Source organism: Erythrolamprus reginae, chromosome 2 (genome assembly GCF_031021105.1).
Source record: "Erythrolamprus reginae isolate rEryReg1 chromosome 2, rEryReg1.hap1, whole genome shotgun sequence".
Taxonomy (NCBI): Eukaryota; Metazoa; Chordata; class Lepidosauria; order Squamata; family Dipsadidae; genus Erythrolamprus; species Erythrolamprus reginae.
Window position 1 is genome coordinate 43,097,575 of NC_091951.1, and position 72,089 is coordinate 43,169,663.

The following is a 72,089-nucleotide window of genomic DNA, read 5'->3' on the forward strand; positions in this document are numbered from 1 at the left end:
TCAGGCATTTAAAGTGGGAGTGTCCCTCTGATCTTCCTGCCAATCAGCTTAAAGCTCTGTTGGGAGAACAGACGCTAGACTTATGGTTGGGGGTCACCACAACATGAGCTGTATTAATTCAATTCAATTCAATTAGATTTGTATGCCGCCCCTCTCCATAGACTCGGGGTTGCGGCATTAGAAAGGTTGAGAATCACTGTTGTAAATTGTCTAATCCCAGTATTTCAAGTCTGGTAGAATAAGGTATTTTGTTGCGAGCAGAGGAGTAAAGGCCTTTTCTTGTAGAAAACATTTCACAGTGTAAGCATTGTTTAGCTTCAACTGGTAGCATTTATATACTATATGTGGGATGGCTTGACTTCTCCCTGCTCGCATTCCTCTTTTTTCCTCGAGTTCTTGGTTTCCAATTGCCATTAATTGCAGTGTTACGCATTAATTTATTTGCATTTTTAATGGATTAAATTACTTTAGCTACTTTTAAGTGCTTTCTCAGGAACAAAGTGGAATTGCAATGTGTTTACTGAATGAGTGAGCGAATACACGACTGCCAATAAATTACAAGCCTTTTTAAAAAAAGCTATAAGATTGTGCCTCCCTATTTTCGTATTCCACAGTCATTTGTATTTTGTAAAGGGCCTTCTGGGAGAAATGTTGCTTTCCCTCCCAGAAGCGTCCTTGTATTTTATTTATTTATTTTATTTACTATTTAGATTTGTATGCCGCCCCTCTCCGCAGACTCGGGGTGGCTTCAGATCATGCTGGTTCGTGGATTTATTGGGTTGTTTTTTGCTATTGCTTTTATGCCTTGAGATAAAACCATGTACAATTGCGATAACTCCAGGCAGTGATTGCTAGTACAGATAGTCCTCAATTTACAACAGTTCACATAGTGGCTGTTCAAAGTTATGACGGCACTGAAAAAAGTGACTTATGACTGTTTTTCAGTTACAGATGTCTGAGCATCCCCATTTGATCAAAATTCAAATGTTTGCCAAGTGGTTCATACTTACAACCCCTGCATCACGTGACACCCCACCACCCCCTTTTGCAACCTTCTGACAAGCAAAGTCAAAGGGGGAAAGCTAGATTCATTTAACAACCAGGTTACTAGAAACATAGAAGACTGACGGCAGAAAAAGACCTCATGGTCCATCTAGTCTGCCCTTATACTATTTCCTGTATTTTATCTTACAATGGATATATGTTTATCCCAGGCATGTTTAAATTCAGTTACTGTGGATTTATCAACCACGTCTGCTGGAAGTTTGTTCCAAGGATCTACTACTCTTTCAGTAAAATAATATTTTCTTTTCTAATAATATTAACTAACTTATAAATTGCAGTGATTCACTTAACAACTTTGGCAAGAAAGGTTGTAAGATGGGACAAAACTCACTTAATGTCTGACTTAACAGAAATTTGGGATTCAATTGTCGTAGGTTGAGGACTGCCTGTAAACACTATCAATACAGTGCAATTAATACATCTCTTTCAAATTATATTAAGACATGAGGAACCTTACTCTAAACAAGACACTACAATTGTCTCCCCTCTATCTAGCACCCCTAAATATGCAGTTCCCATCATATCTTTGACCTCCTTTTCAGATATTGCATTTTCTGAATAACAAAAAGAAAAAAAAAACCATGGCTGAAAGAGTGAGCAGTCAGTAAAACAAATCAATACTTTATTTTGTTTGAACAAAATGTACAAAGGTGCTTAAATGTTTCGAGCAACATTAGCTTGGAAATTCTTCCTAATGCTAAGCTTCACAAAGGAGCGTGTTCTCTTTTTCTTGCCATAGGTGTCCCAGGGAACTCTCTACTTTTTGCCAGATTTTTTAATCCCACCTCCAGCTGGAAAAAAAATAAAGGGGTGGGAGAAAGTGAGGGAGGAAGGGGGGAAGAGAGAGAGAGAGAGAGAGAGAGAGAGAGAGAGAGAGAGAGAGAGAGAGAGAGAGAGAGAGAGAGATCAATGGTTTGATAGACAGCACTAGAGAAAAAAAATCTGAGACTTTAATTTCTCAGGTTTGATCTGATAAATGTAAATATATTAAAAATATATGATCTGATAAATCTTTACCGAAGATTCTTTCTATGAATCTGCCTAAAATTGTTTGTAGATCCTTAGAAATGTTGCAATGTTTTCTACTGCCTTTTCTTTTAGGATTAAAATACTGCACATTTGGAAAACATGCATTGTTGACTATCCAGGCTACAATCAGACAAAAACATGCTTCCATGTAAAAATGATCAAGCTTAATGCCTCTAGTATGTAAAATGAACCCAGGAAGTTCTTTAAAAGGAACCAGGAAGTCTTTAAAAGGTAAGAAAATTTTATCAAGATGCAATTAGAAAGATTACAACATCCCTTAGCTTTATCATCCAAGAAGTTCCAATGACCAACCCAATCGAATAATATATTTTTACTCTATCCTAGCTTGGTGTTATCTCAACATGTTAGACTACACCAGGGGTAGGCAAAGTTGGCTCTTCTATGACTTGTGGACTTCAACTCCCAGAATTCCTGAGCCAATCATGCTATCTCAGGAATTCTGGGAGTTGAAGTCCACATGCCTACCCCTGGACTACACAATACTGATTGGCAACAATACTATATGAGCTACATAGGCAATACATCTGAAAGGCAAGGGTGAGAAAAAATATTTTATCCTATACAGTTTTACTTACAACTTTCATCGGTTGGAATAAATATAGTTTCACAAATATGTTAAGAAGCTTGCTTAATTTAGGAATGGTCTAACAGCTAAGATTCCAGACAAAATCAAACTTGAAATTCTACTGTAAAAAGTGGCAAGAGGAATGTTTTCTTTACAGTGGAATATACATGTGTATATTCTGCTGTATTTCTTTTTAAGAAAGTTGTTGAGACAATTTAGTGATCTGAAAATGTGAATTCAGCCGTGTCTCAAGTCAACATAGAATTAAATGTTTTAAAACCAATCTTGAATGTAAGAAAAAATAAAACTTTCTTCCCTTCAAAATAGGTCATTAGCCCACCTCCAGCAGCATAAATAGTTGAGGGAACTGCAGTAAAATCACAGTTAAAGATAAGGGCCATGCCAACGTTGTACTGTATATTCAATAAATAATCATTGAATCAGCGTACTATCCCATACCATACAGAGGACATAAAGATGAACAATAGTAATATATCAATATATCACCAGTCAGCAGCCTCTTCAGTTGTTGGGTACCATTGTTTGTTACATGCACCAAAAAAAACCCTTAAATGACTGACATCTCATGGAATTTAGTCACTCAAGCTGAGGCGTTGGAATGATCAATCTGTCTCTTCTAGGTTTCATGAGGCTTAAGACACTTAATTGTTAACAAAAAGTTTTGTTTGATTTTAAGTTTTCATTGACTTCTCTGAGTTTCTTCCAAATTAAAAAGGGGTTAATTGAAACATTCTATTAAAAAAAACAGACCAAAATTATGTGTGAGTCTTTTTTTAAAAAAATTAAAAATAAATTTTATTTAGATACATATATGTTGTGGGTTAGCTCTGGCCCAGCTCCTGCCCCAAGGACTGTGGATGTGGGGGAGACATCCACATGCTGCAGGCCTGTTTTGCTCCCGGTGGAATCTGTTGATGAAGGCTCCTCTGACCAAGAAGACATGAGTGACAGGGAGGAGGAGAGTGTGGCAGACAGCTCAGAAGGAGATCAATTATCTAGCTCCTCCTTGGATTTGGAACAAGGGTTAATGATACAGCCACTCATGCGGAGAGCGATGCATAGGCAGCAACAACTGAGAGATTATTATCAAAGAAAATGAGGCCACTTGTGGTTGGGTGGGGCTGTGGTAATTAGTGAGGCTGCTATAAAGAGCAGTGTGTGGGTTTGGCCATTGTGGAGGATTATCTGATCGTTGTGTTTCGTGCCTGTCTTGCTGACTTTGACCTTTGTGTGCTGATTTTTCCCTGCTTTGAAACTAAACCAAAGCAAAGTGTGTTTCACTTTGTGAAAGAAGAAGGACTGTGAATTGCCTCACAGCTGCAAGCTAAGTATCACAGAACTGATAAGGGACTTGTACAAATTACCAGCTTGTTTGGAGATGAGTGCTCTTTGCTTTACAAAAAGAGGGCTTCGTTTATTTGCATTTTCGGTATAAAGAACATTGTTTTGAATTTTCAAACGTGTGTGTGTGTGTCTGAAATTGTATCTGTGCATTTTCGGGAGGATTCTACCAGAGAGCGCGATAGAACACATATATATATACACACCCAACACATAAAACAAAATGATGTGCTTCTGAGTCTTGTGACTCACCACTAATTTCATGACAAGTCCTCACGGTATTTCTTTATTCTGAACTCTCCTGTAGCTACACTGCTCGATCCCTCATTTGCAGGGAAATTAAGAGAAAGCAACTTACTAAGCGGGCCCTTGCCAGCAGCTTTTGTCTTCATCTCATCCAGTTTCTTTTGCTGCTCCTTCTGCTTCTCCTTGAAAGCTTTGTCTTCCTGTTAAGACATTTACCAACCAGTTTTAAAAAAACCCCAACGAATACCAAGCATTAACCATCTTCTTAAATTGTGCAATTTCACCAGCAGCCCCCAACCATCTTCTTGCCCTTCCCTCTCACTTATTCCTCACCTCATCTAATTCCTTTGACTGCTTCTTGGGTTGCTTCAAAGGCTTCTTCTTTCCACCTGCAGCGTAAGGAGAGAATAGGAAATTAAGACCACAGCGCAATGCCTCCCAGTCTAGTGACTTCTGCCAATGCTGGGATTCCTATAATATATTCCTAGCTGGGAATTCGTGGGCTTTAAGTCCCAGCGTACCTGGAGGAACTGGGCTTAATGCAAACTGTCAGAGGGCAAACTTGAGCCAGGGTGGCGCAGTGGTTGGAGTGCAGGATTGCAAGCTTTAAGTTTATGCATGGTATGTTTGCGTATATATTTCTTTTTAAATAAGGGGTTTTTAAATGACTTTTAATTATTAGATTTGTTATATATTGTACTATTATTGTTGTGAGCCGCCCCAAGTCTACGGAGAGGGGCGGCATACAAATCTAATAAATAATAATTAATTAATAAATAAAATAATAATACAGTAATAATAATAATAACAACAACTGCTAGCTCTAACTCAGCAGTTCAAATCTCACCACCGTTGTGTATACTCCTGTTCAGTTTGGGGATTTTTCAGATTCCGATTCAGAAAGTGGTTATGAATTAGTAGTAGGGCCTGATTTAGAGGCAGAAGGAGGAGGAGGCCAACCACAGGATGTTTCTATGGGTTCAGATTCAAGTGAAGGAGAAGCAGATGCTAGATGGGTAAATCCTTATTTCAGACGCTTGCAGAGGCGAAGAGAGCAAGTGTCAGGGAAGAAATATTAAGGAGAGGAACGGGTTAATTAATTAAGTAATTAATATGTCATGTGCGGGTGTCGCCAATTAATATGTCAGGTCCGGATGTCGTCAATCTGTCGTTGAGAAATATGGAGGGTTTTTCAAGCAGCTCCAAATATAAGCTATGCCTTGTGTGTTTTTTTTTTAAAATTATTTATTAAATTAATAAAAAGTGAGGGAGGGGGGGAAAGATACAGAGTCAAATAGTTTAGGAAAATAGTAGAATTGTTACATAGTAATACATAAAAATTTATATCTTTTAATTGATAGATAGATTAGATAGATAGATAGATAGATAGATAGATAGATAGATAGATAGGGAGGGAGGGAGGGAGGGAGGGAGGGATGGATGGATGGATGGATAGATAGATAATCTCTAATTCTATCAATCATTTATTAAAACGGACTGGCAGTTTCTTTCTAGCCAAAGCTGTTATTATTTGGTTATTATTTTCAATCTAAATTTATCTTGGGATGTAAAACCTTTATCAGTGCTGCCTCCCTACTATTCTCGTCACCTGGGTTAATAATACTACTTCTAATCCCCTCTTTCTTTTTAATCTATACCCAATCTTCTCTATTTTTAGCTTCTCCAGATGGATCAGACTGGATACTCCTATCGCACCCATCCAACCATAACCTCAACATCTGGGCATGGTGGGGCTTGGAGTCAAAGAAACCAGGAAGAAGCCAGATGATAGAGAGGACTCAATTGAAGCCTTGCATGCATGCACCAAGCGGATTTGCAGCAGGTTCCCCCCTACCAAATATTAGCCCACCATAGCCTCTTCCCTCCCCCCGCCGAGACCCCCTCCACTTCTGCCATCAGGTTTCCCCGTCAATCCTCCCACCCGCTCTCCCTCTTTCCCGCCATCACAACCCAGCCATCCCGAGAAGCGAGCACTACCTTCGCGTCCCGACATGGCGCTCCCGCTGACAGCCGAAGGCGCTTCTTCCTACCGTCTCACAAAAAAAGCCCCCGCCGACGGACAACCCAGAAACCCACCGCCCTAAGAACGCAGCTCACGCCGCCACTTCCGCCCGCACCGGTGACGACGCAACCATTGGCGTTAAGGGGAAGGTAAAATATGGAATCCTAGAGATAGAAAGGGTTAGAGCGACGCATAGGGTTCACTTCCGGAAATTTGTATCACGGGTTTAGCAAGACGATCGTCTTCCATAAAAAACACATGGGGTGCGGGAGGTGTGTATGTAAGACTCGGTAGTTAAGGTCACACAACAGGAATCGCGTGTTTGTATAAATTATATATAAAAATGATATCAAAATACATATATTACTGGGGACAATCAAATTAGTAGAAATGACTAAATCATGGACAGCTGTTCAGTATTTTTTTTAAAAACCATTTTTTTAATGAAAAGCCCCTTTCACCCGATTGAATGAAAAGTTGATTGAATGAAAAAATCTATGTATATTACCAATGCGTACTTGACAAAAATAAATAAAAACATACATACACATATATAAATGTGTAAATCTGTAAATTAATACATACACAAATAAGGGACCAGCCTGGCTACCGTCCCTGTCCTAATGTTCCCTCTTATCAGTACCCATCTTAGATATCTAAACCAACCGTGGCAACTTGAAGATATTTGGACTTGGAGTTGAAGTCCAAATATCTTCAAGTTGCCAAGGTTGGGAAACAACAATGTTTTATATCAATGTAATCTCCCCATAATCTTCATGAGGGAGGGTTTTCATCGGCTTCATAGACTTACTAAAATTAGAATGACAACCGCCCCACCGTCCTTAGAAAACCCCAGTGGCTATTGAAGAGTTTCGCTTTCGCTCTCCCAAATTCTCCCTACATCCAACACAAAGACTTGCATGGTTTCCGCCGCGACTTTTTGTCCGTTTCCGGCTCGGCGGCATGTGAACTCGAGGAAGGACTTGGAGGGAGAAGAACGCAGTGAGTGAGTGAGTGAGTGAGTGAGTGAATGAATAAATGAGTGAATGAATGAATGGATCTCTTCGGGGCAGAGAGAACTCAAAGTTCCGGGTTGCTGCGTTTCCCGGGAAATGTGCACGTGGGGAGGCTTTAGGAATGGAGGGCAGCAAAACAGCCAAGGGATGGGGGAAGATGGAAGAAATCACTTCCTACAGGCGTGCAGCTCTAGTTTTTTGAGGTCCAGTGCACGTGGGGAGGCTTAATTCCCATAAAATCGTAATTTTGATTTCCACTTCTCTTAAATGGAGCAATCTATAGATTCATTTGCAAGTTTCCCAAACTGCCGCCTAAAGCAAAAATGGGTATAAAGCAGGAAGTGGTTACAAACCAGACTCTGTAGTATCATCACCCAACTCCCAAAACTTTACCCTTACACTATCCACTGTTACTAAGAGGTCAGTAAGGGGCATGCATAAGTGCACCAGAGTGCCTTCCGTCCCCTATCCTAATGTTTCTCTTTTACTAGTATCATGTATATGTATATATATTATATCTTTGTATACCACCAATACTTACTTGACAAAACAAATAAACAAACAAATAAATATTATACTTTTATTATAGAATTATAGAATAAAACCAAGGTGGTTAACAACAACAGCAGAGTTGGAAGGGATCTTGGAGGTCTTCTAGTCCAACCCCCTGCTTAGGCAGAAGACCCTACACTACTTCAGACAAATGGTTATCCAACATCTTTAAAACTGCCAGTGTTGGAGTATTCACAACTTTTGGAGGCAAGTTGTTCCACTGATCAATGGTTCTAACTGTTCAAAAAATTATTATTTTTTATTTATTTAATTGGATTTGTATGCTGCCCCTCTCCGAGGACACGGGGGCGGGTGGCTCACAGCATGTATAGAAAAACAAAAAACAATAATAGCAATCCAATTAATACATTAAAACAATCTTTAAAATTCTAATTAAAAAGAAAAAAACCATCAATATCATTCATTTAGCAATCAAACTAAAACATTCATTGGTCAGGGGGGAAGATCTAAGGAACCCCAGGCCTGGCGGCAGAGATGAGTTTTTAAACTCTTCCAGAAGGCGAGGAGAGTGGGGGCAGTGCGAATCTCCGGAGGGAGTTGATTCCAGAGGGCCGGGGCCCCCACAGAGAAGGCTCTTCGCCTAGGTCCCGCCAGCCGACATTGTTTGGTCGACGGGACCCTAAGGACTCTCACCGGACGCTGGGATTCGTGTGGCAGATGTCTCATTACCATCCCTTATTCCACTTCAATAGATAATTTTAGATTTTTTTGAAAGGTTTTTTATTTGTGAAAAGAGGCATTCGGCGACAAAGCCCCCCCCCTTTCCTTGCCCCCCCCTTTCTCCATTCCACACCAACGCTGCTTTGGATGGACAGGCACGCTGGCCAGTGGCGTTACGTGTGGCGGGCAGAGCGAAGAGAAGGGCGGACCGGGTCCAGGTCCGAGCAGCCAATGGCGGGTGTGGAGCAGTGGGGGAATAATAATAATAATAATAATTTATTAGATTTGTATGCCGCCCTTCTCTGAGGACTCGGAAGCCAGCGATAAAGAAACGAGGGTGGCAGAGGCGCAGGGTGGTGGCGCAGAGATTAAGAGATTAAGATTTATTAGATTTGTATGCTGCCCCTCTCCGAAGACTCGGGGCGGCTCAGGTTGGTCTCATGGGTGGCCGCCGGGCACAGGTAGCGCGAGCAGGAGCGGCGGGGATGGGAGGGATGAAAGCCCACAGAGGGAGGGGGGCAACATAGGTCTAGCGCCCATACGAGCCAAGTTTTTAATCAAGAATCCCTCCCCCAGTCAATGGTGTCCCACTTTACCAATATTAAAATCTGCTCACCTTAGGCTAGAATGATGTCATGGAGAGCTGTTGCCTTCCCACCGAAGTGCTATTTATTTACCTATTTGCATGCTGTCGAACTGCTAGGGGTTGACGGGCTGAGATGACTTAGGTCTCGAAGCTGGGTTGTCAGCTTTTCAGCAGACAAAACCAGGGTTTTAACCACTGAGCGATCACGCTGCCTTGGGTAGAGACAGATCCTCAAATAACCTGGTACCATGAGATCTGATGTAGGGCTCTAAAGATCCAAACCAGCACCTTGAATTGAGCCTAGAAGCAAACTGGCGGTCAATACCACCAGCAGAGAAGAGGTTTAAGCTCATTGTTACTCTCTCTGAATAATTTTTTTTTCAAAACCTTAACCAGGGAATAAAATACAGTAATACCTCTATATACAAGTTTAATTTGTTCCAGAACGGAGCTCGTATGTGGATCAACTGGTATCTGGAACAAATGGCTTTAGACTTTGTTTTTCCCAGCGGAGATAACCAGAAGCAAGGATTCTTGCGCCACCTAGTGGAAGCTCGGCTCGTATCCCGAATTTGAGCTCAGGTCTGGAACAGAAATTTCGCTCCCGTCGTGGCTCGTAACTTGGAATACTCGCATGTGGAGCAGCTCGTATCTAGAGGTACTACTGTAATGTGCTGAAGCTGACTAGACTAAGGACATTAGCCAGATGAATACCTTCTGGGTAGATTTTTCTCTCTGTTTTCCTTCCCCCAAGATAAGTTGTGTCTTATACTCTGAAAAATACGGTAACTTGCTCATGCTGCCACATTTTATACCAGTCTCCAAGGGCAGCCCTATGCAGAGAACAATCAAGAGGTTAAGTGGGCATGAGTACCTGTGAGCAGAACCGCCTGCTCCAGAAATGTGCATAACTGATGCACAACATGAGACTGTGTAGAGAAATTTCTTTAAAAAAAAAAAAGCTACTATGGATGAGAAAACGTGTTTATCTCTGTCTCAGCTAAAGTGAGCTAAGATAGAACGATGTCTGTGCTTGGATAAGTAGACCACAGGGTGGTAGACAGGCCTGGATGATAACATGCTGTCTTCATAGGAGCATCGATGGCTTTTTGACTCCAAACATCTAGACTAGAAACATAGAAGATTGACGGCAGAAAAAGACCTCATGGTCCATCTAGTCTGCCCTTATACTATTTCCTGTATTTTATCTTACAATGGATATATGTTTATCCCAGGCATGTTTAAATTCAGTTACTGTGGATTTACCAACCACGTCTGCTGGAAGTTTGTTCCAAGGATCTACTACTCTTTCAGTGAAATAATATTTCCTCACATTGCTTTTGATCTTTCCCCCAACTAACTTCAGATTGTGTCCCCTTGTTCTTATGTTCACTTTCTTATTAAAAACACTTCCCTCCTGAACCTTATTTAACCCTTTAACATATTTAAATGTTTCGATCATGTCCCCCCTTTTCCTTCTGTCTTCCAGACTATACAGATTGAGTTCATTAATTCTTTCCTGATACGTTTTATGCTTAAGACCTTCCACCATTCTTGTAGCCCGTCTTTGGACCCGTTCAATTTTGTCAATATCTTTTTGTAGGTGAGGTCTCCAGAACTGAACACAGTATTCCAAATGTGGTCTCACCAGCACTCTATATAAGGGGATCACAATCTCCCTCTTCCTGCTTGTTATACCTCTAGCTATGCAGCCAAACATCCTACTTGCTTTTCTACTGCCCGACCACACTAAATTTTTATGGCTGATTTTAAAGATGCCTCCATTCCTAACATCTGTAACGTGTTTAGGGACAGCCTCCAGGATAACAACATTATACACAAGGGTATTCATTCCTATCAATATAACTATCTTTTCCATGCAATTCTTCCTGCATCCTCTCGCTTTACTTTCATCCCAAATCTTCTCATGGTTTGTATTTTAATTTCCAGTCATTTTGCTGGAAGCTCCTTGTTTTATCCACTCAGTTCACTTCCATAGAATTAATTTAAAAAAAAAATCAAAATTGCTCTACATTTTCCCGAGTAATTTTAATCATGTACATCCGTTGCTCTCTTTCATTTCTTCGTTTATGAGGTTTTTTTCATTATGCACATTATAAAATATATTTTTCTCATTCTCATTTTTTTTTTTGGTAGTAATCACTCTTCGATGTTGGTTTCATGTAGAGATTAAAAGGCCTGAGCAGCAGATAAAACCTTTAGAAGCCAAAGCAAAGTAAAATAATCTGAAACAGTGATTGCTTGCACCATCTGGAGATAGTCAGCAAAGTAGGAATGGAACCACTGGATAATTGTGTCCTGCAATCCCTATTTCCCCTCCAGACAGCTAATCTGAAATCGATCTCATGGTGAAAAACCACTCGGAGATATAATTGCTTGGAATAGTCTAGTAGACATGTTAGAAAAAGCTTTAAATAAAAACTCTAGTCATCCAAGAATTGCCTAGCATTGAATCCCAATTACCATTGCCTGGGATCCTCGCTTCAAAATGGAAAATTAGCAACTAGATGACATTCCTCAGGGTTCAATCCTCAATCTGAGTATTGTATTGGCAGTTCTGTGTTAGCAAAAACTTCAGAAGCAAAGGATTTAGGGGTAGTGATTTCTGACAGTCTCAAAATGGGTGAACAGTGCATTCAGGCAGTAGGGAAAGCAAGTAGGATGCTTGGCTGCATAGCTAGAGGTATAACAAGCAGGAAGAGGGAGATTGTGATCCCGCTATATAGAGCGCTGGTGAGACCATATTTGGAATACTGTGTTCAGTTCTGGAGACGTCACCTACAAAAAGATATTGACAAAATTGAATGGGTCCAAAGACGGGCTACAAGAATGGTGGAAGGTCTTAAGCATAAAACGTATCAGGAAAGACTTAATGAACTCAATCTGTATAGTCTGGAGGACAGAAGGAAAAGGGGGGACATGGTTGAAACATTTAAATATGTTAAAGGGTTAAACAAGGTTCAGGAGGGAAGTGTTTTTAATAGGAAAGTGAACACAAGAACAAGGGGACACAATCTGAGGTTAGTTGGGAGAAAGATCAAAAGCAACGTGAGAAAATATTATTTTACTGAAAGAGTAGTAGATCCTTGGAACAAACTTCCAGCAGACGTGGTAGATAAATCCACAGTAACTGAATTTAAACATGCCTGGGATAAACATATATCCATTGTAAGATAAAATACAGGAAATAGTATAAGGGCAAACTAGATGGACCAGGAGGTCTTTTTCTGCTGTCGGTCTTCTATGTTTCTATGTTTCAAAACCCAGCTTATTTAGAAATAATTTTTACAGCCATCTCCCTCTCCAAACTTTCAGGCTTCTACACTTTTAAAAATTTGATAGTATTTTTTTTGGTAATTTTTTAAAAATATAAACAGGCATATGAAGAAAATGTGTGCGCAAAAATGTGTAAGTCAGAAGTTAGCTCCCCCAAACTTGAATATTTTAAAGGAAAACGTTGTACATATATATAAATGCCTACAATATTTTTCGAAGTATAAGACGCACTTCCTCCCCGCCCTAAAAGTGGGTGAAAATTTTGGTGTATCTTTTAGATCAAATATGGTCCCATTTTTTGCCTCTGCGCATCGCATTTTCGCCTTCCCCGGCCCCCAGAAGCACTCTACAACAGTGTTTCCCAACCTTGGCCACTTGAAGATATCTGGACTTCAACTCCCAGAATTCTCCAGCCAGCAAATGCTGGCTGGGGAATTCTGGGAGTTGAAGTCCAGATATCTTCAAGTGGCCAAGGTTGGGAAACACTGCTCTACAGGCTAAAAACGGGCACGCTTTTGACGAAGACAGGACATGCGAATGTTTGGGAGGCCAAAAACGGGCACTTCTCTGAGCTGTGTGATTTTTCTTGCATACATTTCATTATCAAACTAGGGAACATCATCAGTGCTGGATTCATTTGAACACTCATTTCAACTGGTGGCTTGCTTTTAAATATTTTTTATACATTTAAAAAAAAATTAAATTGAATTTTAGGTTTAAAAACCTATTATACACATTCATATTTTTCATTCCTGTGACATCAACATTTAGTTAGTTATGAACAGATATTATTCCATCGCATTCTCATTTAAAATAGTATTTACATTTGCAATCATATACAGATTTACTTATTCTTTGTGATTGCTAACCAGTTGTACAATTTTTCCCACACTATATGGTATTCTCTTTCTTCCCGATTTTGTAATTCTAATGTCCGTTTCACCATTTCTGCACAATCCATTATTATTATTATTATTATTATTTTATTATCATGTTTTCCAGAGGGGAACTTTCAGATTTCCATGTTTGTGCAAAAACTATTCTGGCTGCAGTCAGAATGTGTATTATAAAATATTGCTTTTTTTGGTACATTGTCCTCTAATATGTAGATTATTACCTATACCTTACATTAATCATACTGCTCCATGGAAACTATACCTGCTACAGAAAAAAACTATATACATTTTTGAAATCAGAATTAAAAAATGATTCAGAAAAGTACAAGGTCAACTGCGATGACCTAGACCTGTGTTATTTTTTTAATGGGTTTCTAACATGTTGCTCTTGTTGCCTTCAATTCTGTGTCCTTGCAGGGATCTTTCCCCCCGCACAATGGTGGCTCTGCATCCACAGCTCCCATGAAGAGACCAGACTTGCTAGTTCATTTGTTGTTAACGCATCGCAAAATGCAACGTCCCCATTTGTTGTCTTTTGTGAGGATGTACTGCTCTCCAGCCTCCAAAAAGTCTGAAGCAGCCAACCCAATGGAAACGGCTAAAGTTTTTCTTTGCCGCCTCTCTGGAACTGGAAAGGATTTGGGAAGACGCTCCGTTAAGCGAATCGCTGCAACCACACAAAACTGGTGGGAAAAATATGAGGAATTTGTTGGCATTAATGAAGTCCGAGAAGCCCAGGGAAATGTGACCGAGGTAAGAAAGGGTCAAGTTGGGTGTCGTTTCATTTGCCTGCAGTGACTTAGGGCCCCCAACCGAGCCCAAAACTTCTGTGGTTAAGCGAGACAGGTGAGGTATTTTTCCCCTCAGCTGTTAAGCTGTGTTTTTGTTAAATGTACAATGCGATTAAGTGAATAATAATAATATCTCCAGGACCGCCTTCTGCCGCACGAATCCCAGCGACCGATTAGGTCCCACAGAGTTGGCCTTCTCCAGGTCCCGTCGACTAAACAATGTTGTTTGGCGGGTCCCAGGGGAAGAGTCTTCTCTGTGGCGGCCCCGACCCTCTGGAACCAGTTCCCCCCTGAGATTAGAACTGCCTCCACCCTCCTTGCCTTTCGTAAACTCCTTAAAACCCACCTCTGCCGTCAGGCATGGGGGAACTGAGATAACTTCCCCAGGCCTATATTGTTTATGTATGATATGTTGTGTGCATGTTTCTTAAATTATGGGTTTTTAGTTTTAATTATTAGATTTGTATTGTACATTGTTTTTTTCTATTACTGTTGTGAGCCGCCCCGAGTCTACGGAGAGGGGCGGCATACAAATTTAATAAATAAACAAATAAACAAATTAATTAATTAATTAATTAATTAATAATAATAATAATAATAATTTATTAGATTTGTATCCCGTCCCTCTCCAAAGACTCAGGGTGGCTCACAATAACAATAAATACAGTAAACAATAATACAAATCCAATTAATAAAAGTAGAATTAAAACCCCTTGATATTAAAAACAATCAATGCGACACAGTCATACCATTCTCAAATGCTATAGTCAGAAGAGAGTTAATCCCCCCATTAATCCCCCCTGGGGGCATAGGTGAGTCTTTAACATCTTGCGGAAGACGGGGAGGGTGGGGGCAATTCGAATCTCCGGGGGGAGTTGATTCCAGAGGGCTGGAGCCGCCACAGAGAAGGCTCTTCCCCTAGGTCCCACAGACGACATTGTTTAGTCGACGGGATCCGGAGAAGGCCAACTCTGTGGGACTCCAGCAGATACCCAGGAGATATGAGTAATTATTCAGTCATACAAGACAGATACATTAAAATGTATAAAATAGTGTTTACTTTTAGAAATAGCCCAGTCAAGTTAAACAGTCCGGTCCTTCACATTCAAATCAGTCAATAACTATCAATACAATAATAATATTACAAGCCTTTGTCTTACATTTCAGACATTCATTACACCTTACAAATACATTAAACTATCATCAAACACTCAGAGCTTGCTACATCAGACACAGTGAATCAGCAGAAAAGAACAAAGAGAGCAGAGAGAGAGAATTATTATTATTATTATTATTATTATTATTATTATTTATTAAATTTGTATGCTGCCCCTCTTCGCAGACTCGGGGCGGCTCACAGCAACAATAGAAAACAATATACAATACAAATCTAATATTACAAAGTTAAAAACCCATAATTTTAAAAACATGCACACAACATACCATACATAAACTATATAGGCCTGGGGAAGATGTCTCAGTTCCCCATTGTGCTTTCTGGCTCCCTCTTATGGCAATTTGCAACATTACTTCTTAAAGCTATAGTACTTCAATATATACAAGCATCCATTGGTAGCTTGTTTATATATTGCCAACCCAACTGTTATGTACAAAGTACTGACATGTGTCAGTAAACAAATGATTGTAAGTCACATTTGAAAGAAAGGATGAGATACCACAGTTGACTCAAAGCAACAATCTTCACAGTATAATGAAATGGGTAACTTCTTGTATGTGGCATGCCTAGCGTAGGACAGAATGAAATGACTTACGGCCACAACTGAGTCCAAGATTTATGTTATTAATGAAGAATTAAGTGACTTTTGCCCATTTGATGTTTTCTCTTGTCCAGTTGGGTTTTATTTTTTTATTTTTTTATTAAAAAGTTTTTTAAAAATTTATAAAACATTTAAAAAACATAACATACATCACAATATAACACAATATAACACAATACAGACGGATAACAAAAAAATTAAAAATAAAAGATGCATGACTTTCCTTTTTAATAGGAAAGTGAACACAAGAACAAGGGGACACAATCTGAGGTTAGTTGGGGGAAAGATGAAAAGCAACATGAGAAAATATTTTACTGAGAGAGTAGTAGATGCTTGGAACAAACTTCCAGCAGACGTGGTTGGTAAATCCACAGTAACTGAATTTAAACATGCCTGGGATAAACATATATCCTTCCTAAGATAAAATACAGAAAATAGTATAAGGGCAGACTAGATGGACCATGAGGTCTTTTTCTGCCGTCAATCTTCTATGTTTCTTTTTACATTGGCTGTTCCCTTTCCCCCCCCCTCTATTAATTTTCCAATATCTGTTTAAGTGTCAATTAATTTATAATTTCTCCTATAATTGGATAGAGAGGAGAACCAAGATTAAAGGCTAGAAAGAATGAAGGAGAAAATTTAAATTAATTTAAACTCTTGTCCAGTTGTTAAGTGAATCACTGCGGTTGTAAAGTTAGTAACATGGTTATTAAGTGAATCTGGGGTCCCCATTGACTTTGCTTGTCGGAAGGTCACAGAAGGTGATCACATGACCCTTGGACACTGCAGCTGTTGCAGAGCCAGTTGCCAAGCATCCAAGGGGGAAGTGGCAACGGTCAAAAATGTGAAAAATGGTCATAAGTCATCTTTTTTCCAATGCCATTGTAAAGAAATAGTATAAGGGCAGACTAGATGGACCAGGAGGTCTTTTTCTGCCATCAATCTTCTATGTTTCTATTTGTCTCCCATCCTTTATGCTGCATATCTATTATTATTAGCATACACTTGTTTATCTCAATCTGGGGACTTGTAGTTCCTATTGTTGGCATTGTAGCGTTGCCAGAATTCACACAAGCATGGCCAAAATTGTATTAGAAACATAGAAGACTGACGGCAGAAAAAGACCTCATGGTCCATCTAGTCTGCCCTTATACTATTTCCTGTATTTTATCTTAGGATGGATATATGTTTATCCCAGGCATGTTTAAATTCAGTTACTGTGGATTTATCTACCACGTCTGCTGGAAGTTTGTTCCAAGGATCTACTACTCTTTCAGTAAAATAATATTTTCTCATGTTGCTTTTGATCTTTCCCCCAACTAACTTCAGATTGTGTCCCCTTGTTCTTGTGTTCACTTTCCTATTAAAAAAACTTCCCTCCTGGACCTTATTTAACCCTTTAACATTTTTAAATGTTTCGATCATGTCCCCCCTTTTCCTTCTGTCCTCCAGACTATGCAGATTGAGTTCATGAAGTCTTTCCTGATACGTTTTATGCTTAAGACCTTCCACCATTCTCGTAGCCCGTCTTTGGACCCGTTCAATTTTGTCAATATCTTTTTGTAGGTGAGCTCTCCAGAACTGAACACAGTATTCCAAATGTGGTCTCACCAGCGCTCTATATAGCGGGATCACAATCTCCCTCTTCCTGCTTGTTATACCTCTAGCTATGCAGCCAAGCATCCTACTTGCTTTCCCTACCGCCTGACTGCACTGTTCACCCATTTTGAGACTGTCAGAAATCACTACCCCTAATGTATTTATTTTTAATCTGCATATATGTTAACCAATTTAGATTTACCCCGTTTTCTTCTAGTTCGATGATTTAGCATATGAATATTCACTCAAAGATGTATGGAGAACTCTTAACCCCTGGAAAACACAATATACTTTCTACTCACACCCACACAAATCATGGTCACCTATCGATATGGTTTGGTCCAACTCCCACATCATAAATCAGATTAAAAAAGTACAAATTATGCCGGGCTCTTGGGCAGACCACAACCCCATACTTTTAATATACAAAAACCCCAACAATACAATACAGCAAAGATGGACCATGAAACAATCTATTATAAAGGAAGAAAAATTTAAAAACCATATAGAAAATGAAATACAGTGATACCTCGTCTTACAAACGCCTCATCATACAAACTTTTCGAGATACAAACCCAGGTTTTAAGATTTTTTTGCCTCTTCTTACAAACTATTTTCACCTTACAAACCGACCACCGCTGCTGGGATGCCCCACCTCCGGACTTTTGTTGCCAGCGAAGCACCCATTTTTGCACTGCTAGGATTTCCCTGAGGCTCCCCTCCATGGGAAACTCCACCTCCGGACTTCCATGTTTTTGTGATGCTGGAGGGGAATCCCAGCAGCGCAAAAACGGGTGCTTCACTGGCAATGGAAGTCCGGAGGTGGGGTTTCCTAGCGAGGGGAGCCTCAGTGAAATCGCAGCATCACAAAAACACAGAGGTCCGGAGGTGGGGTTTCGAGGACTTCAGGTTTTTTGTGATGCTGCGATTTCACTGATGCTCCCTTTGCTGGGAAACCCCACCTTCCGTTGCCAGCAAAGCACTTGTTTTTGTGATGCTGGGATTCCCCTGCTGGGATTCTCCTACAGCATCATAAAAACACAGAAGTCCAGAGGTGGGGTTTCCCATGGAAGGGAGCCTCAGGGGAATTCCAGTAGCGCAAAAACGGGTGCTTCAGCTGGCAAAAGGGGTGAATTTTGGGCTTGCACGCATTAATTGCTTTTCCATTGATTCCTATGGGAAACATGGTTTCATCTTACAAACTTTTCACCTTAAGAACCTCATCCCAGAACCAATTAAGTTCGTAAGACAAGGTATCACTGTACCAATATTCCTTAAGATTAACAATAAGGGCGACACACCCTTACAGACTGTTTGGGATACAATGAAAGCATATACTCGAGGATTATACATTTCATACTCAGCAAATAGTATGAAACAAAGAAAAGAACAATTTAAAAATCTAAATGAAAAACTTCAACTTGCAGAAAACAAGCTCCAAAATCAAGTATGGCCAAAATATGCTAGTTGAAGTAAACTAGTATCCACCCCATTCTGGTGGATTAGGCCAGGGCTGTGGACCTGGGCGGCAAACTCTAACCACGACCACTAGATGGGCAGAAAGATTCAAAACAGCCTTTACTCTCTGTTGCCATCTAGTGGCAATCTGAATCTTTGCAGTATCAGTTGTATAATTTTTGCAATTCAGCTATTTAGGCTGTTAGGTAAGTCTGCCGTCAACTTTCCCTTTGGCTAATTGTCTTCCAGGCTGAAAAACAGTTCATGTTTGCTCGGGGAATCGTACGAGAAACCCGTGAGACGTGGGAGACTCAGCAGCTGAAACTGAAGGAGATTCGGGATCGTTTGGACAGAGTTTCCCGTGATGACGCTCAGTATCTGGAACTTGCAACTTTGGAGCACAAATTATTGCAGGTAAGAAGAGCCCAAGATCAGGGGTGGAAAGCTCCTGGGTTCGCTTGCGCCTGTCAGTCGTTGGAGAGCAGGTCGCGAAGGGAGCACAAGGCTCCGCCCACCTCCATGGCCGCCGCCGCTTGGGTTTTTAAAAATATTTTATGATAGCTCTAGAACTGGAAATTATAATCTGTATACTTTTATTATTTACTTTAGTTTTTAAGAAACATAGAGCTAACCTGTTAGGAGATCATGAAAACCAGTGTTTCCCAACCTTGGCAACTTGAAGATATCTGGACTTCAACTCCCAGAATTCCCCAGCCAGCATTTGCTGGCTGGGGAATTCTGGGAGTTGAAGTCCAAATATCTTCAAGTTGCCAAGGTTGGGAAACACTGTATTAAACTGTTTGTTTGCAAAATATAATAAGAAAGGAAAGAGAGAGCATGTTGCCTCTCTAATGTTTGCTGTTTTATTTATTTATTTGTTTGTTTGTTTATTTATTTATTTATTTATTACATTTGTATGCCGCCCCTCTCCGTAGACTCGGGGCGGCTCACAACACAATAAAACAGTTCATAACAAATCTAATAATTTACCATTTAAAATATTTAAAAAACCCCATTATTAAGCAGACATACATACAAGCAAACAAACATACCATACATAAATTGTATAGGCCCGGGGGAGATATCTCAATTTATCTTTTCTAATTTTTTTGTTTTGCTCTTCTTTTAAGTGCTGTTCTTTTAATTTGATATTGGTTGATGGACATTTACTTTCTGTACTATATACTTTCCAATTAAAAAAATAATAATAATTTTTGTTTTTTTAAAAAAGAGCCCCAGATCCAGGGTGAAAAGCTCCTAGGTTTGTTTGCGCCTGTCAGTCATCGGAAAGCCAGTCGCGAAGGGAGCATGAGGTTCCGCCCACCTCCATGGATGCCACCATTTTGTGCATACGCAGAGGGTAAAAGAACCCAAATGGTGGTGTCTGGGAGGGTGGGTGGAGCTTTACGCTCCCTTGGCAACTGGCTCTCCAATGACTGACAGGCACGAGCGAATTGTCCCAGATGTTGGAGGCATTTGAATGAATCTGCTTTCCTGTTTTTGAATTTGAGTTAATTTTGGATTTTTAATCCCCCTCATTTTGGGACTATTCAAAATTTATCAACAATTCCTAGAACTAGACAGGATGGAAAACATCGTTAAAAGCCCTATGATCGCCTGGGCCAAAAATGTCCAGCATAATATACATTTATCGGATTGGGAGAGATTGTGGAACACAATTTCTAAAATCACATTGTCACCTGCATATAAAGAAAAAATTTATAAACTCTTTTATAGGTGGTACATGCCCCCATCAAGGCTTGCGAAGATTTACCCGACATTAAAAGACACTTGTTGGAAATGTAAAAAACAGACAGGCTCCTTTTTCATATGTGGTGGTCCTGCTCCCAAATCCAAAATGTATGGAAAACAACTCACAGATGGCTTACAGAAATTATAAAAGAGGAGATAGAATACACCCCAGAAAGTATGATCTTAGGAATCTGGAAAAGACATTACTTTAAGCAAACACTTTTTCTTATCATGCATATATATATTGTTTTATCGTCTGTTGTGAGCCGCCCCGAGTCTTCGGAGAGGGGCGGCATACAAATCTAATAAATTATTATTATTATTATATAATCACTGCAGTTAATAATAATAATAATAATTTATTAGATTTGTATGCCGCCCCTCTCTGAAGACTAGAATTTCACTTGCACAAATGTGGAAAAAGGAACAGACCCCACCTGAAAGTTTCATCCATCCATCCATCTCTCCATTCATTCATTCATTCATTCATTTGACTTCTATGCCACCCTTCTCGAAGTGACTCAGGGTGGCATACAACATGATGAAAATAATATGTAAAAAAAAAAAAATACTGTTTAAAAAAGAATTATTAATAAAATCGTAAACAGTCCCCACATGCAGTCATTCCCATTCATTCAATTCCATCATTCACAACATCAGCGGGAGGCAGTCTCATCACTCATGGCCCCCAGGCCCGCAGGCAGAGGTAGGTCTTCAGAGCTTTACGAAAGACCAGGAGGGAGGGGGCGGTACATATCTCCATAGAGAGTTCATTCCAGAGGGTCGGGGCCGCCACAGAGAAGGCTCTTCCCCTAGGCCCCGCCAAGCGACATTGTCTGGCCAATTCTGTGGGAGCTAACCGGTCGCTGGAGTACTTGAGGCAGAAGACAGTCCCATAGGTAATCTGGTCCTAAGCCATGTAGGGCTTTGTAGGTCATAATCAGCACTTTGAATTGGGCCCGAAGACCAATTGGCAACCAATGCAGCTCACAGAGTGATGTTGAGATGTGGGCAGATCTTGGGAGCCCTACAATAGCTCGCGCGGCTGCATTTTGCACAATTTGCAGTCTCCAAACGCTCTTCAAAGGCAGCCCCATGTAGAGAGCATTGCGGTAATAGAACGTCGAGGTGATAAGGGTGTGAGTGACTGTGAGAAGGGACTCCCTGTCCAAATAGGGCCACAACTTGTGTACAAGGCCTACCCATGCAAATGCTCCCCTTGCTACAGCCGAGAGATGGTCTTCTAAGCTAAGCTGTGGATCGAGGAGGACGCCCAAGTTGCGGACCCTCTCTGAGGGGTGTAGAGACTCTCTCCCCCCCCCCCAGGGTGATAGATGGATAGACGGACGTGTCTCTGGGAGGCAAAAGCCACAGCCACTCCGTCTTGTCAGGGTTGAGTCTGAGCCTACATGTTAAAACAGGGACGGGCAACTATGGTGACTTTACAATCTGGGGGACTTCAACTCCCAGAATTCCTGAGCCAGCATGGTTGGCTCAGGAATTTTGGGAGTTGAAGTCCCCCAGGAATTCTGGGAGTTGAAGTCCACAGATTGTAAAGTTGCCACTCTTGCCTACCTCCAGGTTAAAACGTGAAAAGGGAAAATAGAATTTCCTATTAAAAATCTGTCATTGTTTCGCTGAGTGGTTGCGAAAGGGTTTCTTTTAATTAGGGAGTTTAGCCAAATCCTGTACCCACCGGAGCCTTCGTTGAAAGAAACGACGCGTTCGGCTAATCAGGAAAAAAGCTAACAATAGGCTGACCTTTTATACACCGAGAGCATTTTCAACTAACTACCAATCACATTTGGATAATTGGATTTGCTAAATTTATTCTGGGGAGAGAGATTTTTCTTTATTGATTATCTTGAATAATTGCGCTTTCCTTTCAGCTTGGTATTTCTAAAGGCAGCTTAAGGAGAGGTTAGATTTGTTGAGACATGTGAGCTGGGGCACATGCTACACAGCTTTCCATGGGTTCTTTCTCATAATACAGTAATACCTCATCTTACGAACTTAATTGGTTCCGGAAGTAGGTTCGTAAGGCGAAAAGATCGTAAGACGAAACATTGTTTCCCATAGGAAACAATATAAAAGCGATTAATGCGTGCAAAGGGGAAACAAAATCGCAAAATGGCGCTCCGTTGGGTGCCGCCGCCTGGCTGTCACCTTCTGAAACAGCCGGGGGGCTTCTCGCCGTTCTCCCGAACGCCGAACCCAGAAGTTCGGCTTCCAGAGGCCGCCGAGAAGCGCCCGGCTGTTTCAGAAGGTTACAGCCGGGCGCCGCCGCCCAGCAGAGCGCCATTTTTACAATTGGCGGTGGTGTTTTTGGCCGATCTGGAGGCTGGGAAGGAGGTGGGGAATCCCAATAGGGAATTCCATGGGCGGAGCTTTGACATTACAAAGACATCCTTCCTGGAGGCCAAAAAGTTTTAAAAGGTGACAGCCAGGCGACGGCGTCCAGCAGAGCACCATTTTGTGATCTGCGGTGGGTTCGTAAGCCGAAAAAAGTTCGTAAGAAGAGGCAAAATTTTTCCGAACCCCGGGTTCGTATCACCAGGGGTTCATATCACGAGGTACCACTGTACAAGTCTGGTCTGCAAGAGTAGAAACTAGTACAACCCTAAAACCCAATTTATAAAGGCACTTAGTTTACAAATTGACATATGACTGTTCACTTAATATTGCAGCTAGTTACGACCCAAATTAAAAGTTATGCTGGCTGTCCCAGTGGTGGGATTCAAAAAAAATTTTTACTACCAGTTCTGTGGCCGTGGCTTGGTAGGTGTGGTGTGTGGTGGGTGTGGCTTGGTGGGCATAGCAGGGAAAGGTTACTGCAAAATCCCCATTTCCTCCCAATCAGCTGGGTTTCGGGAGGCAGAGAATAGCTGGGGCCAGGACCAGTCAGGAGTGGCATTTACCGGGTCTCCAAACTACTCAAGATTTTCACTACTAGCTGTCCAGAACTGGTCAGGACCTGCTGAAACCCATCTCAGGATTGCACCCCGTCGATCTTGTGATCAAACTGGGTATTTATTTACTTACTTACATACTTACTTACTTACTTATTTACTTATTTATTAATTGGATTTGCATGCTGCCCCTCTCCGAGGACTCGGGGCGGCTCACAACAGAGTTAAACTCAAACCTGATAAGACGGAGTGGCTGTGGGTTTTGCCTCCCAAGGACAATTCCATCTGTCCGTCCATTACCCTGGGGGGGGGGAAATATTGACCCCCTCGGAGAGGGTCCGCAACGTGGGCATCCTCCTCGATCCACAGCTCACATTAGAGAACCATCTTTCAGCTGTGGCGAGGGGGGCGTTTGCCCAGGTTCGTCTGGTGCACCAGTTGCGGCCCTATCTGGACCGGGAGTCACTGCTCACAGTCACTCATGCCCTCATCACCTCGAGGTTCGACTACTGTAACGCTCTCTACATGGGGCTACCTTTGAAAAGTGTTCGGAAACTTCAGATCGTGCAGAATGTAGCTGCGAGAGCAATCATGGGCTTTCCCAAAAATGCCCATGTAACACCAACACTCCGCAGTCTGCATTGGTTGCCGATCAGTTTCCGGTCACAATTCAAAGTGTTGGTCATCACCTATAAAGCCCTTCATGGCACCGGACCAGGGTATCTACGAGACCGCCTTCTGCTGCACGAATCCCAGCGACCGGTTAGGTCCCACAGAGTTGGCCTTCTCCGGGTCCCGTCAACAAAACAATGTCGCTTGGCGGGGCCCAGGGGAAAAGCCTTCTCTGTGGCGGCCCCGGCCCTCTGGAATCAACTCCCCCCAGAGATTAGAATTGCCCCCACCCTCCTTGCCTTTCGTAAGCTCCTTAAAACCCACCTCTGCCATCAGGCATGGGGGAATTGAGACATTCTTTCCCCCTAGGCCTTTACAATTTATGCATGGTATGTTTGTATGGATGTTTAGTTTTATAATAAGGGTTTTTTAGTTGTTTTTAGTATTGGATTTACATGATGTTTTTTATTACTGTTGTTAGCCGCCCCGAGTCTACGGAGAGGGGCGGCATACAAATCCAATAAATGAATGAATGAATGAATAAATAAATAAATAAGTCAAAAACAATATACCATATACATATCTAAAAATCCAATTAATACACTAAAAAACTTTTTAAAACTCTGATAAGATTTAAAATCATTCATCACAGCAAAACATACTACCCTCGTCGGCCAGGGGGCTAGGGTCTAATGGCCCCAATCCTGGCAGCATAAATAGATCTTTAAGCTTTTACGGAAGGCCAGGAGGGTGGAGGCAGTGCGAATCTCTGTGGGGAGCTGATTCCAGAGAGCCGGGGCCCCCCACAGAGAAGGCCCTGCCAAACGACACTGTCTAGTTGACGGGACCTGGAGAAGGCTGACTCTGGGACCTGACCGGTCGCTGGGACTCATGTGTCAGGAGACAGTCCTACAAGTAATCTTGACTTAATAACTGTGAAGTTCAGGCTCTATTACGGTTGTAAGTCGAGAACTACTTGTGTAAAGAGCCTTTGGTGACAGCTTCAACCTAACCGTGATTGAAACATGTAAGTGGAGTCAGACCCTGTATTGTTGCCAAGAAAAATCCATGGATGGATCCACAAAGCAACTGGTAACGAAAGGAGCTTTTAGCAGGTAGATGGCAGCATTTGATCTTGGCTGATCTTAGAAAGCTAAACAGGGCTGAGCCTCGCGCCTCTTTCTTGCTTCCCTAGGACATGAAGCAGTGAATGTTTGCGTGACTTGCTTAGAGGAGCTGGGAGGGTGTTCCCCTTTCCTCACGTGGCTTCCAAAATATAGGTGAAATGTAAGCTCCAGAAAGCTTCCTACTGCTTGTAAGTGCAAGCATTCCTTCTGATTATCTCAGGCAGTGTTTCCCAACCTTGGCAACGACCCCAAGAAGAGATGATACGGTGTGCATAATGTGGTATGACTTCATTAATGTGATTTTAAATTGTTTTATACTATTTTATACTATTTTACTGTGGCAAGCTGCCCACAGTCCTTCGGGATTGGTCGGCATACAAATAAAACAAACAAAGAAACTTTTAGATATGTGGATTTTAATTCTCAGAATTTCTGAATGGCTGGTGAGGAAATTGATTGATTGATTCATTCATTCATTCAATCGTTCATTCATTCATTCATTCAATTGTTCATTCATTCATTCATTCAATCATTCATTCATTCATCTGCAGAAAGGGGCGGCATACAAATCTAATAAATAATAATAGTAATAATAATAATAATAATTATTATTATTATTATGTCAGTACAACACAGCAAACGAGATCACTATGCTGGATTTCGTATTTCATCACCAGTCAGGCGCTTCCCAAGCACCTAGGACTGCATGATGGAGCGGCGAATTATGTTTGCCGATCCCAGTAAAGTGGCCTTTTGCAATTGACAGATGGAGATTTTGTCAATTCCGATGGTTTTCAAATGTCCGCTGAGATCCTTTGGCCCTGCGCCAAAGTACCACTAGGACCACTTTCACTGGCTTATGCCAGAGTCGTTGCAGCTCGATTTTTAGATCTTCGTATTTCACTAATTTCTCTAGCTGCTTCTCCTCAATTCTGCTGTCCCCTGGGATTGCGATGTCGATGATCCATACTTTCTTTTTCTCTACAATCACAATGTCTGGTGTGTTATGCTTCAGAATTCGGTCAGTCTGAAGTCGGAAGTCCCACAGTAGTTTTGCTTGCTCATTTTCGACCACTTTTTCGGGTTTATGATCCCACCAGTTCTTTGCCACTGGTAAATGGTAGTTCCAGCACATTATTATTATTATTATTATTATTATTATTATTATTATTATTATTATTATGTCAATACAACAAAGCAAACGAGATCACTATGCTGGGTTTCGTATTTCATCACTTGTTGTTGTTGTTGTTGTTGTTATTATTATTATTATTATTATTATTATTATTATTATTATATGGCGCCCCTTTCCAAGGACTTGGGGTGGCTTACAACATATTTTTAAAAAACCAATAGATTACAGTAGTCTAAATCCAATTAATTAAAGCTCAGTAAACTAATATAAAAATCTCTAATTATATTAAAAATCGATCACACCCATTCAGACAACAATCACATATGACATTTGTCGGCCAAGAGCTAAGGTCTAATTGCCTCAAGCCTGGCGACATAAGTGAGTCTTAAGACTCTTGTGGAAGGCGAGGAGGGTGGAGGCAGTGTGAATCTCTGGGGGGGAGCTGATTCCAGAGGGCCGGAGCCCCCACAAAGAAGGCTCTTCCCCTAGGCACCGCCAAGTAACACTGCCTAGTTGATGGGACCTGACTCTGTGGAACTTGCTGGAACTCATACGACAGAATTCTTAGACTTGAAGTCCAGGCATCTTAAAGTTTCCAAGAGTTGAGAAATACAGTCTTGCTTTAGATCTGTGATGGCCAACCTATGGCACTCCTGCCACAGGAGGCACTCGGAGCCATATATGAGGGTACGTGAGGCTTGCCCTATGTCGGCTCCAGCACTTATGTACACATTGGCCAGCTGATTTTTGGCCTTCCGGAAAATAGGGGGGGGGAGCCGTTTTCGCCCTCCTCAGGCTTCAGGAAAGCTTCTGGAGCCTGTGTATGGTAAAAAATGGACCCAACGGGCCAACTAGAATAATAATTATTAATAATAATAATTTATTAGATTTGTATGCCACCCCTCTCCAAGGACTTGGAGCGGCTCGCAACAAGCAATACAAAATACAAATCCAATGTAGAAACATAGAAACAGAAGACTGGTGGCAGAAAAAGACCTCATGGTCCATCTTGTCTGCCCTTATACTATTTCCTGTATTTTATCTTAGGATGGATATTTATTTATTGATTATTTGATTTGATTTGATTTGATTTGATTTGTATGCCGCCCCTCTCCGTAGACTCGGGTGGCTAACAACAATAATGAAACAACATATAACAAATCTAATATTTAAAATAATTAAAAGATCCTTATTTAAAAAACCGAACATACACACAAACATACCATGCATAAATTGTATAGGCCTAGGGGGAAGGGAATATCTCAGTTCCCCCATGCCTGACAACAGGGGTGGGTTTTAAGAAGCTTACGAAAGGCGAGGAGAGTGGGGGTTATTCTGATCTCTGGGGGGAGTTGGTTCCAGAGGGTCGGGGCCGCCACAGAGAAGGCTCTTCCCCTGGGTCCTGCCAAACTACATTGTTTAGTCGACAGGACCCGGAGAAGGCCAACTCTGTGGGACCTAACTGGTCGCAGGGAATCATGTGGCAGCAGGCGGTCCCGGAGATATTCTGGTTCGATGCCATGAAGGGCTTTATAGGTCATAACCAACACTTTGAATTGTGACCGGAAACTGATTGGCAACAAATGCTATGATTGGCAACCAATATATGTTTATCCCAGACATGTTTAAATTCAGTTACTGTTAAAAACAATTTAAAAGCCCTTATTAAAAAACAATCATACAACCCAAACAAATCATACATAAAATGGAACAGCTGAAGGGTATATAAATCATCCCCATGACTGGCAACATAGGTGGGTTTTCAGGAGTTTGCGAAAGGCAAGGAGGGTGGGGGCAGTCCTAATCTCCAGGGGGAGTTGATTCTAGAGGGCTGGGGTCGCCACAGAGAAGGCTCTTCCCCTAAGCATTGCTTAGTCGACAGGACCCGGAGAAGGCCAACTCTGTGGGACCTAACCGGACGCTGGGATTCCTGCGGCAGAAGGCGGTCCTGTAGGAATTCTGGTCCGATGCCATGAAGGGCTTTATAGGTCATAACCAACAAGTTGGGAAAGGAACCTCCAATTGGGCTGTTGTTCACCCTCCGAGGATGAAAAATGACCCAACAGGCCTACCGGAAGTCTGGAGGCTTCAGTGAGGCCTGCACACATGTATGATGGGAAGAGCACAGGGGGTGTTGTGCATGCATACGTGGGGTTAGGGCATTGCATTATGGGTGTGGGCATGTACGTGGACGCGGTATCGCAAGCATGTGCTCTCTTTTGGCACCCAAGCAAAAAAAAAGGGTCACCATCACTGCTTTAGATCCTGTAGGATAAGTGAGAGAAGGTTGTCTGTGTAATATGCAATGCCATAGCATTGTTCGGTCCTTCCGAGGTGGGTAAAATGAGGACCCAGATTGCTGGGGGCAATAGGCTGACTCTGTAAACTGCTTAGAGAGGGCTGTGAATCATTGTGATATGTCATAGAAATCTAATTTCTATTTATTTATTTATATATTTATTTATTTTATTTATTAGATTTGTATGCCGCCCCTCTCCGCAGACTCGGGGCGGCTCACAACAATAATAAAACAATGTACAGAGAACAAATCTAATATTTAAAAATCTAAAAACCCATTATTTAAAAGAACATACAACACAAGCATACCCTACATAAAACTATATAGGCCTATATAGGAGTTTACGAAAGGCAAGGAGGGTGGGGGCAATCCTAATCTCCGGGGGGAGCTGGTTCCAGAGGGTCGGGGACGCCACAGAGAAGGCTCTTCCCCTGGGTCCCGCCAGACGACATTGTTTTGTCGACGGGACCCGGAGAAGGCCAACTCTGTGGGATATTGCTATTGTGCAAAACTGCTTGTTTTGAAGCAGAGCACATAATTGCTCAGCCGTCCCTAGATTCTACAGCTTTAAAATAGCAATACCACTTACACTTATATACCGCTTCACTGTGCTTTACAGCCCTTTCTAAGCAGTTTACAGAATCTGCCTCTCGCCCCCAACAATCTGGGTCCTCATTTTACCCACCTGGGAAGGATGAAAAGCTGAGTCAACCTTGAGCCGGTGGTCAGATTTTGAACTGCTGAACTACAGCTAGCAGTTAGTCGAAGTATCCTGCAGTGTTGCACTCTAACCACTGCGCCACCTGGCTCTTAATTAAGTCCAGTCATCTATCAGATGGTAGAATGATAAGCCAACAATGATCTGTCTGTCTTTTTAAAGCTGAGCATTATGTCCAGAATTTTTCACTGCATTCAGGGAAAGCTACGTTAATTTTAATTAAAATTGCCTGTTTCTACAGCTGTGGTGGCGCAGTGGTTAGAATGCAGTATTGCAGGCTAAGTCTGCTGACTGCCAGCCGTTTGATCCTGACCGGCTCAAGGTTGACTCTGGCTTCCATCCTTCCGAGGTGGATAAAATGAGGACCCAGATTGTTGGGGGCGATAGGCTGACTCTGGAAACCGCTTAGAGAGGGCTGTGTAAAGCACTGTGAAGTGGTACAGAAGTTTATGTATGGTCCGTTAGGTTGTGTGTTTGTTTTTTATAAGGGTTTTAAATTGTTCTTTTAACATTAGATTTGTACTTTGCTTATTGTTGTTGTGAGCCGCTCCGAGTCCTCGGAGAGGGTCGGCATACAAACCTAATAAATTATTATTATTATTCTATTATTATTATTATTATTATTATTATTATTATTATTATTATGTGCTACTGCTATTTTTTTCTTGATAGATTTTTACAATTTATTGATTTATTAATTGATTGATTGATTGATTGATTGATTGGAATTGCATGCCGCCCCTCTCTGTGGACTCGGGGCGGCTAACAACAGTGATAAAAACAGCATGTAACAATCCAATACTAAAACAACTAAAAAACCCTTATTATAAAATCAAACATACATACAGACATACCATGCATAAATTGTAGAGGCCTAGGGGGAAGGAATATCTCAGTTCCCCCTTGTCTGACGGCAGAGGTGGGTTTTAAGGAGCTTACGAAAGGCGAGGAGGGTGGGGGCAATTCTAATCTCTGGGGGGAGTTGGTTCCAGAGGGCCGGGGCCGCCACAGAGAAGGCTCTTCCCCTGGGTCCCGCCAAATGACATTGTTTAGTCGACGGGACCCGAAGAAGGCCCACTCTGTGGGACCTAACTGGTCGCTGGGATTCGTGCGGCAGAAGGCGGTCCCGGAGATAATCTGGTCCGGTGACGTGAAGGGCTTTTAAAATACTCCCAAGTATTTTAAAATACTCCCAAGAATTCTTCAATGGCCTTTTATTAAAATCCAGCTTGTCAATTTGTTCTTGCATTCCATCACTCGTCACTTCTGCATCACTTAATCCTTCAGAATCTTTTCCCAAGAAAACCATCCTGGCCACGGATGTCTTTCGGAAACACAAATTCCAGGAAACTTCCCTGCCGTCCTTCCCTTTTCAGCCAACCTTTTGCCGACTAGCAATCCGGCTGTTTCCCTGGCAGCTCTCTTCATTCTAAATGATTTGTGATATTTTTAGCAGTAATTTCGTTTTCTGTTTCTTTTTGGCCATGGTTCCCATGCTTTGCTGTTTGCCAACTTGCCATCCCTCTAGAGCAGAGGTCCCCAACCTTTTTTGCACCAGGGACCGGCTTTAAGCTAGACCAATTTTCCACGGCCCGGTGGGGGGTTGGCTTTGGTCATATGGGGGTGGGGTTATGGAGGGGTGGAGCTTAGTGACGCAGCCCTCCACACTTCTCCACAGGGCGGGGAGAATCAGGAGGCTCCTTTGGCGGCTGGGGGCTGCCTGGCTTTGTGATTTTGGCTGGGGGGGGAGTTAGGAAGGTCCTACTTCTCCACCCCCCCAGCCAAAAATTCAAAGCCTATCTGCTGGATACGGGCGATGAGTGGGACAGAGCGGCGCGGAAGCCTCTTGCAGCAGCTGCTACAGCCACTGGCTTCCGCGCCACTCGTCCCACCCATCGCCCGTATCCAGCAGAAGTTGCTGCCTGAGTGCTCTTGGACGGCGGGATTCAAAGTGCTGGGGTGGGGGGTGTCCCGACAGCCCCCCCACCCCAGTGCTTCGCCTCCCGCTGGGACACCCCCCACCCCAGCACTTTGAATCCCACCGGCCAAGAGCACTCGGGCAGCAGCTTCTGCTGGATACGGGCAATGGGTGGGACGAGCGGCGCGGAAGCCTCTTGCAGCAGCTGCCACAGCCACTGGCTTCGGCGCCGCTCGTCCCGCTCATTGTCCGTGTCTGGCAGAAGCTGCTGCCCGAGTGCTCTTGGCCGGCGGGATTCAAAGTGCTGGGGTGGGGGGTGTCCCAGCGGGAGGCAAAGCACTGGGGTGGGGGGGCTGTCAGGACACCCCCCACCCCAGCACTTTGAATCCCGCCGGCCAAGAGCACTCGGGCAGCAGCTTCTGCCAGACACGGGGAATGAGCAGGACGAGCGGCGCCGAAGCCGGTGGCTATGGCAGCTGCTGCAAGAGGCTTCCACGCCGCTCTGTCCCACTCATCGCCCGTATCCAGCAGATAGGCTTTGAGTTTTTGGCTGGGGGGGGGAGAAGTAGGACCTTCCTAAGTCCCCCCCCCAGCCAAAAACTCAAAGCCTATCTGCTGGATACGGGCGATGAGTGGGACAGAGCGGCGCGGAAGCCTCTTGCAGCAGCTGCCACAGCCACCGGCTTCGGCACCGCTCGTCCCGCTCATCGCCCATATCCAGCAGATAGGCTTTGAGTTTTTGGCTGGGGGGGAGAAGTAGGACCTTCCTAACTCCCCCCCAGCCAAAATCACAAAGCCAGGCAGCCCCCAGCCGCCAAAGGAGCCTCCTGATTCTCCCCGCCCTGCCCGACTCCCCACCCTGTCCTGCATAATGTCCTCTGCCGGGAGGGCAGCGGCGCCGCGGACCGGCTGGAAAACCCCAACGGCCCGGTCCCGGTCCGCGGACCGGCGGTTGGGGACCTCTGCTCTAGAGCAGTGTTTCCCAACCTTGACAACTTGAAGATATTTGGACTTCAACTCCCAGAATTCCCCAGCCAGCGAATGCTGGCTGGGGAATTCTGGGAGTTGAAGTCCAGATATCTTCAAGTTGCCAAGGTTGGGAAACACTGCTCTAGAACACAGCTTTCCTTTGGGAAGATTTTATTTATTATTTGGATTTGTATGCCGCCCCTCTCCGAAGTTCTCCGAAGAACTTTTAAGAAGAGCAGCAAAGATGATTAGGGGAGGCTAAAACATACAAAGAAATGGTGCAGGAACTGGACATGGCTAGTTTAATGAAAAGAAGGACCAGGGGAGACACGATAGCAGTGTTCCAATACCTCAAGGGTTGCCACAAAGAAGAGGGAGTCAGGCTATTCTCCAAAGCACTTGAGGGTAGGACAAGAAGCAATGGGTGGAAGGCCTAACTCTGTTATTGTTGTCGTTGTTGTTGTTATTATTATAAGTTAGCTTCTAGGTGCTGCCATGTACAATGTGCTTCAGCAGTTGTGATGCTGACTACTGTACATGTGAGATTTATTTATTTATTTATTTTATTATTTGGATTTGTATGCCGCCCCTCTCCGAAGACTCGGGGCGGCTCACAACAAGTGAAAAGACAATCCAATACAATCCAATTAATTAAAATATTATGAGTTTAAGAAAATCCCCTATACTAACATACACACATACAGGCATACCATATATAACTTCAACGTGCCCAGGGGAGATGTTTAGTTTCCCCATGCCTGACGGCAAAGGTGGGTTTTGAGGAGTTTACGGAAGGCAGGAAGAGTAGGGGCAGTTCTGATCTCCGGGGGGAGTTGGTTCCAGAGGGCCGGTGCCGCCACAGAGAAGGCTCTCCCCCTGGGGCCCGCCAACCGGCATTGTTTAGTTGACGGGACCCGGAGGAGGCCCACTCTGTGGGACCGAATCGGTCGCTGGGATTCGTGCGGCAGAAGGCGGTCTCGGAGATATTCTGGTCCAGTGCCATGAAGGGCTTTAAAGGTCATAACCAACACTTTGAATTGTGACCGGAAACTGATCGGCAGCCAATGCAGACTGCGGACTGATGGTGAAACATGGGCATACCTGGGTAAGCCCATGACTGCTCTCGCAGCTGCATTCTGCACGATCTGAAGTTTCCGAACACTTTTCAAAGGTAGCCCCATGTAGAGAGCATTACAGTAGTCGAACCTCGAGGTGATGAGGGCATGAGTGACTGTGAGTAACGAGTCCCGGTCCAGATAGGGCCGCAACTGGTGCACCAGGCGAACCTGGGCAAACGCCCCCCTCGCCACAGCTGAAAGGTGGTTCTCTAATGTGAGCTGTGGATCGAGGAGGACGCCCAAGTTGCGGACCCTCTCTGAGGGGGTCAATGATTCCCCCCCCAGGGTAATGGACGGACAGATGGGATTGTCCTTGGGAGGCAAAACCCACAGCCACTCCGTCTTATCCGGGTTGAGCTTGAGTCTGTTGACACCCATCCAGGCCCCAACAGCCTCCAGGCACCGGCACATCACTTCCACCGCTTCGTTGACTGGGCATGGGGTGGAGATGTAAAGCTGGGTATCATCAGCATATTGATGATACCTCACCCCATGTCCTTGGATGATCTCACCCAGCGGTTTCATGTAGATGTTAAATAGCAAGGGGGAGAGGACCGACCCCTGAGGCACCCCACAAGGGAGAGACCTCGGAGTCGACCTCTGACCCCCCACTAACACCGACTGCAACCGGCCAGAGAGGTAGGAGGAGAACCACTGAAGCACAGTGCCTCCCACCCCCAACCCCTCCAACTGGTGCAGAAGGATACCATGGTCGATGGTATCGAAAGCCGCTGAGAGATCGAGGAGCACCAGGACAGAGGATAAACCCCTGTCCCGGGCCCGCCAGTGATCATCCATCAACGCGACCAAAGCGGTTTCCGTGCTGTAACCGGGCCTGAAGCCCGACTGCTGGGGACCTAGATAATCGGCTTCTTCCAAGGACCACTGGAGCTGGAGTGCCACCACCTTCTCGACAACCTTCCCCATGAAGGGAAGGTTGGAGACTGGACGGTAGTTGTTGAGTACTGCTGGGTCCAGGGAAGGCTTCTTGAGGAGGGGGCGCACAAGCGCTTCTTTATAGAGTGATGGAAAAACTCCCCTCCCCAAGGAAGCGTTGGTAATCTCCTGGGCCCAGCTCCGTGTCACCTCCCTGCTGGCCGAGACCAACCAGGAGGGACACGGATCCAGTAAACAGGTGGCGGAACTCACAGCTCCAATGGCCTTGTCCACTTCATCAGGTGTCACCAGATCAAACTCTTCCCAGACAGGTGGACAAGTACGTGCCCCAGTCACCTCGACTGACTCGTTGTCAGTCGACTCTGTTATACAATTGGAGTCGAGGTCGGCCCGGATCTGAGCGACTTTATCAGCGAAAAACGTGTTAAACTCCTCGGCGCTACTCTGCAAGGGCTCCCCAACTCCCCCCTGGTTAAGAAGGGAGCGGGTCACCCTAAACAGAGCGGCCGGGCGGGATTCCGCTGATGCAATCAAGGCGGCATGGTACGCGCATCTTGCCACCTTGAGCGCCACTTTGTAAGTCTTAATAAAAGCTCTTACAAGTGTTCGATCAGATTCAGACCTACTCTTCCTCCATCGCTTCTCTAGACGTCTCTTTTGGCGTTTCAACTCCCGGAGCTCCTCGTTGAACCATGGGGCTCTACGGGGTCTAGCGCCACGGAGAGGTTGCAAAGGCGCAATCCGGTCGAGAGCCTCCGCAGCAGCCGTATTCCAGGCCTCCGCAAGAGACTCCGCCGAACTGTGGATGAGTGCCTCTGGAATAACCCCAAGCGCCGTCTGGAAACCCTCTGGATCCATTAGGCTTCTGGGGCGGAACATCTTCATTGGTTCCGCCTCCCTGCGGGGAAGGATTGGAGCCAGGAAGTCAAGCCTTAGTAGAAAATGGTCTGACCATGACAAAGGCACTGCTTCTAAGCCCCTTAGTCTCAGACCATTGCTCAATTGCTCGGAAAGGAATACCATGTCAGGTGCGTGCCCCCCCTCATGAGTCGGACCCCGTACTACTTGAGTCAGGTCCATGGCTGTCATGGTGGCCATGAACTCCTGTGCCAACCCCGAGGTTTCGCCGAGTGACGGCAGGTTGAAGTCCCCCAAGACAATAAGTCTGGGGGACTCCACCGCCAACCCGGCTACCTCCTCGAGTAGCACAGGCAGGGCTTTTGACACGCAGCTGGGAGGCAGGTACGTGAGAAATAAGCCCACCTGAACCCCTAAGTCCAACCTCATGAAGAGTGACTCGCAACCCGCAATTTCCGGAGCAATGAGTCCACGTAGGCAAAGGCTCTCCCTGGCTATAATAGCCACTCCTCCCCCCCTTCCCTGGGGTCGAGGTTGATGCCATATCTGAAACCCAGCTGGGCAAATTTCAGAGAGAGGAACACCTCCCTCTGGGCCCAGCCAGGTTTCAGTGATACATGCCAGGTCGGCCTCCTCATCCAGGATCAAATCCCGGATGAGGAGAGCTTTATTTACCACCGACCTGGCATTAAGCAGCAGCAACCTGAGTCCAGGGCCAGAGTTACACTCATCACCAGTACCCAGGATTGGGCTCACAGAGTTGGAACAAGGGACCGTTATTAAGCAACGGTCCCTCGTTCCCCTGGAACGGCTAGCTCTGTGGCCCCCGCCATATCTGCCTCTCCCCAGCAACACTGAAATATTCCGACCCTCTGCCACCCCAGAGATCGGTGTCCCTCCCTCCCCTGTCTCCCGGGCGTCAGGTGGGCCAAATCTGTCATTCGCACTACTGTCAATCAACTCATCCATACCATATCCCCACCCACCCCGACCCCCCCAATCATACCAATCATTCCATTCATACCCACACGTATATGTACCCCAGTCACCCATTATATAAAACCCCAATTATGTTAAAAAAGCAATTAAATTGATAGCAGTATAAAAATAGCAATTAAGAACGATATTAATATTAAAAACACTATTAAAACTAACTAAAAATAACAATAAAAATACAAACATAGGTAATAATGAATAATTCAATTCGATTAGGATGGACTTTATTGAAGTGGTGATGGGTGCAACACTGGAAGACCTGAAGATTTAGGTTGGGAACTGATCATCCCAGAGAAGACCTCTCAGTGTGGTTGCTAAGAGTCATCACCAATCTGATGGTGCATAATTGTCAATCAAAGGAATATTATATCATTATTGATGCATTTTAATGCCAACTTGATTCCTTACTTCATTTTGAGTTCAAGTTGAGACTCTAGAAAGCTTGCAGAAAAGAGCAACAAAGATGATTAGGTGACTGGAGGCTAAAACATACAAAGAAATGTTGCGGGAACTGGGTATGTCTAGCTTAATGAAAAGAAGGACCAGGGGAGACATGATAGCAGTGTTGCAATATCTTAGGAGTTGCCACAAAGAAGAGGGGGTCAGGCTACTTCCCCAAAGCACCTGAGGGTAGGACAAGAAGCAATGGGTGGAAACTAAACAAGGAGCGAAGCAACTGAGGAGAAATTTCCTGACAGCTAGAACAATTGATCAGTGGAACGGCTTGCCTCCAGAAGTTGTGAATGCTCCAACACTGGAAGTTTTTAAGAAGATGTTGGATAACCATCTGTGTGAAGTAGTATAAGGTTTCCTGCCAAAGCAGGGGGTTGGACTAGAAGACCTCCAAGGTCCCTTCCAACTCTGTTGTTATTATTATTAAGACATTCTGGCATTCCATCTATTCCCCAAAATATGCATATTTCATTTTGTGGATGCAGAAATAAATGAGTGAGGTGGAGAAGGAGGAAAGAGTTGAAACAAAACATTTCATCCAAACATTCACCTCGAGGTTCGATTACTGCAATGCTCCCTACATGGGGCTACCTTTGAAAAGCGTTCGGAAACTTCAGATCATGCAGAATGCGGCCGCAAGAGCTATCGTGGGGCTTCCCAGATTCGCTCACTTTTCTACAACACTCCGTGGCTTGCATTGGCTGCCGATCAGTTTCCGGTCACAATTCAAAGTGTTGGTAATGACCTTTAAAGCCCTACATGGCAGTGGACCAGAATACCTCCGGAATCGCCTTCTACCGCACGAATCCCAGCGGCCGATAAGGTCCCACAGAGTCGGCCTTCTCCAGGTCCCGTCGACCAAACAGTGTCGTTTGGCGGGCCCCAGGGGAAGAGCCTTCTCTGTGGCGGCCCCGGCCCTCTGGAATCAACTCCCCCCGGAGATTAGAACGGCCCCCACCTTCCTTGTCTTTCGCAAATTACTCAAGACCCACCTATATCGCCAGGCATGGGGGAACTGAGACACCTCCCCCAGGCTTTTATATTTTATGTTTGGTATGTATGTGTTGTATGCTTTTAATTGCTGGGGTTTTATATATCTTTTTCTTTTAAATATTAGATTTGTTTACTGTTATATTGTTTTTTATTATTATCTAATAAATAATAATAATAATAATAATAATAATAATTATTATTATTATTGTCCTTCAGCAGGGGTAAAAGAATGCAACTCTCTGAGCTTCTTTTCCTACTATTATGCACACCCAGAATTTCAGAGTTTACCTCCTTTTTTACATCACCACTGATGGATGGCTAGGACTTGCTATGCAGGTCAGGTTACACAACAATGAAAATGCGTTCATTCATGCATCTCACAGAATGCAGTTCTGGGTTGTGCTTTTTGATTCTTCTCGGGGGTAAATATTGACAAGATGGACCAGGGGGTCATTGACTTACGAACACTATTGAGTCCAAATTTCTCCTGCTAAGTCAAAAAATGGTTAAATGAGTTTTTGGTCCTTTTACAACCTTTCTTGCCACGGTGGTTATGTTAGTTAAATTAGTGACGCTTTTGTTAAGTTAGTAACATGGTTGTGAACTTGGCTTCCCCATTGACTTGGCTTGTCAGAAGGCTGCAAAAGGTGATGGTGTGACCCTGGAACAGGCGCAAAAAAATAGTCAGTTTTTGCAAAAACAGGGGCATTTGTGCCTTCTCCCAGCCCCAGGAGCATTCTGCAGGCTTTCCAAATCCTCTGTATGCCTTCCCTTTTTTCACAAAAATGAGTGCAGGGGTCCAGGGAGGACAAAAACTTTTTTTCTTACTTACCTCTTTGAAATCTTGGTGCATCTTATACACCGTTGCGTCTTATAGTCCGAAAAATGCAGTAATTTGACATAATTGAAAATGCGTTACGTGCAATTTGTATTATTTATTTCTCCACAAATTTAAGGTTCTATCCCCTTTTGGTCACTTTGCAAAATTGCAATTTTGGTAATGAATTGATGAACTTGGGACAGCTGAACGGAAGGAAAAATATTGTTTCCTAAATGAATATATTCATTCACTTTGGCTACAAGCCCATATATCCCAGCAGCCAGTCAGGTCCCACAGAGTTGGCCTTCTCCAGGTCCCGTCACCCAAGCAATGCCGTCTGGTGGGGCCTAGGGGAAGAGCCTTCTCTGTGGTGGCTCCGGCCATCTGGAATCAGCTCCCCCCAGAGATTCGTACCACCCCCAACCTCCCATAAGGTTTTAAAAATGCACTTCTGCAGATAGGCCTGGGGCCACTGAATTTTAACATCTACCCCAGCCTATGATTGAAAATGACAGGATGAATGTGGATGATTCATGTTTAAATGAATTAGGGTTTTAGAATATAAATTTTTTAATGCTTTTAGTATTGAGGTTTTTAGAGTATTTTAATATAGAGATTTCTTGTATATATTGTATTTGGTTTGTTGTGAGCTGCCCTGAGTCTCAGGAGAAGGGCGGGAGGGAAAGAAAGATAGGAAGGAAGGAAGGAAGGAAGGAAGGAAGGAAGGAAGGAAGGAAGGAAGGAAGGAAGGAAGGAAGACCTCACTGGTGAGGTCCCACAGAGTTGGTCTCCTTAGAGTCCCATCGACCAAATAACGTCGGCTGGTGGGACCTAGGGAAAGAGCCTTCTCTGTGGGGGCCCCAGCCCTCTGGAGTCAGCTCCCCACGGAGATTCGCACCGCCCCCACCCTCCTTGCCTTCCGAAAGAGTTTAAAAACACATCTTTTCCGCCAGGCCTGGGGACATTAGATCTCCCCACTGACCAATGAATGTTGTTAGTGTGATTTGTGGAATGAATGCAAATGAATGTTTTAAGTTAGAATTTTTAAAGAATCTTTTTAGTATATTAATTGGATAAATTGTATTGTTATGTTTTTTGGTATATGCTGTGAGCCACCCCGAGTTCTCTGAGAGGGGCAGAATGCAAATCCAAGGAAGGAAGGAAGGAGAGAGAGAAAGAGAGATAGAAAGAAAGAAAGAAAGAAAGAAAGAACCTCATCTTTGAGTATCAGATCCGGTTTCTTGTTTTGAGCTTCTTTCCTATAGACAGCCTTGATTTGAGCCTCTGGTATTGGGAACCCTGTCGTGGCTGAGCTGGCGGTACACATCATAAACGTGGCTTAGCTATTGCAAGGTCAGGTCCTCTGATCTGCCCGCTGCCCATTGGACAACAGGATCCAATCATGCAGCTTCAACCGACAGTCTGGGAAAGTCGGGTCCCGACAATCCCACCATAAACTGGAGCCTTTGCATTTAGCCTGTTTGTTCTGCTCTCCGCATTCATTACTGTAGCTGTTTCCATCTTCCCTTTGCTTGCCTCCAAAATGTGCTTCATGATGCATTAAAAAAAAACACAGGGCCATATCCTGTTCCCATGGGAGAGAAATGAAGAAGGGGGCTTTGCTCCTATCTTCTGGATGACAGGGCTCTCTAGCTGAGCAGAGAGAGAACTGCTTCCCAGCATCCCAGATGTATTTGCACAAGCCTGCTTAGATAGAGTGCTGGTGAGACCACATTTGAATACAGTTCTGGAGGCCTCACCTACAAAAAGATACTGATAAAATGGAACATAGAAACATAGAAGACTGACGGCAGAAAAAGACCTCATGGTCCATCTAGTCTGCCCTTATACTATTTCCTGTATTTTATCTTACAATGGATATATGTTTATCCCAGGCATGTTTAAATTCGGTTACTGTGGATTTACCAACCACGTCTGCTGGAAGTTTGTTCCAAGGATCTACTACTCTTTCAGTAAAATAATATTTTCTCATGTTGCCTTTGATCTTTCCCCCAATTAACTTCAGATTGTGTCCCCTTGTTCTTGTGTTCACTTTCCTATTAAAAACACTTCCTTCCTGAACCCTATTTAACCCTTTAACATATTTAAATGTTTCGATCATGTCCCCCCTTTTCCTTCTGTCTTCCAGACTATACAGATTGAGTTCATTAAGTCTTTCCTGATACGTTTTATACTTAAGACCTTCCACCATTCTTGTAGCCCGTCGTTGGACCCATTCAATTTTGTCAATATCTTTTTGTAGGTGAGGTCTCCAGAACTGAACACAGTACTCCAAATGTGGTCTCACCAGCGCTCTATATAAGGGGATCACAATCTCCCTCTTCCTGCTTGTTATACCTCTAGCTATGCAGCCAAGCATCCTACTTGCCTTTCCTACCGCCCGACCACACTGCTCACCCATTTTGAGACTGTCAGAAATCACTACCCCTAAATCCTTCTCTTCTGAAGTTTTTGCTAACACAGAACTGCCAATGCAATACTCAGATTGAGGATTCCTTTTCCCCAAGTGCATTATTTTACATTTGGAAACATTAAACTGCAGTTTCCATTGCTTTGACCATTTATCTAGTAACGCTAAATCATGTTTTTTGAACTTCCTGTTTGTCCGTTGGGCCGTTTTTTTCACTGTCTCAGGCTTTAGTGAGGCCTGTGCGCATGCGAGGGGGGAGTTGAGGGAAGGGATGTGGGCGCATAGATGTATGCCACACACTTCTTTTTGGCGTGTGAACCAAAAAAGGATGACCATCACTGGTATAGGTTTTGCACAAGAACAATGGGAGGAGCTGAGATTCTCCTTTTTGAAAAGTCATATTCTACCGTTTGACCTTATTTAACCTAAAGGGTTAAATAAGGTCCAGGAGGGAAGTGTTTTTAATAGGAAATTGAACACAAGAACAAGGGGACACAATCTGAAGTTAGTTTATTTATTTATTATTTATTTTATTTATTGGATTTGTATGCCGCCCCTCTGCGCAGACTCGGCGCGGCTAACAACAGTAGCAAAACAGCACATAACAATAATCCAATATTAAAAACAGTTAAAAATCCATTATTATAAAAACCAAACATACATACAGACATACCATGCATAAAATTGTAAAGGCCTAGGGGGAAAGTATATCTCAGTTCCCCCATGCCTGGCGGCAGAGGTTGGTTTTAAGCAGCTTACGAAAGGCGAGGAGGGTGGGGGCAATTCTAATATTTGGGGGGAGTTGGTTCCAGAGGGCTGGGGCCGCCACAGAGAAGGCTCTTCCCCTGGGCCCCGCCAAGCGACATTGTTTGGTTGACGGGACCCGGAGAAGACCCACTCTGTGGGACCTAACTGGTCGCTGGGATTCATGCAGCAGAAGGCGGTCCCTGAGGTAACCTGGTCCAGTGCCATGAAGAGCTTTATAACCATCACTTTGAATTGTGACCGGAAACTGATCGGCAACCAATGCAGACTGCGGAGTGTTGGTGTGACATGGGCATATCTGGGAAAGCCAATTATTGCTCTCGCAGCTGCATTCTGCACGATCTGAAGTTTCCGAACACTTTTCAAAGGTAGCCCCATGTAGAGAGCGTTACAGTAGTCGAGCCTCGAGGTGATGAGGGCATGAGTGATTGTGAGGAGGAAAGATCAAAGCAACATGAGAAAATATTATTTTACTGAAAGAGTAGTAGATGCTTGGAACAAACTTCCAGCAGACGGTAAATCCACAGTAACTGAATTTAAACATGCCTGGGATAAACATATATCCATGTTAAGATAAAATACAGAAAATAGTATAAGGGCAGACTAGATGGACCATGAGGTCTTTTTCTGCCGTCAGACGTCTATGTTTCTATGTTTCAATGCAATCTAAAGCCTGTCTGTAGTCAAACGAATGGCCTTCTTTGGGGTATTCTTTATCCCGCATCGCTCAGCAATAATGTCTTGTGTTCCTCATCCTTTGAACATCTGGCTTCTCCCTTTCCATGTAGGCCTCTAATCTGCATTCTATTAATTAATTACTGGGAGGTAAATCCCATTAGAGTTATTGAAATTTACTTTGGAACAAATCGTGCTGAGAAGCAGATTGCATTCAGCCCTGTTAAATCAGACAGGGAATCTTTGCTGAAAGTGCAGAGAGAGATTTTTGACCAGGGGAGTTCTGGGCTTCCAGGGTTGCAGATGGGTCCCCAAACTCTTTTACCAACATTGAGTCCTCTGTAAAGGGCCCGGACTTTCCGTAGGTTTAAAAAAAGCCTCTGAAGCTGGCGAAAAACACGCCTACTGGGAGTTCGTTTCTGAACTTTCGGTAGGCCCGTTGAGTCTGTTTCTCGCCATCCACAAGCTCCAGAAGCCTTCCAGCAGTCCCAGGAGAATGAAAATTGCCTCCCTCCGCCCTCCGGAGTTCCCAACAGCTGGCTATCGCGCACATGTGTGCTGGAGCTGACAGGACAACGCCTCATGTGCTCTCAGATATGGCTCCGCATGCCACCTGACGACATTATTATTATTATTATTATTATTATTATTATTATTATTATTATTATTATTTACTAGATTTGTATGCCGCCCCTCTCCGTAGACTCGGGGCGGCTTACAGCAATGATAAAAACAATATATAATGACAAATCTAATAGTTAGAATCTAAAATAACAATAATACATTTAAAAAGTCTAAAAAACAAGAAACCCCAATATAAAAAAACATACATACTTCAGATCGTGCAGAATGCAGCTGCGAGAGCAATCATGGGCTTTTCTAAATATGCCCATGTCACACCAACACTCCGCAGTCTGCATTAGTTGCCGATCAGTTTCCGGTCACAATTCAAAGTGTTGGTTATGACCTATAAAGCCCTTCATGGCACCGGACCAGATTACCTCAGGGACCGCCTTCTGCCGCACAAATCCCAGCGGCCAGTTAGGTCCCACAGAGTGGGTCTTCTCCTGGTCCCGTCAACTAAACAATGCCGCTTGGCAGGACCCAGGGGAAGAGCCTTCTCTGTGGCGGCCCCGGCCCTCTGGAACCAACTCCCCCCAGAGATTAGAATTGTCCCCACCCTCCTTGCCTTTCGTAAGCTACTTAAAACCCACCTCTGCCGCCAGGCATGGGGGAATTAAGATTTCTTCTCCCCCTAGGCCGTTACAATAGTATGCATGGTATGTTTGTATGTATGTTTGGTTTTGTATATTAAGGGGTTTTAATTCGCTTTTAGTATTGGATTATTATTGTATACTGTCTATGATTGCTGTTAGCTACCCTTGAACTTGAAACTTGAAACATACAGTCATATCATACACAGAAAACTACATAGGCAGGGGGAGATGTTTCAGTTCTCCCACTCTTGATTACAGAGGTGGGTTTTAAGGAGTTTACGAAAGGCAAGGAGGGTGGGGGCAGTTCTAATCTCTGGAGGGAGCTGATTCCAGAGGGTCGGAGCCGCCACACAGAAGGCTCTTCCCCCGGGTCCCGCCAAACGACATTGTTTAGTTGACGGGACTCAGAGGAGACCAACTCTGTGGGACCTAACTGGTCGCTGGGATTCGTGCGGCAGAAGGCAGTCTCGTAGGTACCCTGGTCCGGTGCCATGAAGGGCTTTATAGGTGATGACCAACACTTTGAATTGTGACCGGAAACTGATCGGCAACCAATGCCATAAGTTCGCCATCACAGTCTTATAGGTTAAACAAAAGAAACGAATACACCAAATGGGCCACTTGTTTCTCAGAAACCAGCAGGTGAGATGTTTCATTCCCTCCTTCAAATATCAAATACATAGAAACATAGAAACATAGAAGTCTGACGGCAGAAAAAGACCTCATGGTCCATCTAGTCTGCCCTTATACTATTTTCTGTATTTTATCTTAGGATGGATATATGTTTATCCCAGGCATGTTTAAATTCAGATAAATACTTGATATTAAATACTTTAGCAAATACTTGAAACGGGCACGTGATCGGGGAGCAGTAAAACTGGGCCAACTTCATTCCATCTCTTCTGATGATGCATTGGGTTTCCTTTTATTTTGTTTCTCCAGGCTTTTAACATAACAGAAACATAGAAACATAGAAACATAGAAGTCTGACGGCAGAAAAAGACCTCATGGTCCATCTAGTCTGCCCTTATACTATTTCCTGTATTTTATCTTAGGATGGATATATGTTTATCCCAGGCATGTTTAAATTCAGGTACTGTGGATTTACCAACCACATCTGCGGAAGTTTCTCCAAGCATTTACTACACTTTCAGTAAAATAATATTTTCTCATGTTGCCTTTGATCTTTCCCCCAACTAACTTCAGATTGTGTCCCCTTGTTCTTGTGTTCACTTTCCTATTAAAAACACTTCCCTCCTGAACCTTATTTAACCCTTTAACATATTTAAATGTTTCGATCATGTCCCCCCTTTTCCTTCTGTCCTCCAGACTATACAGATTGAGTTCATTAAGTCTTTCCTGATACGTTTTATGCTTAAGACCTTCCACCATTCTTGTAGCCCGTCTTTGGACCCGTTCAATTTTGTCAATATCTTTTTGTAGGTGAGGTCTCCAGAACTGAAGACAGTACTCCAACTGTGGTCTCACCAGCGCTCTATATAAGGGGATCACAATCTCCCTCTTCCTGCTTGTTATACCTCTAGCTATGCAGCCAAGCATCCTACTTGCTTTTCCTACCGCCCGACCACACTGCTCACCCATTTTGATATTGTCAGAAATCACTACCCCTAAATCCTTTCCTTCTGAAGTTTTTGCTAATACAGAACTGCCAATACAATACTCAGATTGAGGATTCCTTTTCCCCAAGTGCATTATTTTACATTTGCAAACATTAAACTGCAGTTTCCATTGCTTTGACCATTTATCTAGTAAAGCTAAATCATTTACCATATTACAGACCCCTCCAGGAATATCAACCCTGCTGACGACTTGCAGTGTGTGTGTGTGAGATGGTTTTTCATAAGACCTGTTGGCTTTCTTGCAGGAAGAGAAAAGGTACCGGATCAACTACCTAACAGCCGAAGAATCTGAGCGGGAGGCCTTCTCCCTCTTCTCTGCCGCCGTGCGGGAAAGCCACGAAAAAGAGAGGACGAGGGCCGAGAAGACGAAGAACTGGTCCATCATTGGCTCCGTGGTGGGGGCCTTGATCGGAGTCTTGGGTTCCACTTACGTCAACCGAGTTAGGTTGCAAGAATTAAAGGCCTTAGTCTTCGAAGCCCAGAAGGGCCCCGCGAGCCTTCAGGAAGCTCTACGGGACCAAGCCACCGCCTATCACTCCCAAAAACAGGATCTCGGTGACCTCATCGCCAGTCTGAAGGACATCCTGCAATTTGCCACGGTGACGTCAACGCAGGAAGGCGAAGGGGCTTCCTTGACCAAAGACAGACCGACCACCTCACTAAAAATAGACCCAGTCTTGGTTTCAGTCAAGGAGCAGCTGGCCTACTCTAAACAAATCAGCTCATTCCTGGGGAGTTTGCAGGAGCAGCTTTGTAATTTGGAAAAAAACCTAGGGCAGATGCTCCAGGAAGTGCAGAACATTAAAGTTGTGCCTCAGTCAGTATCTGAGGAAGGGGGCCTTCCGTCAGAGGCGAAGGGCCGGGCTGTAGAGGCAGAAGGGGTGGTCCTCGAATTGGGCAACACCGAAAAAAGGTTGGGAACCCAAATGAAGAAGAACTCCGTCTACAGTACAGTCTTCACCTGTACCATGTTGGCTGTCGGCTTCCCGGTGCTCTATATACTGTTGAAGGGAAATTAGCAGGTTTTAGCCCTGCTTTGAATCTTTCCAATGAAAACTTAGACATATGAAACCTCTTGATATCAAATTGTGTCTTGGTTTAATTTTAACATCTCCCTGGGAAAAATTCACACAATCGCCATCGATTTAACCAATTATGCTTCATTATTATTTCTCTTGTGCATCAATAGAAGAGAATATTCCATAGTCCAGGGTTGAACTATGGTCCTAATTACTCTCCAGGCTTGATTATTTGCTTGTGGAGGTTTCATTATCCAAAGTAGGTAAAATTTTCAGTGCTAAGGATTAAGTTAGATGATGAAACCCTGCAAGGAAACAACCAAGATTAGAGAGCACCAATGAGACTGTAATAGGCTTCTTGGGGTAAAACCATAAAGTTAATTTTGAACACAACCTAAGCTTGTATCTGTTCCGTGCTCATAATATGACATGTCTAATTAAAGTGATTTTTGAAATCTATATTAACCTTAACAGGGGTGAAATGCTACCGATTTGGCCTTGTTCGGGCTTACCGGTAATGGTGGGTGATGGTGGTTTGGAGAACCGGTAGCAGATGCAGTGCGCATGCGCAGAGGGTGAAAAAGCATGCGCATCGGTAGTACGCAAAGTGCAGGCTTCCAAACCAGTAGGGAAGTAGATTTCACCGCTGACCTTAACTTATATCAACTTTATCAACCCATAACTAGCCATGCCACTCAAAACTCAAATCATGCCCATCCAATATAACTACCTGTTTCTCAACATCACCTTCTCTTTCACCCAAACTAAACAACAAGCTGCCAAAGGCAATTTCAAAACCAGGTAAAAACCAAGCCTCTTCTTTCTTTAGTGCCTTGTAACACCTTATATCTGAATCAAGGTTTTTAGCTTGTCGCACAAATTTAGATATGTCAAACTTGGCAACTTTAAGACTTGTGAACTTCAACTCCCAGAATTCTCCAGCCAGCTGGTTGGAGAATTCTGGGAGTTGAAGTCCACAAGTCTTAAAGTTGCCAAGTTTGGTCACCCCTGCTCTGTTGCAAAAATCTATTCTCAAATTTCACATGAAGGAATTTGATTAAGCAGACGTATCTCATTTTTTAAAAGTGTAGTATGCAAGTTACCCGAATCACCATGGAAGCAAAACCATGGAAAGAATACCTGAAACTTTAAGGTCTTCAAACTTGGCAACTTTAAAATTTGTTTGACATCAACTCCCAGAATTCTCCAGCCAGCAAAGCTGGCAAGTTTGAGGACCCCTGGCTTAAACAGTGCATCAAAAATACTTCAAAATAGTATTATCTGTAGGTGGGTGGGAATAACTTTCCAGGTAAATAGTTAATCATAGAAATTCTCCCCAGTATTGACATTTGTTAACTTCCCATCCTGACATATCTTTTTAACTACATTCTGTTCTGCCGGGCTCTCTGATAGGAGCCTCCCGAAAATTCAAGGGTACAAATTTCAGACACACACACGTTTGAAAATTCAAAACAATGTTCTTTATCACAAAATTCAAATTCAAAAGAAACAAAGCACCCTTTTTGTATTGCAAAGAGCACTCGTCCCAAAACCAACCTTGTAGGTTGTACAATTCCCTTAATCAGTCCTTAAGTACTTAGCTAGCAGCTGTGAAGAAACGTCACAGCCCTCCTTCTTCTAACGAAGTGAGACACACACACTTTGCTCTGCTTTGGTTTCAAAGGCATGAAAAATCAACAAAGTCTGGAAAACAGCAAAGCACAGTCCTGAAGAACTGCGATCAGATAATCTTCCACAATGGCCAAACCAACACGCTGCTATTTGTATCAGCAGCTCTAATTACTAGAGCCCCACCCAAACACAGGCGGCCTCTCTTGTCTCCTGTAATATGTCCTCAATTGGTCTCTTCTACGCATAACTCTGCCCCTGCGTGGGTCCAAGACTTCTGCATCCGAATCGACCGAAGATAATGGAGATTGGCTTCCTGGGCTGTGTGCCAAGCCCCCCTCTTCCAAGTCACTCCCACCTTCTTCGTCCGAGGAAACTGTACTACCTGGCTCTGTCGGCAATAAAACAGGCCTATGACATGTTGATGTTTCCCCTGCATCCACCTCCACATTCCTTAGGGCAGGAGCTGGGCCAGAGCCAACCACAACACATTCCATGTTGTAATATAATTACATTGAAACAACATACAACTAAACATTAGTCAAATTAATACGCAAATATTTTAACTTTTTCCCAATCTTCAAACCTGTTTTATTGATCAGTTCTGTTTGACTTCATATTTTTTGCCAGTATCTTTGGTCTTCTGCTTATTAATCTTAAAAACAGCCAAAGCACCAAATCCTTTTCACTTTTCATGAATGTTTTAGACCCCTTCAAGAACTTGTGTCAAATGTTCTGCAGAGGCTCCAACTCAGTTTTTTTAAAAAAAACAACCATTATCTGCTCAGTTTGCTTTGTATCTCTATTCAACACTCCAAGAACCAGAAATAAATAAAAGGAGAAACAATGGCCAATCTTATCTCGTTCCTTTTGTGTCCTACAAAGCTTTGTTAAATCTTGATTTATAATTTTTTTTTCCTTCTGTGAGGTATAAATCAATTTTACCCATTTAAAAAAATGCTCTCTGAAGTTCTGATCTTCTAAAACTTTAAACATAAAGGGCCAATTCAAATTGACAAAAGGCTTTCTTATCTCTAAAACATTAATGCTGGCACTAATGTGGATGCTTAGCAACAGAAACATAGAAGACTGACGGCAGAAAAAGACCTCATGGTCCATCTATTCTGCCCTTATACTATTTTCTGTATTTTATCTTAGGATGGATATATGTTTATCCCAGGCATGTTTAAATTCAGTTACTGTGGATTTATCTACCATGTCTGCTGGTAGTTTGTTCCAAGGATCTACTACTCTTTCAGGGCTGTATTTATGGCCATTTTCAGCATCCACAGTCACATGACCGTGTTTTATGACAGTTTTGCCAAAAATTGGCACTTCTGGTTTTTTAACTAAACCAGACCTTTATCAAATCATTAGTTTGACTTAATGACTGCAGTGTTTGTTTAATGAGTGGATTTGCTTAATAACCACTGCAGAAAAGTTCAAAAAATTGGATCTGCCACTTGAGATACCTGTCTTGTAGCAATCACAATTTACAACCATGGTGGGCATGTTGAGGACTACCTACTGTATTTTTCAGAATATAAGACGTACCTTTTCCCCCCTAAAAGAGGCAGAAATTGTGGGTGCATCTTATACTCCAAATGTAGTCTTTTAAAAATGTTTTTATTGAAATTCTTTAAAAAGCATAAGCAAACAAAACAAGACAAACAACACAACAACACCAGTAAAGAAAGAAAAAACCCAAAAACCCACAATTGCAAACAACAACAATGTTGTGAGCTGCCCCGAGTCTGTGGAGAGGGGCGGCATACAAATCTAATTAATAATAATAATAATAATAATAATAATAATAATAATAATAATAATCTCACATCGTGGAAGGAGAAAAATATATATTCCTATATTAATAATTATGAGAACTCATTCTGTCACTCCTTTCCATTCATTAAAATTCTGGCAATACAATTGGCATCCAAATGTAACTATTTTGGTCATTCATTTCTACCTATAAATCTGTTGTTATTTCTACCGCCTTATGCTAATGAATATTCAATACTTAAAATCCTAAAAATCGTCACTCTAAATATATATTACACAAATACATACTTATTTTAATAGTTCCTAAATTCTAGTAGTCTTAATTCTGTTTTTGACATATGTTTAGTGCCTTAACACTAAAGCTAAGGAACAAAGAAGATTCCATGTACTACAAAATTTGGAATTCTTTTTATGACAGGTTTAGCAGAAGGAAAGAGAGTTAAACAAATGTAGCCTTTTTCTAAGCTTTTTTTACCCAGACCTAACAAGGTGCTAACCATCTTCCCTTCTTGCAGGCTTGTTTTCATTGCTATTCCCTCTGAAAAAGACTAATTAGTCTTTTTAAAGTCAGTAGTATTTTATTACCCTTTATAATGGATAATAAAGGAGGGTATTTAAAAAGGCAATGCTTTTTCATCCTTTCCATGGAGGCCAGATGAGTTATTTAGCAGTTTCTCCTCCTTTAACAGGAAATTTTAAACAACTACAAAAACAAGAACTAGCCACCCGGTTCCTTTAATTAGCCCCCTTTCTCCTCAACAAATGTTTTTTACATCGTGCCCTGGAAAGAAAGAAAAAAACCAACTCTGTGGTTTCAAGAAGAAAAACAACAACAACCCTTTGGTCAAACCTATGAGCAAATGCAAGGGACAAAGAAGCCCTTTTTAAAAACTCCCAGTTTTATTTTATTTATTTATTTTGTCCAATATACAATGAGGGTTTTGGTGGGTATATATCTATATACACACAGAAAAATACATGATGAAGGTTATAGAGGACATACTCATAGTAAAATATATCTAAGAAATAATAGAAAAGAAGACATAGTAATAGAACATATCAATGAAAGAAGAGAAGAAGAGATATAGGAATAGAAGAAAGGTATAGGAGATATAGGAGAGCAATAGGACACGGGACGGAAGGCACTCTAGTGCAGAGGTCCCCAACCTTTTTTGCACCAGGGACCGGCTTTAAGCTAGACCAATTTTCCACGGCCCGGGGGGCGGGGCTTTGGTCATATGGGGGTGGGGTTATGGAGGGGTGGAGCTTAGTGACACAGCCCTCCACACTTCTCCACAGGACGGGGAGAATCAGGAGGCTCCTTTGGCGGCTGGGGGCTGCCTGGCTTTGTGATTTTGGCTGGGGGGGGAGTTAGGAAGGTCCTACTTCTCCACCCTCCAGCCAAAAATTCAAAGCCTATCTGCTGGATACGGGCGATGAGTGGGACAGAGCGGCGTGGCAGCCTCTTGCAGCAGCTGCTACAGCCACCGGCTTCCGCGCCGCTCGTCCCACCCATCGCCCGTATCCAGCAGAAGCTGCTGCCTGAGTGCTCTTGGCCGGCGGGATTCAAAGTGCTGGGGTGGGGGGTGTCCCGACAGCCCCCCCACCCCAGTGCTTCGCCTCCTGCTGGGACACCCCCCACCCCAGCACTTTGAATCCCACCGGCCAAGAGCACTCGGGCAGCAGCTTCTGCTGGATACGGGCAATGGGTGGGACGAGCGGCACGGAAGCCTCTTGCAGCAGCTGCCACAGCCACCGGCTTCGGCGCCGCTCGTCCCGCTAATTGTCCGTGTCTGGCAGAAGCTGCTGCCCGAGTGCTCTTGGCCGGCGGGATTCAAAGTGCTGGGGTGGGGGGTGTCCCAGCGGGAGGTGAAGCACTGGGGTGGGGGGGCTGTCAGGACACCCCCCACCCCAGCACTTTGAATCCCACCAGCCAAGAGCACTCGGGCAGCAGCTTCTGCCAGACACGGGGAATGAGCGGGATGAGCGGCGCCGAAGCCGGTGGCTGTGCCACCTGCTGCAAGAGGCTTCCGCGCCGCTCTGTCCCACTCATCGCCCGTATCCAGCAGATAGGCTTTGAGTTTTTGGCTGGGGGGGGACTTAGGAAGGTCCTACTTCCCCCCCCCCAGCCAAAAACTCAAAGCCTATCTGCTGGATACGGGCGATGAGTGGGACAGAGCGGCGCGGAAGCCTCTTGCAGCAGCTGCCACAGCCACCGGCTTCGGTGCCGCTCGTCCCGCTCATCGCCCGTATCCAGCAGATAGGCTTTGAGTTTTTGGCTGGGGGGGGGGAGAAGTAGGACCTTCCTAACTCCCCCCCAGCCAAAATCACAAAGCCAGGCAGCCCCCAGCCGCCAAAGGAGCCTCCTGATTCTCCCCGCCTTGCCCGACGCCCCACCCTGTCCTGCATAATGTCCTCTGCCGGGAGGGCAGCGGCGCCGCGGACCGGCTGGAAAACCCCAACGGCCCGGTCCCGGTCCGCGGACCGGCGGTTGGGGACCTCTGCTCTAGTGCACTTGTACTCACCCCTTACTGACCTCTTAGGAATCTGGATAGGTCAACCGCAGATAATCTAAGGGTAAAGTGTTGGGGGTTTGGGGCTGACACTATGGAGTCCGATAATGAGTTCCACGCTTCGACAACTCAGTTACTGAAGTCATATTTTTTACAGTCAAGTTTGGAGCGGTTAATATTAAGTTTAAATCTGTTGTGTGCTCTTGTGTTGTTGTGGTTGAAGGTGAAGTAGTCGCCAACAGGCAGGACGTTGCAGCATATGATCTTGTGGGCAATACTTAGATCTTGTTTAAGCCGTCTTAGTTCTAGGCTTTCTAGGCCCAGGATTGAAAGTCTAGTCTCGTAGGGTATTCTATTTTGAGTGGAGGGGTGAAGGGCTCTTCTGGTGAAGTATCTTTGGACATTTTCAAGGGTGTTAATGTCTGAGATGCGATATGGGTTCCAAACAGATGAGCTGCATTCGAGGATGGGTCTGGCAAAAGTTTTGTAAGCTCTGGTAAGTAGTGTGAGATTGCCAGAGCAGAAGCTGCGTAGGATTAGGTTTACAACTCTTTAAGCCTTCTTGGCTATGTTGTTGCAGTGGGCTTTGGCACTTAAGTCTTTTGTTATTAGTATACCAAGGTCTTTAACCGAGTGGGGATTATCTGTGATAATTTGATTATTCAGTTCGTATTTGGAGTTCAGATTCTTCTTCCCATTTTTTCTGGAAAAAATGAAGATGGGCCTTCACAAAGTTCTTAGCATTTGCCTTTAGGTTCTCTCCATTTCCTAAAAACCTCCTAGAAAGAAATGTGTTGCTCCCTCCTCAAAACGTTCTCATGGTTAATTTAGCAGGAGGTTCTTTTAGCTCCTTGCAAAAAGTTTGGAGAAACTCTAAACAACTGCCCATAAAACTGACTGGCATTGTGAGTGTGTGTGTGAGAGAGTGTGTGTGTGTCTTTAGAGGACTTTTGTCCAGAGGGTTACTGAGCTGTTGGTTGTTTTTTTTTAGGCTGCCAAACCATGGTTGCCTGGTGATGGATCCGTAACAGCCAATACTAAAGAATGCTGTGTTTTGCTCTCCAAAGACCCATGCTCTGAAGTGTGTGTGTATGTGTTGTGTGAGTGTGTGTGTGTGTGTGTTTAACAGCGTCCTAGTTCTGGTCTTCCAGCTGAAACAAGACCACCCCCCAAAGAATCCCCAGTGAGTTTTGGATGGATGTGACTTTTCCTTTGTCCAGCAGCTTTGCAAAAAAAGAGGTGGGGGTAAAACACCCAATAGAAGGGATTAAAGGGTTCTCTGGTTCCCAGGTGCTTATAATGAGGCAACTGACTAATTTCTGTATTTAATTTTGGAGAACAAGCTGGGGGAGCTTTTGTGGCTTTTGGAAAGCTGCCTGGCCCTGGAAGATATTCAACCATTACCCCCCACTCTGCCCTCTTCAACAGAGACCAAGCCAGAAATCTCTTTGCCGTTGTCCCAGATTCTTATTTTGCACCAGCAGGGGGAAGGAATCAATGGCACTCCAGAGCAATCCTTGAATACAGCTCATCTGTCTGGAACCCGCACTGCATTTCGGACATAAACGCTCTAGAAAATGTCCAGAGATACTTTACAAGAAGAGCCCTCCACTCGGAACAGAATACCTTACGCAACTAGACTTAAAATCCTAGATTTAGAAAGCTTAGAACTACGTCGCCTTAAACACGACCTGAGCATAGTCCATAAAATCATCTGCTACAAAGTCCTTGCTGTCAACGATTACTTCAGCTTCAACCACAACAACACATTAGAACAAAACAGATACAAACCTAAAGTAAACCGCTCCAAATTCGACTGCAGGAAATACGACTTTAGTAACCGAGTAGTTGATGCGTGGAACTCACTTCCTGACTCTGTAGTATCATCACCCAACCCCCAAAACTTTACCCTCAGACTACCCACTGTTGACCTCTCCCGATTCCTAAGAGGTCAGTAAGGGGCATGCATAAGTGCACCAGCGTGCCTACCGTCCCCTGTCCTAATGTTTCTCTCTTACTAGTATCATCTCAGGGACCGCCTTCTGCCGCACAAATCCCAGCGACCAGTTAGGTCCCACAGAGTGGGCCTTCTCCGGGTCCCGCCAACTAAGCAATGTCGGTTGGCAGGGCCCAGGGGAAGAGCCTTCTCTGTGGCGGCCCCGGCCCTCTGGAACCAACTCCCCCCAGAGATTAGAATAGCCCCCACCCTCCTTGCCTTTCGTAAGCTCCTCAAAACCCACCTCTGCCATCAGGCATGGGAGAACTGAGATATTCTTTCCCCCTAGGCTTCTACAATTTATGCATGGTATGTTTGTATGTATGATTGGATTTATAACAAGGGTTTTTAGCTGTTTTAGTATTGGATTTCTACATTCTGTTTTTGTCACTGTTGTTAGCCGCCCCGAGTCCACAGAGAGGGGCGGCATACAAACAAACAAACAAACAAACAAATAAATAAACAAACAAACAAATAAATAAATAAATCTGTGTAAACATTGTTATATCTTTGGATACTACCAATATGTACTTGGCAAAACAAATAAAATTAAATAAACAAACAAACAAGCAAGCAAGCAAACAAATGAATGAATGAATAAATAAATAAATAAATAAATAAATAAATAAAATTAATAGAACCTGCGCACTGCTGGGAGGAGATCACATTTTTCTCAACCACCCACATTAGCCGTAGCATCTGAATAAAGTGGCTGTCATTTTAAGGTTCTTCTGAGCAAACAGAGGCTGTTGTATATCTGCAGCTCTTCAACTTCTTGGAAATTAAAATCCTGCTTTCTCCAAAGTTGGAATGTAGCTCCAACTTTCCCTCGCAGGAGAGGTGCAGACCCCGCTCCAAGAGTATTAAGATCTGGATTACACCTGGAGGCAAGTGTCGCGAAGGTTATTTGTAGGGTTGTCCGTGCGAAACAATTCTGCTAAAGCGCAAAGGCGATTGGACTGCATTAACAGAGCGATATAATCAATGGCAATACCAATAGCAATAGCATTTAGACTTATGTACCGCTTCACAGTGCTTTACAACCCTCTTTAAACGGTTTACAGAGAGTCAGCATATTGCCCCCAACAATCTGGGTCCTCATTATATCGACCTTGGAAGGATAGATGGCTGAGTCAACCTTGAGCCTTCTGAGATTCGATCTGCCAAACTGCTGGCAGCCGGTGATCAGCAGAAGCAGTTTGCAGCACCACTGCATCACCAAGGTTCTATATCTCTATCAAGATCAAGTGAGGTACTAATTGTTATTCCAGGCCCTTCACTAATAGCCCCCAGTGAGTTAGGAATGCAAATTGAAACACGCACACAGTCAGAGAAGAAAGGAAAGTAGTTTATCCAACAGTTTTGTGAGCACACACTTTAAAAGGAGCCAAATGTTTCTCACCCAACCAACAGTCCTGGAATGCGGCAAAAGACAAAATAAATGAGCAATTAAGGCAGCTGTGAATCTTCACAGCCACCCCCTTCAATGAGTCCACAAGAGTTATTTAACTGTGAAGTGTCCAAAAGTCAGTGGAAGTCCTGGAATAATCCAAACAGTAGCAATGGTCTTTCTCCAATGGATAAACGCCCACACATACACTTCCCAATGCCAATAATTTATCACCAAACACATTAACCTAATTGCCTGCGCAGCTGGTCCCTTCTTGCCATGAGCCTGCGCACAAGGGCATCCACAAGCGGATCATCCTCTGACTCTGATGTCTCACTAATTGGAGCACTGACTAATGGGCTGGCTGCACCCATCTCTCCGTCTGATTCCTCTCCCCCACTGTCTGTCCTTGGCAGTGAATCTTCACTATCAGAATCTGCTGGCAATAACACCAATCTCTGTGAACCTGAGAATTCCCCTGAAGCAACGTCCAAATTCCCCGTTGCAGGAGCTGGCCCAGAACCAACCACAACACTAATAATACTCGATAAAACCTTAGTAAGACCACACCTGGAGCACTGAATCCAATTTTGGTCTATAAAAAGGATGTTGAGACTCTAGAAAGAATGAAAAAGAAATGCAACCAAGATGATTAGGGGACTGGACGCTAAAATTTACATTATGGTGAATTGTTGCAGGAACTGTTGCAGGGCTAATGAACAGAAAGAGCAGAGGAGACACGATAGCCGTGTTCCAATATTTGAAGGACTGCCATAGAGAGGCAGGGATTGAGCTATTTTTTTCAAAATGCCAGAAGACCAGACAAGGAATAATGGGTGGAAACTAATCATGGAGATATTCAACCTGGAAATAAGGAGAAATGTTCTGACAGTGAGAGCGATCAAGCGACTATGGAAATTTGGAAAAAATGGCAGGGGTAAATAGGATTACAGTAGTCCCTCGCTATACCGCGCTTCACCTACTGCGGCTTCACTTCATCGCGGGTTTCTGAGGAAGTCGATCGACAGATTTAAACAGCCCGCCGAACTCGATCGGCAGGTTTTTCAAAAAAAAAATAAAAAATCTAAAATTGTAAATACTGTATTTAAATACTGTATCTAAAATAAATACTGTGTGGGAAGGGTTTATAAACACTTAAAACAATGAAAACTTACCAAACAATTACAATATAAATACTTAAATAAGTACTATCAGTCAATAAATTCCCCATCGCGGATTTCACCTATCGCGGCCAGGTCTGGAACGTAACACCAGCGATAGGTGAGGGACTACTGTATATAAATCTAAACTGTCATCGCTTTATGTAATAAATAGAGATAATGAAACGAATTTAAATAGGGTTATAGGAGAGTTGAAGGGAAGAGGGATAACTAAGATAGAACAGTTATATGAGAAGGATGGCAGGCCAAGTAGAAATCGTATAGAATGGTGGTTAGGTAAGGGAAGGTGGCTACAAATGAATGCAATATGTAAATATCTTAATGAAAGGGAGAATAAAGAAGTATTATGGAGGGAGGAGACAGGGTTAGAGAAAATAATAAGAGAAAAAAGTGAGGGGATAAAGGCGCAAGCAACCAATATATATACAAATTGCTAGTACAGTCAGATGGGGACATGATTGAAGGATTGACTAAATGGTGGCAAAATGAGATACAAGAGACGGAAAATATAGTAGAAAATATAAGGAAAATTAAAAATACAAGAATCAGGGAAATGAGAAGGAAAATATTACATAAGTGGTATTTTACTCCCGTTCAACTCACACACTTTCCGCAGAATGTCAGGGGGAATTGTTGGCACGGGTGTCAAGATAAAGGAGTGTTTATGCATATGTTTTGGGAATGCCCAATAGTGCAGGAATTTTGGCAAAAAGTGAAAGAGGATATCAATAGAATGCTAAATATACAATGGACAATCACTAAGAAAATGGCAGTACTAGTTAAAAGAAATGCGATGGGAGAATTTAGAGAAATAAAAAAAGCAGCAATAGAAAGCACTCAGGCAGTAATAGTTTTGTGTTGGAAGGATGCGACAAAATGGACAATGCAAAATTGGTAGAGGTACATGGTGGACCATATTCAATTTGAAATTATGGATAAAAGGATAAATTCGGATAATGAAACTGAGTTGGGACAACTGATGGGACGGTGGGACAAGGTAAGACGATATATGACGAGCAGAATCCGAGACCAAGTTACGAGAAATAAATTGGAATCACTCTATAATATGTAAACGGATATATTGCTCTTGGGTCAAGTGGACTATACAAGAAACACCCCCGATTTGGTGGTGGGGAATGTGTGTGTGTGTGTGTGGGTGGTGGGCACATTTCACTATGCACTGTTATATGTTGTGTGTATATAAATTTGTTAAAAATTAATAAATAAAAATTTTTTTAAAAAAAGACAGTGAGAGCAATCAACCAGTGGAACGCCTTGCCTACAGAAGTTATGGGTGATTCATTACTGGAAGCTTTCAAGAAGAGGCTGGACTGACATCTGTCAGAAATAGTGTAGGGTTGGGTGGTAGATTAGGTCAGTGTTTCCCAACCTTGGCAACTTGAAGATATCTGGACTTCAACTCCCAGAATTCCCCAGCCAGCATTCGCAGGGAGACCAGCACCGACAGGAGTTGCAGGGGGCCCTTTTCCTCCCCCCTCTTTTCTCAACAGCTGATCGACACCCGTTCACCTAGCTACCCAGCCTGAGACAGGGGGCGACCCAGGAAGGAGAGCGCGGGAAACGCGAAGTAAAATTGTCACCGTAGAGAGAGACACTGGTGAGGTTGTAAGTCGAGGACTTAACAGTTCACTTGAACGATGATAATTGTTCAAGCCACCCCCACCTGGTGACACAGCCGGCAAGCCACTCCTACCCAGTCACATGGCCATCAAGCCACGCCCACAAAGTAAGCCACACCTACAGTGTGGCAGTAAAAATTTTGGCTGCCCATTCCTTGTTCCAGTGGTGGGATTTTTTTTTTTTTACTTAGTTCTGTGGGCGTGGATTGGTGGATGTGGCAGGGGAAAGACCCTGTGAAATCTCCATTCCTTCCCACTCTAGGGGAAGTTTACTACAAAATAATGAGCCGGGGTGGCGCAGCAGGTAGAGTGCTGTACTGCAGGCCACTGAAGCTGACTTGTAGATCTGAAGGTCAGCGGTTCAAATCTCATCACCGGCTCAAGGTTGACTCAGCCTTCCATCCTTCCGAGGTGGATAAAATGAGGACCCGGATTGTGGGGACAATAGCCTAGCTCTGTTAAAAAAAGTGCTATTGCTAACATGTTGTAAGCCGCCCTGAGTCTAAGGAGAAGGGTGGCATAAAAATCAATCAAACAAACAAACAAACAAACAAACAAATAAATAAATAGCCTCCATTTGAACACATATGGTAAAGGGAAACGAAGCATCCGTTTTGGGTGCTTCGTTCCACTATCAAACTCTTAGGAAGTGGTCCCTCTCCCCCACCCCCGGCATTCAAAAACTGCCTTCCAACTTAAATCTATTATATTATGTTCTGCACTTTGGAATGAGAAAGAACAAGTCTTGGATTTTTTTCATTATTGAGACATGTTTTCAATTATGTAAAGAGTGCTATCCTATTATATTCCCCCATTGTTTCCTTTTCTCAAGATGTAACATGCCTACTATTTCATAGAGCTTTCCGTCTCTATCGTTATCGTGTCTGTTGTTTTTCCTCTGAACTTGTTCCAATTTCTTGGAGGCCTTTTGAAACTGCAGTGCCCAGAATTGTGTATAATACTCAAGACGCAGAGTAAAAAGGACAATGGCATCTTATGATGTGAAAATTACATTTCTGCTCATGCAAATTAAAATGGCATTTACCTCTTTCACAGTAAGATCTCCTACTTATTTTGCAAGTTTTCCCCCAAATAAGACCCTGTCTTATATATTTTTTTGAACCCTGAAATAAGCACTTGGTCTAATTGCCATGCACTCAAAAGCCCAATTGGGCTTATTCTCAGGGGATGTCTTATTTTTAGGGAAACGAGGTAGCTATTTTGTTAAGTATATAGAAAAAGGCCCAGAAGGCTTTTTGCTGGGAATATTCCACCAAAAACCTGAAAAGTACCAGCTATAAAAGTACCAGTTCAATTCTGGAGACCTCACCTACAAAAAGATATTGACAAGATTGAACGGGTCCAAAGATGGGCTACAAGAATGGTGGAAGGTCTTAAGCATAAAACGTATCAGGAAAGACTTCATGAACTCAATCTGTAGAGTCTGGAGGACAGAACGAAAAGGGGGGGACATGATAGAAACATTTAAATATGTCAAAGAGTTAAATAAGGTTCAGGAGAGAAGTGTTTTTAATAGGAAAGTGAACACAAGAACAAGGGGACACAATCTGAAGTTAGTTGGGGGAAAGATCAAAAGCAACATGAGAAAATATTATTTTACTGAAAGAGTAGTAGATCCTTGGAACAAACTTCCAGCAGACGTGGTTGGCAAATCCACAGTAACTGAATTTAAACATGCCTGGGATAAACATAGATCCATCCTAAGATAAAATACAGGAAATAGTATAAGGGCAGACTAGATGGACCATGAGGTCTTTTTCTGCCGTCAGTCTTCTATGTTTCTATATTTGGTTATCTATATAAGTACGGCGGCTAGGTTAATATATGCCCAACACTGGAAGAAAGAAACTCAGGAGGAAGAGATTATAGAAAAGATTACATATTGCACGGAAATGGATAAATTAACATTTGAAATTAAGAATAAAGAAAAATCTGATTTTTATATATGTTGGGATATGTTCTACTGGTGGTTAAGGGAACGGGAAAACAAACTATTCAATGTACCCTTGATTAATATTTAACCGATAAAGCTATTACCTGGTAATAGAATTTATTATTTATATAAAGATATAAGATGACTCATATGATTTAAGAATAGGTTTCCCCCCCTGAAAACTGGTGTATATGACTAATTAAATAGAGCTATAATAGAATATTAATATAGTTAGAACCGTTTTTAGGATATGCTACATTTTCATCCAATTCTTGCTTGTTTTAAATGTCTTTGTGTTGTTTTGTGTGTTGTACCTTTTTATGTATTTAAATAAAAGTTAATTTTTTTAAAGAAGTATATATTATTGTCAAGTATATTATTGTTAAACTGTATTTTACACACACACACACACGCTGTCTGGAGTTGGGTACTTGAGGTGGATGGCTAAATAAATAAATAGATTGCAATAATGAATTAATCAAACAAACAAACAAACAGATAAATCAGATAAGTACTGTTCTTGGATTTTTTTCCCACAAATACCAATACTATGCCAAATAACCCCATTCTTTCTTATTTGTTTGTTTGTTTGTTTGTTTATTCCTTCCTTCCTTCCTTCCTTCTTCCCTTCCTTCTTTCCTTCCTTCCTTCTTTCCTTCCTTCCTTCCTTCTTCCCTTCCTTCCTTCTTCCCTTCCTTCCTTCCTTCCTTTTTTCCTTCCTTCCTTCCTTCCTTCCTTCTTTCCTTCCTAACTTCTTTCCTTCCTTCCTCCCTTCCTCCCTTCCTTGTTTCCTTCCTTCCTTCCTTCTTTCCTTCCTTCTTTCCTTCCTTCCTTCCTTCTTTATTTCCTTCCTTCCTTCATTTATTTATTTATTGGACTTGTATGCTGCCCTTCTCCAAGGACTCACGGCAGCTTACAACGTACAAAAGTACAAAACCAATTCAAAGTCCAATATTTAAAGCAATCTAAAACCCCAAATTTAAAATCACACAGCCCTACTCACTATTTACCTGTGTGAAGTAATTGAATGAATGAATTGAATTTTCTTTCCCTTTAAGGACTTGAGCTCTTGAACTTTGTTAAATTTCATTCTATTGCTTCTCGCCCATTTACTCAAAACAAACATGGTTTCATAATTTCCTTTCTGTATCCGAGAATAGCAATTGTCCCATCTAATTTAGATGCCTGGTATGTTTTGATAAGCATCCCCTTTGTCCCTTCATTCAATTATGAACGAAAGGGGTTTTTAGGACCCAGGACGGATCTTGGTGGGTCTGGATCTGTAGACTAACTTTGAATTGAAAGTTTCCGAGTTGGATTTTGCCGAGGGATCTGTTGTGCTCCCATCCCTTCCTCCCCCCCCCCTTCTGCCCTCTTTATTTTATGTCATGGCAAGATTGTTAACCATCCGGTGCCTTCAGGATTAATTGGCACACAAATGAAATTGAATGAATGGCCTCACCCGCCCCCTCCACCTTTCTCTTAATTTTTACATTTTCTGCTCTGAGCTACTCTGCATCAAATTCAGAGTATGCTGATAAGTTTCTTTGATCTTCACAACAATCCTGCCAGGAGGAAATCCTTTCATGCCTGGCTCCTTAGTCCAGCACTCCAACCACTCTACTACCCTGCCTTACTCAGCTGCCAAATCTTCCTTCCTTCCTTCCTTCTTCCCTTCCTTTCTTCCTCCCTTCCTTCCTTCTTCCCTTCCCTTCCTTCCTTCTTCCCTTCCCTCCTTCCTTCCTTCCATCTTCCCTTCCTTTCTTCCTCCCTCCCTTCCTTCCTTCCTTCTTCCCTTCCTTTCTTCCTCCCTCCCTTCCTTCCTTCTTCCCTTCCTTCCTTCTTCCCTCCCCTCCTTCCTTCCTTCCATCTTCCCTTCCTTTCTTCCTCCCTTCCTCCCTTCCTTCCTTCTTCCCTTCCTTTCTTCCTCCCTCCCTTCCTTCCTTCTTCCCTTCCTTCCTTCCTTCTTCCCTTCCCTCCTTCCTTCCTTCCATCTTCCCTTCCTTTCTTCCTTCTTCCCTTCCTTCCTTCTTCCCTCCCCTCCTTCCTTCCTTCCATCTTCCCTTCCTTTCTTCCTCCCTTCCTCCCTTCCTTCCTTCTTCCCTTTCTTCCTTCCTCCCTCCCTTCCTTCCTTCTTCCCTTCCTTCCTTCTTCCCTTCCCTCCTTCCTTCCTTCCATCTTCCCTTCCTTTCTTCCTCCCTTCCTCCCTTCCTTCCTTCTTCCCTTCCTTTCTTCCTCCCTTCCTTCCTTCTTCCCTTCCCTCCTTCCTCCCTTCCTCCCTTCCATCTTCCCTTCCCTCCTTCCTCCCTTCCTCCCTTCCATCTTCCCTTCCCTCCTTCCTTCCTTCCTCCCTTCCTTCTTCCCTCCCTTTCTTCCTCCCTTCCTTCCTTCTTCCCTTCCCTTCCTCCCTTCCTCCCTTCCTCCCTTCCCTTCATTCCTTCCTTCCTTCTTCCCTTCCCTCCTTCCTCCCTTCCTCCCTTCCATCTTCCCTTCCCTCCTTCCTTCCTTCCTCCCTTCCTTCTTCCCTTCCTTCCTTTCTTCCTCCCTTCCTTCCTTCTTCCCTTTCCTCCCTTCCCTTCCTTCCTTCATTCCTTCCTTCCTTCTTCCCTTCCTTCCTCCCTCCCTCCCTTCTTCCCTTCCCTTCCTTCCTTCTTCCCTTCTCTCCTTCCTTCCTTCCTCCCTTCCTTCCTTCCATCTTCCCTTCCTTCCTTCCTTCTTCCGTTCCTTCCTTCTTCTGTTCCTTTCTTCTTCCCTTCCTCCCTTCCTTCCTCCCTTCCTCCCTTCCCTTCCTTCCTTCTTCCCTTCCTTCCTTCCTTCCTCCCTCCCTTCCTTCTTCCCTTCCCTTCCTTCCTTCCTTCTTCCCTTCCCTCCTTCCTCCCTCCCTCCCTTCCTTCCATCTTCCCTTCCTTCCTTCCTTCTTCCCTTCCTTCCTTCTTCCCTTCCTCCCTCCCTCCCTCTCTCCTTCCTTCCTTCCTTCCTCCCTCCCTCTCTCCTTCCTTCCTTGGCTCCTTAATCTGGGACTCTAACCACTCTGCTACCCTGCCTTACTCAGCTGTCAATCAATCCTCCCTCCCTCCCTTCCCTCCTTCCCTTTTTGCCTTCCTTCCCTCCCTGCTCTGCTCCTTTTCTCAGCCTCTCTCGCAGCTTTCTCTGGGGTGAAGCCGCTGCCTTCGGCCTCCAGGCCTGGCACCTGATGAATGGCTCCTACGGTTTGTGAATGAATGCTCCGAGCTATGACAGGCAGGCCTCCGTGCTCAGTGAAAGCCTTGTCTTCACACTGCTCCAAAGATAGCAAACATAGCCAGTCCTCCACTCCAGACCAAGATTGGGACGGGAAGAAAAGGCTGCTTTTTCCCAACCTTTCTTTTGAGGGTTTTTCCCCCTCCCCCCTCCCTTCCCCACCCTGTTCTTTAAACCGAAGCTTGCAAGGAGACTCTGTACCAGGCTGAATGGGCTTCAGGCGAGAGTTGGCTCTGGAGGAGAAGGAGACAGAGGATTAGTGTTCCGGAGCCCTCAATGGCTCAAAGCGAGGCAGAAAGTCTGTTTTTTGGCTGGTCTCCTGGTTACCAGTTTGGGATCTCGGGGTTGGGAGAAATTCTCAGTGGGTTCCAGTGTCTGAGGCAGAGAAAATGTTTGTGTGACCGTGGCAGGGAGAAAGTCCTTCGGTGTGACATCAGGATGTATAACTTGGATCGCTTTTCTGTCTGAAAAGACGGAAACTTGAGAAAACCCCCCCCTGAATTTTCCCCCTTGTCTAAGTTCAGAAATCTAACTACCAGTGATACCTTGTCTTACAAACTTAATTGGTTCCAGGATGAGGTTCTTAAGGTGAAAAGTTTGTAAGACGAAACAATGTTTCCCATAGGAATCAATGGAAAAGGGATCAATGCGTGCAAGCCCAAAATTCCCCCCTTTTGCCAGCCGAAGTGCCTGTTTTTGTGCTGCTGGGATTCCCCTGAGGCTCCCCTCCGTGGGAAACCCCACCTCCGGACTTCTGTGTCTTTGCGATGCTGCAGGGGAATCCCAGCATTGCAAAAACGAGCGCTTCGCTGGCAACGGAAGTCTGGAGGTGGGGTTTCCCAGCGAAGGGAGCATCAGTGAAATTGCAGCATCGCAAAAACACCGAAGTCCTCGAAACCCCACCTCCGGACCTCTGTGTTTTTGTGATGCTGCGATTTCAATGAGTCTCCCTTCACTGGGAAACCCCACCTTTGGACTTCCATTGCCAGCGAAGCGCCCGTTTTTGCGCTGCTGGGATTCCCCTGCTGGGATTCCCTTGCAGCATCACAAAAACACGGAATTCTGGAGGTGTGGTATCCCATGGAGGGGAGCCTCAGGGGAATCCCAGCAGTGCAAAAAAGGGTGCTTCGCTGGCAACAGAAGTCCGGAGGCGGGGCATCCCAGCGGTGGTGGTAGGTTTGTAAGGTGAAAATAGTTTGTAAGAAGAGGCAAAAAAATCTTAGACCCCGGGTTTGTATCTCGAAAAGTTTGTATGACGAGGGGTTTGTAAGACGAGGTATCACTGTATGTATGTATGTATGTATGTATGTATGTATGTATTTATTTATTTATTCAAACAATTATAGGGTGGTCCTTTGTACAAATAAAACATTAGATAAGTAATGATAAAAAATAAGAAAAGAAGACAAACTAATGAGAACGGACATGGGCCGTGGTGCAGACCTTCAAGTGTTGCATTGAAGGCCACGTCAGAAAAAATCCACATGTTGGGCTTGAATGGGGCTGTATAAATACATTTACTTCTGTATTTTTTAGTAGATATGGACGTAGGCCAAAGTTTTAGGGCATCTAGGGAACGCTACCGATGGCGTGCGTGCCACAGGTAGCACACGGAGCCATATCTGCCGGCACGTGTGCCGTTGTCCTAGCTCAGCTGCAACGCGCATGTGTGTGTCGGCCAGCTCATTTTCAGCTCGCACGGAGGCTCTGGGATCATCTGCTACAACATCCTCCCTGTCAATGACTACTTCAGCTTCAACTACAGCAACACACGAGCACACAACAGATACAAACTTAAAGTAAACCGCTCCAAACTCAACTGCATGAAATACGACTTTAGTAACCCAGTAGCTGATGCATGGAACTCACTACCTGACTCTGTAGTATCATCACCTAACCCCCAAAACTTTACCCTTAGACTATCCACTGTTGACCTCTCCTGATTCCTAAGAGGTCACAGTAAGGGGGGTGCATAAGTGCACCAGAGTGCCTTCCGTCCCCTGTCCTAATGTTTCTCTCTTACTAGTATCGTGTATCACCAATACCTACGTGACAAGACAAACAAACAAACAAATTCACTGATGACTGTGGCACTCTGTCCTAGAGCCATCAGCGAGGGAGGTCAAATCAGGCACCATTCATCTTCAGAGTCTCATGACCTACCAAGAAGAGGGAGACGAGGGGGCTCAGGTGGCGAAACAGCACCTAATTTGCCTATCAGGCTGCTGGCCTTTAGCTTGAGAGATTGCTAGTCTGAAGTCCTTCCGCTTTCCTTTCCAACCGGACATGCTTGGAGTGTTTGACTCTCCTGATAAGATGTAGCTTGCTAAATGCTGGGGTTTGTTTTTTTCATATAATCTGTGTATGTTTGTGTGTATGTTTTGTTTTTAATAAAGGTTTTTTAATTATATTAGATTTGTCATATGCTGTTTTATTATTGTTGTTAGCTGCTCTGAGTCTACGGAAAGGGGCGGCATACAAATCTAATTAATAATAATAATAATAATAATAATAATAATAATAATAATAATAATAATATAACATAACATAACATAACATAACAATATAATAATAATAATAATAATAATAATAATAATAATAATAATAATAATAATGTATTTCCTGTAAAAAAATATCTGTTATACTTACAAAACCTATTTCACTAATACTTGTTGAAGGGAGAGTTTGGCTACACATACAGATCAATTTATCTCTCTAACCTTTATCTAGTTCTCTGTCTGTCTGTCTGTCTGTCTGTCTGTCTGTCTGTCTGTCTGTCTGTCTGTCTGTCTGTCTGTCTGTCTGTCTCTAGCTGAGGCAAGAGGAGGACTGTGGCCTAGAAGTTAAAGCTACTGCTTTACAGGCAGACTGCCCAAGTTCAAATCCTGGTAATAGCTAGCCGATGAGAGCAAAATATCTTGAAATAGATCCATACTAAAACTTTGCCCATTGACCTTAATTTCTCAGGGAAATAACAGCAAAACTTTTGTTTGTTTGTTTGTTTGTTTATTTATTTATTTATTTATTTAATTAATTTGTATGCCGCCCCTCTCCGTAGACTCGGGGCGGCTCACAGCAGTGATAGAAACAATGTACAATACAAATCTAGTAATACGAAGTTAAAAACCCATAATTTAAAAACATGCACACAACACACCATATATAAATTATATAGGCCTGGGGAAGATATTTCAATTCTCCCATGCCTGACGGCAGAGGTGGGTTTTGAAAAGTTTACGAAAGGCAAGGAGGGTGGGGGCAGTTCTGATCTCTGGGGGGAGTTAGTTCCAGAGGGCCGGGGCCACCACAGAGAAGGCTCTTCCCCTGGGTCCCGCCAAACAACATTGTTTAGTCGACGGGACCAGGAGAAGGTCAACTCTGTGGGACCTAACCGGTCGCTGGGATTCATGCGGCAGAAGGTGGTCCCGGAGATATTCTGGTCCAATGTCATTTTGTGTTCGATGCACTCCTTTTTTGGGGTCAAAAAAGCTCAGCTGCGGGTCCTGGAGAAGTCTTCGGAGAGGGGTGGCTTACAAATCTAATAAATTATTATTATTATTATTATTATTATTATTATTATTATTATTATTATCTCTCATTGAGCATGGGAAGATTGATATTGTTTGTTTGTTTTGTTAAGTATGTGTTGGTGGTATACAAATATATAACAATGTTTACATATATGATACTAGTAAGAGAGAAACATTAGGACAAGGAACAGAAGGTACGCTGGTGCACTTATGCACGCCCCTTACTGACCTCTTAGGAATCAGGAGAGGTCAACAGTGGACAGTCTAAGGGCAAAATTTTGGGGGTTAGGAGATGCCACTACAGAGTCAGGTAGTGATTTCTTTGTAAAATAAAGTTTATTGAGTATATATACAAAACTATATACAAAAACAATACAAACAGTATGGACAGGACAGGGTGTTCTTATCATATGTATCTAATTGTTATTCTCATTAAGGTCGAACAAACCATATCTAACACTAACAAACAACAAAAAAAAAACCCAAAAAAAAAACGTAGGACGCCCCTTCCCCCCCCCCCCCCTCTGCCAACCTGCAGTTATATTTATATTTCATTTTTCCGGTTATATTTTCAGTGGTATCCTGTTTCTTAAAATTTGCTTGATCTATTAGTCTAGTGTTTCCTTTTCTAGGTGTTGGGTTTAAAATTCTGATTGTTATGTTTCTGGTATATTCCTTCGTATTGAATAAATAAATAAAAGAATAGAATATCGGCGAGCAATCAAATAAGTTGTTTTGTCTTGTTCTTCTCCTCCCTTCTTTTCCTTCCTGGTCTCTTTGTAATTTGTTCTAGTTTCTTCTCATTTCTGTCTCTCTCTCCCTCTCCTCAATCCAGTTGTAGAATTTATCCCATGTGGTTATATTTTCTGTTTCTTTATTATCTTTCAATTTTTGTGTTAGGGAATCATATTCGGCGCAGTCAAATATTTTTTTAATTATTTCTCTGTCTGATGGTACCTCCTCCCTTTTCCAGTTTTGAGCTATTGATATTCTGCTTTCCTTATTTTTATGCCTATTATTCCCAATAGGAAGATTTCTGGCTTGAGAGGTAGGTTTGTGCCCGTAATCTCGAATATCCAATGTTTTATTTTAGACCATAATTTTTTTATCTTTGGACAGCTCCACCAAATATGGAAAAAGGTTCCCGACGAATTTGAACACCTCCAGCAATTTGGTCTGGTTTTGGGAAAGATCTGTGCTAGTCTTGATGGCGACATATGCCACCTATAGAACATTTTTATGCTGTTTTCTTTGAATGATACTGACTTCGTAATTTTATAATTTTTATTCCAAATTGTCTCCCATTGATCTATATGGATGTTATAGCCAAAGTTCTTTGCCCAGCTAGTCATTGGGTCTTTAGATATTTCCGTTTCCATTTCATACATTATTAAATAGCTATATATTCTTGTAATAAAATGTTTATCACTTCCTAATATAAGTTTATCCAGGGGAGTGTTGTGTGTTGCTATTCCTTCTTCTTTAGTGTCTTTTTGCCATTTAGAAAATATTAGCCTATATGGCCACCAGTTCAAGATTATGTTCTGCTCTGCTAGCTCTTCTTTCGTTTTTAAATTTCCTTCTGTAGTTAATAAGTGGTTATAAGTTATCATATTTTTTAATTCAATAGTGTTCGGGTGAGTAAGAGCTTCCAGACTGGAATACCATCTAGGTATTTTTGTATAATGGTCCTTTTTTAATTTAAGCCATGTTGTTATTAAAACATCTCTGATCATGTGGTTTTTAAAGTAAGTCGGGATCTTTTGGTGCTGATTCCATAGCATATTGTGCCAACCAGAGAGTAAGTCATGGCCTTCTAGAGCTAATGTTCTCTCTGCTTTAAGATCTATCCAGTCTTTTATCCATAGCAAATTACAAGATAAGTGGTAAATCTTAAAGTCCGGTAATCCTAGACCCCCTTGTTTAGTTCTATCTTGTAGCCATTTTAATCTGATCCTGGGCCTTTTGTTGTTCCATATGAATTTAGAAGTGATTTTATTCAATCTGTTGAAGAAGTCGTTGTTTAATTTTGTTGGGATTGTTTGAAAGAGGTACAAGAATTTCGGCAGTACTGACATTTTAATTGTCGCTATTCTACCTAGTAATGAAATTTGCAACTTGTCCCAGTCTTTTAATTGTTTCTCAGTTGTCTTTAATAATTTTTCGTAGTTATCTTCTTTAATAGTACTACATTTTTTTGTAAGTAAAATCCCCAAGTATTTAACTGTTTTGACTATTTTAATTTTCAAAATTTCTTCCAAATCATTTTCCTGCTCCTTTGTCATATTTTTGGTTATAATTTTGGTTTTTTGCATATTTATTTTTAAACCTGCTACCTCGCCGAAATCCTCCACCTCTTTCATAGTAAATTTCCCCGATTCCAGTGGGTTTTCTAGTATCAGGGCCAGATCATCCGCGTATGCCTGTAATTTAAACTCTTGTCTTTTAGTTTTTAATCCTCTTATTTTAGAGTTGGCTCTAATTTGTCTTAGCATAGTTTCTGTAGTGAGAATATATAGTAATGGGGAAAGTGGGCAGCCTTGCCGAACTCCTTTTTCAATCTGGATTCTCTCGGTTAAATCTCCATTTATTGCTATTCTTGTGTGTTGTTTGTGGTAAATTGTCTCGATCATTCTTATAAATTTGGCACCAAATTTCATATGTTTTATTACTTCTATCATAAATCCCCAATTTAGATTGTCGAAAGCCTTCTGGGCATCTAGGAAAATAAGAGCTAATTGTTTGTCTGAGTGTTTTTCATAAAATTCCAATACGTCTAATATTATCCTCGTGTTATTCCTTATATGCCTGCCGGGTAGAAAGCCGTTTTGGTCAGAATGTATCTTATTATTTAAAACTGTTTTTAGTCTGTTTGCCATTAAACACATAAAAATTTTATAATCCACATTTAGCAGGGAGATAGGTCTATAATTTTGGATTCTATGTTTCTCTTCTTCATTTTTAGGAATCAGACTTGTAAATGCCTCCATCCATGAGTTGGGCATTAGGCCTTTTTCTAGGACTTCATTATAGAGTGTTAGTAGGAGATCTCCTAACTCAGTGGAGAATTCTTTATAGAATTCAGAAATAATGCCATCTGGGCCTGGGGCTTTATTGTTTTTTAGATTTTTAATTGTTTCCTCCAATTCCGTTATCGTAATTTCTTTGTTTAATCTTTCCCTTTCGTTGTCTGTCAATTCTCCCGGTTCCGATTTTGTTATATACAATTTTTGTTTCTCTGGGGTTTTTATTTCCCTTTTATATAATTCTGTACAATAATCAGTAGCAATTTGTTTTTTCCTTTCTAGAGTGAATTGTCTTTCTCCCCTATTATCTTCTAACGACTGAATATATCGTTCCTTTTCTTCTTTTTTTAGTTTGTGGGCAAGCCATCTGCCCGGCTTGTTTGCATTTTCGAAGTAGTCTAATTTAGCTCTTTTTATTTTCCCTGCTAACTCCTCCTGAGCCATTAGATTGATTTGGTGAGTTAATTTATCCTTTTCCTCTGTGAGTTTCTCATTCGAGAGATCTTGTTGTATTGCCATTTCTAATTGTTTAATTCTAACTAGATAATCTTTAATCTTTTGATTTTTAATTTTCTTTACTCTAGAGGAGTATGATATAGTGATTCCTCTTAGATATGCCTTTAAGGTGTCCCATAGATTTTGTACAGAAGTATCGTCATTCCAGTTATCTTTTAGAAATAGAATTAGTTCTTTTTTAACCTGGTCAGTGTAATTTTTTTCTTTAAGTAATAATTGGTTCAAAGACCACTTTTGAAAGTTTTTCCTTGGTTCTTTTATCATGATTGTGATTGGGTGGTGATCTGCCCAAATATTGGGACCAATCTCCACTTGTTCTGTATATTTATCCATGTTCAGGTCACCCCAGGCCATATCTATTCTTGACCAGGATTGATGTGGGTTAGAAAAAAAGGTGTATTCACTATTCCCCTGGTGTCTTTCTCTCCATAGATCCATAAGATTAAATTCTCTTGTTAGTTCAAAAAATTTGTTAGGTAGGATTTTCCTATCCTGAATTTTTTTTTTAGATGTTTTGTAGTCTTTTTTTTTATCAGTGATCGCGTTGAAGTCTCCTAATATACACACATTCTTCGCTTCTAATTGTATTAATTGATCTTTTATTTTTTGGTAAAATTCTGATTGGTTTGAGTTTGGGGCATATATCACCATCAAGACTACAAGACTTTGACCAATTTTGATTTTCAAATTGAGTATTCTTCCGTCGGGATCAGCAAAGATTAGCTCTGGTTGTAGCCTCTCTTTTACATACACTGCTATGCCTCTTTTCTTTGTTTCTGCTAGCGCCGTAAACAGTTTCCCTAATTTTTTATTCTTAAGTAGGTTTTGATCTTGCGATCTAATGTGCGTTTCTTGTAAGCAGATTATGTCTGCTTCTTCCTTCTTCAATTTAATCATCGTTTGTTTTCTTTTTATAATTGAGTTTAGTCCGTTTATATTAACTGAGAAAATTTTTAATAATTTCATATTTATTTATAAAGGATACGGGGAGTGAGAGAGAGAGAGAAAAAGAAAGAGGGAGGGAGTAAAAATAATTTGCTTGCTCGCCGATGGACTCCCCTGTTGTGTATTATTTATCTAAATGTATGGTCTGTTATGGTTGATATTGTGTATTTTCCTTTCTACTTCCTCTTTGCTGTTGCTCTTGTTGTTACTCTGTTTTCTTCTCTAAAACTAAGATCCTTCTCGCTTTCTGCACTTTGTTGTCCTTGCTCGTTTTCTTCTGGTCTGGTCTGAGGGATTCCTTCAGGGCCAAGTGTGTTTTCTCCTTCTAGATTTTGTATAATAAAGTTGTCTGCTTTTTCGAAAGAATCGATCTTATATTTTCTTCCTTTCCATGTCACCAACAAGCCTTCTGGGATCAGCCATCTATATGAGATTCCCCTTCTCATCAGTTTAGCGGTCAA

General features: G+C 42.9%; 1 protein-coding gene and 1 long non-coding RNA gene across 5 annotated transcripts; one reads left to right on the plus strand and one right to left on the minus strand.

The window, feature by feature from the left end:
• Positions 1 to 1,670: 1,670 nt before the first annotated feature.
• Positions 1,671 to 7,008, minus strand: LOC139160293 (uncharacterized). The gene is made up of 5 exons (XR_011557914.1): positions 6,978 to 7,008; positions 6,287 to 6,475; positions 4,622 to 4,677; positions 4,401 to 4,488; positions 1,671 to 1,856 (listed from the first exon to the last, which is right to left on the minus strand). It is a non-coding gene; the product is annotated as an uncharacterized lncRNA (long non-coding RNA).
• A 162-nt stretch (positions 7,009 to 7,170) lies between these two features.
• Positions 7,171 to 46,745, plus strand: CCDC51 (coiled-coil domain containing 51). 4 transcript variants are annotated; one of them, XM_070735703.1, is made up of 5 exons: positions 7,171 to 7,313; positions 7,917 to 8,086; positions 13,757 to 14,092; positions 19,215 to 19,379; positions 45,513 to 46,745. In XM_070735703.1, the coding sequence occupies exons 3-5, from the start codon at positions 13,802 to 13,804 to the stop codon at positions 46,284 to 46,286; spliced, it is 1,230 nt and encodes a 409-aa protein (XP_070591804.1). In that variant the 5' UTR covers positions 7,171 to 7,313; positions 7,917 to 8,086; positions 13,757 to 13,801; the 3' UTR covers positions 46,287 to 46,745. The 4 variants fall into 4 exon arrangements, with proteins under 4 accessions (XP_070591804.1, XP_070591803.1, XP_070591802.1 ...); XM_070735700.1 differs by lacking the exon at positions 7,917 to 8,086 and adding an exon at positions 9,656 to 9,804 and having other exon boundaries at positions 7,172 to 7,313; XM_070735702.1 differs by lacking the exon at positions 7,917 to 8,086 and having other exon boundaries at positions 7,171 to 7,317.
• The last annotated feature ends 25,344 nt before the right edge of the window (positions 46,746 to 72,089 follow it).

What these genes read in the sequence shown, in the direction of transcription:
- CCDC51 (XM_070735700.1), top strand. Translation starts at nt 9,781, where the DNA reads ATGTGGAGCAGCTCGTATCTAGAG. An exon ending in GGAGCAGCTCGTATCTAGAG is followed by an intron (nt 9,805 to 13,756) that starts GTACTACTGTAA and finishes GTGTCCTTGCAG; the next exon opens with GGATCTTTCCCCCCGCACAA. An exon ending in TGGAGCACAAATTATTGCAG is followed by an intron (nt 19,380 to 45,512) that starts GTAAGAAGAGCC and finishes GCTTTCTTGCAG; the next exon opens with GAAGAGAAAAGGTACCGGAT.